This window comes from Abrus precatorius, unplaced genomic scaffold (assembly GCF_003935025.1).
Source record: "Abrus precatorius isolate BTA unplaced genomic scaffold, Abrus_2018 Scaffold10, whole genome shotgun sequence".
In the NCBI taxonomy this organism is placed as follows: Eukaryota; Viridiplantae; Streptophyta; class Magnoliopsida; order Fabales; family Fabaceae; genus Abrus; species Abrus precatorius.
This window is the reverse complement of record NW_020874292.1, coordinates 26,601,602-26,673,690: the sequence shown is the minus strand read 5'-3', so window position 1 is coordinate 26,673,690 and position 72,089 is coordinate 26,601,602. Positions and strand designations below refer to the sequence as shown.

Sequence of the window (72,089 nt, the reverse complement as noted above, 5' to 3'; positions counted from 1 at the left end):
AGGTGAGAAATTTAGGGACCCTCATTAGTAAAAGAGAAAGGGGTCCATTCCTCAACACTAATTTTATCATGGATTAAGTGAGCTAGTTTCTCTATACAAAGAACAAAAATATAAGGGGAAATTTGGTCCTCTTGCCTGATACCCCTATTAGGGCTAAAGTTAGTAGTATTATCATTATTCAAACTAATTGACATGGAGGGGGATGAAATGTAATGATAAATTAGCTTTTGCAACTCAATTTTCAAACCACTCTGCTGAATAGTATCCTAATAAAATTTCATCTAAGCTTATCATATGTCTTCTCTAAATCAAGTTTAATCATCATAAAACCACTTTTCCTCCCTAACTTATTAAAAGAGTGGGCCAATTCTTGAAGTATAAGGGTATTATCTATACCCTTCCAACCTTTAATGAAGCTTGTTTAGGGTTTAGGGCAGATATTAGGCTAGGTAAGGAATTCTTAATTCTATTGGCTAGAATTTTAGTAATAATCTTATAGCTCACATTGCAAAGAGAGATAGGTCTAAAATTCTTAAGATGGACAGGGTTGTCAATTTTAGGGATAAGAACAATAGAGGTAGTATTAATCTAAGATATTTTAGAAGAGTTATGAAACATGTTGTTAACCAAGTCATAGACAAAGGGAGCTAAGAGATCCCATTGACTTTTAAAGGTGATTTCAAATTTCCTATACTAAAAACAACATATTTAATTTCTTCCTTATTCAGACCAGCATTTAAAACAACTAACTCAGAGTTCATAAGGGAAGGAAAAGAGGAGACAATTTTAAAGGGGGACTATTGAGATAGGGGTCAAAAAAGATGTTCTTAAAATAGTTCACAGCCATAAATTGAAGATTCTGAGGATTAAAAACCTAGTTATTCAGGTCATCTTTAAGGGCTTCAATAAAGTTGTTTTGTCTACGAATAAGGACTGTTTTATAGAAAAAAATTATTATTCCTATCACCTAGATTAAGCTAGTTGTACTTGTATTGGTGGGCCCAAAAAATTCGTCTTAATCTAAGGTAATTTGATACTCATTCCACAAAGATTTCATCAAATTACTAAAAAAAAGATTAACAGTTAAAGCTAACTTACAGAAATTTTGTATTAATATTCCATTTAGAAATATTTTTTTGAAGGCAAGATAAATTTTCAGTCCAAGTTCTTGAAGTTAACCAGGAATTTTTAACTTGAATGGGAAAATTGCTATGATAAATCTAAGGGGTTAAAAATTTAAAAGACCTATTAGGAGAATTATAACCATTTTTATCCTTAATTTTTAACTAGAGACCAGAATAATAGAGATTTTAAAAGAGGAAGGTGAATTAAGGAACTATTTAGAAACAACATTCTCCAAGCATCATTAACAACAACTCTATGGATCCTTTCCCTAATATTTCCTTTGTGCCATGTGAAATGGTTTCCTTTAAAACCCAAATCTTGCAAATTACAACAATCCAAACAGTTTAAAAATTACGAAATCAGGCACATACTAGCAGGTCTATCTTTGAACTTCTTATGCTGAAAAAGAACAGAATTGAAATTTTCTGCTAAACACCAAAGCTTACTACCAGTAGCGCTAAATTTAAAAAGAAGACTCTAGCACTCAGCTCTTTTATTCTGCTGGGGACTAGCATGTATGGATGAAAAAATTCAATCCCATCGCCCGTTATTTCATCATATTAATATATGTTATTTCATCGTATACAATGATTAACCGTTCATACTCGAGGATAATGATCAGGTAAACGTTTCAATATGATAAGATTTCAATCTTTAATATTATTGGAATCACACTTCACTTTTAAATTAATTGTGACTGAATCCTATTGGGTTCATCATTTTTTATATTTCTAAACGAATAGATTCTTCTTAGTTTAATATTGTTTATTTTATTTTTTAAAAACTCATTATCGTTTATGTAAATGGCAGAAATATTATTTTTTAATGAAAAAGTTAGTATGATTTAAAATATATATGTAATAATCATTTATGATTTTTTAAAAGATTAATTATTTTTTAAGAAAATAATGAAAATGAGATTAATATGAGAGGTAGTTATTAATTTAAGAAAGTAAAAGGAAAAAGATCTACTTGTGTTCTGAATTATATACTATATTATTATTTTTTGCATCACAGTTTTAGGAGAAGGATCCGATTCTATTTTAAAGCAAGAAACGTCTCAAGACTTAAAAAATGTTAGACATTATTATTTGAATATATAAATTGTCAAAAGGTAATTATAGTCTTTTTCTGTGTAAGAATAACTTGTGGAAATTATTATTGGTTAGTATTGAATTTATTGCATTGGATTTTTTCCAAATATTCAGCAAGAACTTAAAAGATATAAATTAAAAAAATAAATATATTTAAAATTGAAAAAGGATATATAAAGAGTTAGAACAAAAAATAATTTAAATTTAAAATTAAAGAGAGAGAATAAAATATTTAAAAATAACATGTGTCATTAGGTGTGAGATTAATTTATTATTATATAAAAAAATATTTTAACATAATTTAAATTTCTAATATTACATTAATAGAGACTAGTTTAAGTAACGAATGGTTTAATATTGTTTAAATAAAGTCTCGACTTCGAATTTATTAAAATAAATAAATAAAAAATCTTGAGTTTGAGTCCATTAAACAGGAAGAGAAAAAAAAAAAACTCTAATATTACTGCTAGTAAAGCTGAAGCTCCTCCTATTATTCACCGGGAATTTAGTTAAATTGGTGACACCTTAGTTGTAATAAAACTTATTTTTTATACAATTTATAAAATGATGATTTTGGTGTGCTTTTCAGCTCTTCAGATTTTGTCTGTCTGTCTCTCACTTTCTCTACCTACGTTATTGACTTTTTGTTTAGTGAAAAGGACTCTAAAAAATCCCCGTTTTCCCAACAATGCTTGGTAGGGTTAGAATAACTAAATTCAAATGATAACAGCACTCTGCATATGCAAATTTATTCAGAGATCTCTAATGTTTATATAATAATAGCTCCCAGTCCCAGACCAAGCTATGAGAGGAATGCATGATTAATTTTTCATTTTGGACGTAAATAACAATAATTGGAACTACATTTTAGCTTTCTATAATATTAATACATCCGAGGAAGCTAGATTTCAACGCTCATATTATATATAAAAAATGTAAATCTGCATCAGCCTACGTTATGCACTGTTTTCCAGTCAAAAATGACTGCAAATCACGGGATGCGTAATCGAGACTTTCATTGGGCATTTGGCTGACCTTAATTAAAAACCATTAGTTAATTTATGTAATTTTTTATTATCTTATATTAATCAGCGTCCTTAAAATATTCATTAATAAATAATTCTTTTTATTAAAAATTACATTAAAGATACGTTAATAATATTTTAATTAATAAAAAAATTATATTTCAATTCTTTAATAATGTGCTTAAGACTTTAATTAACATATATTATTTTTATAATTACGTTGTCATTATTTTGTTTATCTATGTCACAAATATCTTATAAGTATTTAATTTATTAGACAATCCTGTTGAAATAGAATAAGATTATTACGTGACACAACTTTTCACGGAAGATAAAAATAAAAACTCTACGTACATTGTTATTTATTAGTTAATATAAAAAGGGGTTTAGTTATCTGCTCTTGTTGGTAGCAGTTGGCCTAGCTTGTTTTCTTGTGTTGGAAAAGAAGCTCAACAACATGGCACCATTGTCAACTCTTATGACTCTATCTATTTTCTTCCGTGGAGTAGTTATGACCTAACTTTGTCACTACTTTCTCCATATATTGACTCGTTTCACTTCTAAGATGTGCCACAAACTATGGTGTTAGAAGAAAGCATGATCATTTCATGAAATCAGAAGCATTGTGTCTTTATTTTTCTTCCCAGTAAGCAATTATTTTCTCTTCAAGATGCTTAGTGTCATTAGAAGGAAACTACGGCGCCTATATTCAAGGATATTGTGGTTATTGTGGAAGCGCCCCAGGTCCAAAGTTGTTGTCAAAAGGTTTAGGAAATTGAAATGCAAGAGTAACTCTAGAACACAACTGTGTCACAACAAATCTATAAGTCACTCTAATGGCCTCTTAGTTGAGTCTGAATCTGTAAGGCCTATTAGAATTGCCACATTCAATGTTGCAATGTTTTCCCTTGCACCTGCTGTTTCAGAATTTGATGAATGGGTTGTCTCCAATCATGAACAGGGATCTAACAAGAAGAATTCAACAAAAGGTGATTTTCCCAAGAGTATATTAAAGCAATCTCCATTGCATGCATCTATGCATAAGGCACAGAATCTTATGCCACGATCAAATTTGAAGGTTTCTATTAATCTTCCTGATAATGAGATTTCATTGGCAAATAGTAGATTGCTTGCTTCAATGGAAAACAAAGAGGGTACATCAGATACAATTTTTGGCAATGTTTCTGGAAGACACCAAGTTCCAGCAAGGTCTCCTGTATGCTTTCCTTTCATTATGAATTACTGTGATAGCACTGAGAAATTCACAAGCAGTAGAAGCATCCTTGAAGTTCTCAGGGAGATTGATGCTGATGTGTTGGCATTGCAAGATGTGAAGGCAGAAGAAGAGAAGAACATGAAGCCTCTTTCTGATTTGGCAGGTGCCTTAGGGATGAAATATGTGTTTGCTGAGAGTTGGGCTCCAGAATATGGAAATGCCATCTTATCCAAATGGCCAATTAAGAAGTGGAAAGTTCAAAAGATTGCTGATGATGATGATTTCAGGTGCTTTATTACTCTCATGATTCCATTGAAATAATTGCCACTTTTCAGTTTCAAATTAGTTTGTTAATTTTTTATGTGTGAAAAATGCAATGGCAATTGTTTGTGTGCTGTAGGAATGTTTTGAAGGCCACAATTGATGTGCCCTGGGCAGGTGAAATAAACTTCCACTCTACTCAACTCGACCACTTAGATGAGAATTGGAGAATGAAGCAAGTAAATGCAATAATCCATTCCAATGAGCCTCCTCACATATTGGCAGGAGGTCTCAATTCTCTATATGGAGCAGATTACTCATCAGAGAGATGGACAGATATTTTTAAGGTAAAATTCTAAGTTCTCACAACTAATTACATTAAATTTTGTTTCTTTTCCATTCCTACAAGGCAAACTACACATCTTAGAGAATTTTCATTTGTTGTAGTATTATGAGAAACTTGGAAAGCCTAGGCCGAGGTCAGAAGTGATGAACTTCATGAAATCAAAGGGTTATGTTGATGCAAAGGATTATGCAGGAGAATGTGAGCCCATTGTCATCATTGCCAAAGGCCAAAGTATTTTGCTTCTTCCTTTGTTTATCTACTAATTGAATTTGTTTTAATATGAAGTATAATTTCGTTCTTATAAAGTTATTAAAATTTAATTCAATGACGCAATTAAATTTTATTTATTTTTAGTCCTTATAAATATAAAAATTATGCACTTTTAGTCTTTAACCAGGGACTAAAAATACATTACTTTTATTAAATATATATAAGGATTAAAAATAAATAAAATTTAATGAGTACTCAGAAAGACCAAAAACATATATAACTCTATTTTATTATTATGATTGGTCAATGTTCAAACAACAAAGTTTAATTTGAATGGTCGAACAGATGTGCAGGGGACATGCAAGTATGGCACAAGAGTTGATTACATTTTGACTTCTTCAAGCTCACCTTACAAATTTGTTCCTGGGTCATACTCAGTGATTTCTTCCAAAGGCACTTCTGATCACCATATAGTGAAGGCAGACATTGTGAAAGTAAACCTATCTGCTCAGAAAAATGTCATTAGACAGTGCAGGAAAATAAAGCACAAGGTTGTCAAAATAACACCACCATGTTCTGTAACAGGTATATGGGAATCAACCCTACCACCTCCCAAAATACTTGTGCCATAGAAAATCTTGATTCATAGAAGTAATATAGTATATTTTGATAACAATGTGTTAGCTGTAAAGTTATGGACAATTCTCAGTGCCCTTGATTGAAACTAAGCCACAAATTGATGAGGTCTCCAAATTCCATATATGAATATTGTCCTTTCCTCTAATTTTCGTACCTTCATATAAATAGTTCAATTAAGGTTGTGATAATTTTGTATGCAACATCCGATTAACCTTAACATTATGATGTTGCATCATATTGCAAGTAATTTAAATATGGCATGAGTTTACAACTACTGTTTTATTTTTTTTGCCCGGGGTGGTGGAGTACAATAAGTGTTTATAATTTTAATACTTGTACGTATATATCAGGAAATTTGGTATTTAAGGTTATAAATTAATTTAATAATAAAGCGTGGCAAAAGAACCTAATCGAATTATATATCTAAGTGAACTAGGCGTCACAAACACAAGGGTTTTTTTGCCTGTATAGGGTTTAATCAAAAATATTTTATCTGTATGGGGTTCTTTGACAAAAAATTTTCTGTCTAGGGTGATTTGTGAGTGTCGTCGAAACTGCTGGCGACACATGATCAAGTATCGGCTGAAAGAATGCCGACACATGTGTCAGACCCGAATACTGAGAGCGGTTCAAAAGGAACTGCTCTCATAAATCAATTTTAGAGAGCGGTTCCGTAACAACCGCTCTCTAAAATTCACTTCTTAGAGCGGTTCAATTCAAACCGCTCTCTAAAATGGACTTTTGAGAGCGGTTCGAATTGAATCGCTCTCAAAAGTCATGTTTTTAATTTAATTATTTTCCTATTTTCTCAAATTAATAAATAGGAATATAGAAAAATAGAAAAATAAAAAAATAGTTAAATTAAAATATATAATTTTCTTGTTACTTATGTAAAAAATAATTAAATAAGAAATATAAAAGAATTAAATTGAATAAATATATGAGGAAAAATTATGTGTGATTATTATTATAAGGTTAATAAAATATAAAATTATGAATAACAAAATAAAATTGAAATAATAAGAATGAAAAACATTAATTAATAAATTTATATTATAAGAATCTGCAGTTGTTAAATTTGTAATAATATTTCAACAAATATTATGTCACATAAATAAGAAATAGTAAATAAATTAAAATTGTGAAAGATTAAAATATAGTTATGCATCAAATAATTATAAATTAGATTAATTTAAAAAAAATTAGAGTAAAATATAAGGAATTAAGTGAAATAAAGATGAATATATAAGCAATGTAAGTTAAATAAAATTGAAAATATTATTTTAAAATAAAAATGACTGAAAATAAAAATATTAGATCAATATTAATTTAGACATTTGAATATTTTAAAAATTTTGTAGTTATTTAAATGGTTTTAATCAATAATAATAAATTACAATTTTATGCATGTAAAAAAACAAAAAAAGGGAAAGAGAAAAATAGGAAAATAATTAAATTAAAAACATGACTTTTGAGAGCGGTTCGAATTGAACCGCTCTCAAAAGTCCATTTTAGAGAGCGGTTCCGTAACAACCGCTCTCTAAAATTGATTTCTGATGACTGTGTCGGCATTTTTTCAGCCGATACTTGATCATGTGTTGCCATCAGTTTTGACGACACTCACAAATCATCCTAAACAGAAAATTTTTGGTCAAAGAACCCCATACGCATAAAATGTTTTTGATTAAACCCTATTCAGGAAAAAAAAAACCCCAAACGCAACACTACCTGCATTCATGTTCCAGTGGGTACCCACTTTCATCCAAAACTTACACGCAAGCTCTAATGTCCCCTCAGCGTTTCTGGAAATATGAGCCCAAATTTAAGAAGAGCCTACATTGTCAATTCCCTTCACAAGACGCCATGCAATTTGGTCAACTAGATTATAATTACTTTTTTGCTATTTTTAATTTAGAATAGATTGATTTAATATAGTATATATGTTGAGATTCAAATTTTAAATTTACTTTAATCATACTACTTAAGAAAACTACAAATATAAAAAAAAATATTTAAGATACTTAATGCATGATAAATTACCTGATTCATGAAAAATATAATAAGAAAATTATGTTAAAAAATAAATATAATATTCAGGAGTGGATAAGATACCTTTATTACTAATACTATTTTGGCGTCCATCAAAATGAAACATTGAAGTATACTCTATTTTGAAGTGTACTCTTGAAATAAATAAAATAGGGATGACGTGCCGATATGGGCTTGGCAAAAGGTGCAATTCACATTAAAAGAAATTTAGTCAACCAATCCAATATTAATGTCTCTATATGTCATGTCAATGAGTCCTTCAAGTTGGGTTGAAGTCATGAGCTTGCAGCCCAGTCCATAAAGAATAATTAATTCTTTTATCTAAAATACACTTATTTTTAAAAAAAATATTTTTCTGTATGAGTTTATTTTATACACAAAATTTGAATTAGGATATTATTTTTTAAAAAATAAACATGTGTTACTTAAATTAATAACTTATTGATAAATTCTTTAATTATTTTATGTGGACTTTTCGTAAAAATTTTATTAAAAATGTATTTTTAACACTTGCGCCATGTGTAAAAACTGAACCTATTTTTAAAAGCTACCCATTTTTCAGGAAAGGCATTGAGATAAATAGCTATTACTTAAGAATTTATCTACGTTAGATGAGAATCAACAGTGAAGAATGCGTCCATGTATTGATCTCCTATTGTAATTCTGTTTCCAATCAGTTTAAATTTTACTAGTTTAAGGTATTTTTCCCACTCTACGTTTTTTAGCCATTTCTTGGCCAAGTAACTAAATACAAGACAAGGAAGCAGATAATGTCTTAGCATTTATATGATGATTATATATTGTGTAAGAAAAATAGTTTTTTTTTAAATAATAATAAAAATACAGGAAAGATTCATATAGGGTAATTATATAAAAAGCTTGTGTTAACCTTCACATGTTAAAAGTAATCGATATCTAGTCCCACATGGAAGAGCAAGAGAAGTAAAATTATTCTTATGCCTTTTATCAAAAAATAAAGTGTGCTCACAGTTCTTAGCGGCAAACATCAATTTCTGTAAAAGCTTCTGTAAGTGAATAACTCTGTCTCTAAGTTTTTCAAAGTTCTTTCACTGTCCAAAACCATACATACCAAATTTAAGGAACGCGTTACTGTTACAGTCCACTTGGATGAGGAAAGAATGCGAAAAAGGAAAGAAAAGAGGACAACCAGATAGAAGGTTATTCGTTCTGATTCACAAATATAGGAGGATAAACAAAAAGCTTTGTGAGACCAATATTATGAGAAAACAGGGAGAGAGAACATGATTTTTTTTGGTTTTATTTATTTTTATTTTAGATATAACAAATTTAAAACATCAAATATCAATTTTTTTTATTAAATTACGTCAATTATAGAGAAAAAACAATAATTTACTAAAATATAAGAATTAAAACTAAAACAATTACTAAAATATAAAAACTATATTTAAACCATGAAAATTTATTTAAGTTATAGTATTTTTAAATTAGTAGAATATTATTTTTCTTCTTCTTGTTTTTACCTATTTAAACAACACTTTATTTTATTTTATTTTAATCCTTTCTCATCTCCTATGTTTTTCCCCCCTCTATTTCATGTCCCTTGTCCAGACAAAGCCTTAAAAGTCACATAAAATTGATCTTATATATCATGCTTAACAAGATACAAACACTGAGAGAATTGGTACAAACAAATGTAGAACCAAAATAGAGCAAGTTGGTGTATGCAACAATATACATGAAACACGAGATTATGTTTGGGACTTTTGGGTAGGATCATTAGAATCAGCGCTAGTAGGGTACCCAATTCCATGGCGGTTATTAGGGAATATCACAAAAGCAGCACTTGCAACCGCCCCAATAACCGGTGGCAACACCTGCAACAGAATTTTCTCACCAGACTCAAATCCCGGGTAGTAACAATGCACAGTGTTGGTGTCAAGTAACCCCAACACAGCAAACACAACCAACGAAAGAGAAGCATGCACGAAGTCCCCAAACCGGAGCTTATACGCCGACAAGTCAGCGGACTCCGACGCCGGAGAGGGCCACAGTCCCTTGGCCGTGACAACGCCGTAATGCCTCTCGCCGTCGGTGCCGGTGTAACTGTCGGTGAAGGAAGCGAAGGCACAGTTAAAGGCACAAATGACGAGGAGAGCGCCGGTTAAGTATTTGTTCAAGGTTGTGCAGTGTCCACTGTTTGTGACGACAGGGATTAGGAACTGAAAGAGAAAAACAGTGCCTGTTGGAAGAAGCTTTATGAGGTTTCCAACACCGGATAATGTTTTCCCTGTCATGGTTGCAGGACCTTTCTGGGTGCTTGTTGTTGGTATCAAGCTGCTTTTTGCATTCATTTTGTTTCTTGCAGTTCAAGGTTTAGTGCACTCTCACGTTCTATGTGTTTGGGTTCTTTGGATTGGGGTAGTGTTGTGCTGTGTGGGTTTTATAGAAGCGGAAGAAGAGAATTAGTTGCTTCTACGCAATGTGGAATGGGCTCATACCAGAGTTTAAGTCGCTTTTACTTTGGGAAAGAGCCACCCAGCTTCAATTCTAATTCAAGCTTTCACGAGCTTTGCAATTTCTTCACAACCTTTTTAAAAGGATTAACACCAACGTTTAATTTTTTTATAAAAATTATGCTCATAATTTTATTATTAATATGAAGTGTGCTATCACTAGCCTTTTAGAGAGTAAGTATTGTTGATATTTCTCAAAATTTTAAAAGTCATTTTGTTATGCTAAGAGTAGAAACTATCAAATTGCTGGAATTTTGTTATTTTCTTTTATTTGGCGTGTTATATTATGCTATCTATATCTTGTCATTGAAAATTGAGTTGAGTTTAACAGAAAATGAACCAGATACTCATCGGCTAGGTATATACAGCAACCATTGTTATTTATTTAGTAATAATAAAATTCATAAATTCTGAAAATTTATAGTTCTCAGTCTTAGTTATGTCTTATTTGTAAAAAGGAAAAAATTTCTTTAATTATATAATTATATATTATCCATTCACTGGTGGGACGTATGATTCATGTAAAACGTGTAGGATAACACAACTCTACCATATATGCATTATAATTGTTGGGGAAAACGATGTCCGATACAATTTTTGGGTTTATTTAAAGAATTACATATACTATAATTCAATTTGGTTATTTAAATATCAACGTTTGACAATTATTAATTATATTTACTATTTTCAAGTAATAAAACAAAGTTTGGTTATATATATTATATTTGACTTATGACTTTAGTGTATATTTTCTTATGAATTATCCTCTTATTACCAAATACATATGTCCACCAGTGAACGGGCCAGAACGGCTGAGCGCGCATAATACAGATAAATTCTACTATAAATGTAATTTATGTAACAAAAAGTTTAATTTAGTGGTTATGAAATTAATTAACAATTTACTATATAACTTTTTTAATATATAATATATATTTAATAAATATCAATAAAAGTCTATCTTATCTAAATTTAATATATATAAATATATAAATAAATTATATTTAAAATGAAATAAACATGTTAGTGTAAAATATTAGTAGTTTCAGAAAATATTTTTATTTTTATTTTTTAATTACAAAATTATCATCTTATTTTTATTTTTAAATATTTGTACACTAAACATTATATATATATTGATCAATTAAACTCACAAACATTATATATATATATAACTAATTATAACTAAAATATAATAAAATAAAAGCAATATATAAACCAAACATCTTGCATGTTCATTATTATTGTTGACTATCTCTGTACCTCTTGCTTTTGTTTGGAAAAACAACGTTTTTACCTTTGTATTATTACCAGCATACTATTGATGTGATGTACGGTAAAATTCAATTTTAAATATAAATTTATTAATACATATTACTAAATTAAATAAAAAATATTATTATAAAAGATCTAAAAAGATATGAAATAAAAGTATATACAATGAGAAAGTAGTTTATTTTAAAGTAATTAATTTCAATAATTATTTACGTATAAATATAAATTATTAAAATATAATATAAGTTCCTTTTAACTAAAACATAATTAATAAAAAAATATAATTTTTTATTAGTTTGAAATGGATATTTTATATCTTGTTTTAACATAAACAATTTATAACACACTTTTAAATTCGTATTATAAATAAAATTTAAGCAACTTTCATTTTTATCATTAAATGTATAAGTTAAGCAATTAAGCGTGTTTAAAATTGTGTATTTAATTTCCTCTAAGTTATACATCAAATATATATAAAGACTTCTGATCATATTCAACCTACTTTATACATGAAAAATTGTTCTTACATATTCGGTTGACGATTGTAATGTGACTATTTAAACTGCCATTCACCATCGACCCAAATTTGTTTTTATTAAATATCAAAATCAGCTCTCTCAAACCCCTCATGTCCTTTTTTTTACTATGTAATAATGTCATGGAAAAGAAATGTGGCATTACTGATTAAAATTCTTACATTGTTTTCTTTATTAAAAGTTATACAAATTTCCCAATATATGAAGACAAAAGAGTGTTAGGTTATTAGAATAATGAAGTTCTTATATACTCTATATTTACTTGCCGATATTTTCTTTTTCAAATATTCATTTATTTGACATCTTAATTAAAAAAAAAAAACAATTTTAACTCCTAAATTACTCTAATTAATTCCATCTTCTTCTTGATTTCCTTTCAAAACGATCTTATAATGATAATCTTAAAACTTCACAGCCAATCAGCAAATTACAGTTTTAGTTTCCATAAGATTAAATTTATTTTACGTCCACGTAAGTAAGACTGGGCTTCAACTATCAGTCATATATGAAGCTTCACACATAAATATAAGTCAAACTATATGAAATATAATCAATGCACTGATTGAAAATGAAGACATAAAACTAACTTAGTTAATTCCTTGAATGAGGAGTTTTCGTTGTTTTGGGAAAAGTTGTGTTCAGCTGAAACTTGAACTTGAGCAAGAGCTTAGATCATTCACAAATTCCTTGATGCTACATGTAACTTGTAGACAAACCAGGAAGTCACATATGAATACAAGGAACGATACATCATTTGATTTATGTTATATCAGAAAAGTATCACCGTTTTCTTTCTTTTTCATGAATGAATGATTGGTGTCACAGTTTGCTTCCATTTGCTGTCTTTGCAACATTAATTGCAGTTCGAAAAGGAGCTGATTGCTAGACTCAGCCATTGCTCCTTAACTTTTCTTTTTATTTAAACTATTAAAAAATAATATTATATGTAATATAATCTATATTTTTCGATATATATGTTTGGAGATTGACGTCCTTCACCGTTTATATATATAATTTTGAAATGATATTAATTATTATTTTTTATTTCACCAAAAGATTATCATTTATTAACACTTCAATATTGAATTAGCTTCCATTAGTATGGATATTTTCTAACACAAATAGGATTGTTGATATAAATACTTTAAATTTGTACTAGCAATATGTTCGATTATAGTAACAAGTAATTTTGCTAGCAATTAACGTTAATATACACTACCAATACAAAAACATTGTTATAGTACATTATTTTTTAGTAGGCCTTTGAATGCTTTACTAACAAACTTATTTTTTTAGATAAAGTCTATACTAAGACGGGTCATTTTGATAATTTTTTATGTGTTAGTAAATATTTTTTTCGTAGTGTTTGTATAAAACTTATAGTGCAATAAATAATATATTTGTAGTAGTTAATTAAGTAGTTCAAAAAAATCATTAAAAAAAAGGATATATTAGAAAGTTTATCAAATAGTTTAAATGAAATAATTAAATTCTTTTACCTGTGCAGTTTCTTTTCACTTTACACAGATAAAATAGAAGAAAAATATTATTGATATAAACATCATTTTCTAGTAAAGGATGCAAAAGAAAGAAAGAAAGAAAGAAGTAATGTGATAAAAAAAGAAAAAAGTAAAAAAGTAAAAATTTTATAAATATAAATATACCAATATCATTGTTATTTTAGAGGTTAACCCCAAAGATTTAAACCAATAAGATTAATTAAGTGAGAACTACGTAACATATTAAGTAGGTATTAGAAAGTGCAACATTATCGAACTCTCCTATTAATTATTTTAATATCTAATTATATTTTGATCTCTTATCAATATGTATGCACGTTGTAAAAAATTTGACTATTTTGACCGACAGAATGTTAACCTCCTTTAATTTTAAAGTATATTTTTACACTCACATTATGCTAGTACAAAATATAAATAAATCTGAACTGATTTCGCATGATGTAATGAAATTATTTCCAAATTATTATTATTTAATTCAAACTTATTTTTAAAATATGTTAATAATTTCATACAACTTTCAAAATGAAAAGATAGTTTTTAAAACTAGTTACAAAAAGTTAATTCTCTTCTATTAAAATGCTATAAATGACTTCTATATGCTATAGGAACTTAAACCATCAAAGAATAACATATAATATTAATAAAAATAATAAATCATCCTCAAATAATCTTGAAAGAAATATTAGATAATATAGTTTATTTTTTTAATAAAATTAAGATCCTTAAATAAGATTAAAACAAAATTTAATTAGCGTAATTTAAATGTTTGAGACCTAAAGTAATATATTGTTACCTATAATATATTTTTTTATATTTAAATTCTAGAACTAATTTTGATAATTATAACTGACTAACATGTTTTAGAGTTTAAACTGTCAATGTCCGAATGGTAATATATATTAAAGAGATTGATAGAATAACTTTTAAATTCTTTAAAAATAGCTTAACTTCATAATCTACTTTGAAAAACTTATAAAACTATAAGCTTATATGAACCTAATAAAGTGTTTGAGTATAGATGTCCGTCATTGTTTGGGACTTTGACACTTTTTTTTTTCTTCTGATCATCTCCCATTAAAACCCAATTTCCAGTCTCTTCTTTCTTGTAGAACAAAAAAAATCCAATACACCATCTTCAAATCTCACCATCATCATCTCATGATATAATTAATCAGCACCGCACCCTCCCCCTCCCCCCACTTTTTGGCCCTTTTGTTTCCGTCAAATTTGAGGTTAATTTTGTTATACAACTTTAGTTTTCAGAGATGTTACTCTTTTGTCTGCAAATGCTTGAAAATGCCTGCATAAAGATAGTGGTATATTATCAAGTAGAACAAAATAGCATCATTTTTCTTTATTGTTCATCTTTTAATCATACATGTGCTTGTATTTTATCATAATTTTAATTCCTTTTAGTAAATAATTATAATTTAATTTATATTTAACATGCACTCTACCTTAGAGAAATCATAACCTTCTTTAAAATGTTAGTGGAAAATATATTATAAGTATTTTTAGATATTTAATAATTCAAAATTTAATTTAGAAATACAAATAATAAACATAAAAAATATTTATCATTTTAATAAAATATTTAGTAATTTTTTGAGCACTATATGAATATTTTAATTCTATGACTAAATTAAAGATATAAAATTTATAAAATAAAATAAAATAATTATAGAAAATTTAAATTAATATTAAATTAAAAATATTTAATATAAGAAAAGTCACATTACATAACGAAGAAGATAATTAATTCATAAAATTCCATTATCTAAAACTGATTTGTATTTTAGATATAGAAATAGATTTTAAGTAAAATATAAAAGAGGTACGCTATCATATTTTAAAAATTAATAAAATTTATAATAATAAAGAAAACTTATGAAAAAAAGAAAATTAACTCCTGAAAATATTTGTATTGCGTAAAATAGCTCTAAAAATATTTTTGTTTAAAAATTATTACTCAAATTATAAATAAATTTTAATCATTTTTAAACTCATACTTCTCGTTGATATGTTTGTTATACAAATGTATTATAATAAAAAGTTATAAATTTTAAAAATTAAACGCTAAAAAGAAGTTACATAAAAAAATGAAAAATGTAAAATATAAAATTAAAAATGCATTTACCCTTTTTAATTTATTCTATTGACCTTTTCAACTCAAAAGTGTAATAAGAATACATCTGTTTCTACTTTTGTACTACTTTAGTCCAAAGTGTAACATCTAACATCACGAAAAGTAATCTATAGATGTTGCTTTGCTTTGACAGTAAAGTTCACAACAATGTTTATTTGATATCTTATTAGCTTTTGATTATATTTTAGTATAAATCGATGCGTGTAATTCTATTATAAAAGATAGAAGAGTGCCTCTGATACATAATTAAAATATTACATTAATAATTAATACATTCATATTTTCCATTTTATAAAATAATATATGAATGAATAATGCTATATACAACTTCATACTATAAAACCCTCTAAACTCAAGGCTTCAAATGGACTAGTCACTTAAAAAAACTCCTCAACCACATGCTAAAATTGTTATTTCTATCGTTCATTTTTCTAATTTGTGCTTAATGTATGAAACTATATTGTGATTGAAGGTAACAAGGCAAGTTGAATAATTAAAAAAAGTAAACATGAATGAGTTGATGTAGATGAAAGCCTGAGACTTTAAATTCTTTTTTTTATACTTAACTAATCTCATAATTTATTGTCATACAATTGTGTTAAAGCAATTTTTAATAATTTAATCAATTATTATTATTATTCAATAATCATATCAATAACAATATTCTTATCTATATGTTATATAATAATAATAATGGATAGCAATAGATAACTAAGAATATTAAATTTTAATTAACTGACTATAAATTTAAATGATAATTAATTTTTATAATTTTTAAAAATAAATAATCTTTTAATTTTACTGATCTGTTAATGACATGATAACATATTAATTAATTAAGATTTCTTCTTGAGTGGCCAATTAAAGAATAACAATAAAAAAATAAAATTTTTAATTGATAAATATCAATCAATACAAATTTTTTTATTTTTTTTGAACTTATATTCTCATCTATATGTTTAATAAACATATAATAAAAAGTGTTAATTTTTAAAAAAGTAAAATTAGACCTTATTTTAAAGAAATTAAAATTATAAATTTAGAAAAATTAAAAATATATTTAACCTTTTAATAATTTATTCTATGGATGTTTTCCACTCAAAAGTGTAAAAACAATACATGTCTTTCAACTTTTATGCTGTCGTTGGGGGGACATCTAACATCACGAAAAGTAAACTATAAATGTTGCTTTGCTTTGACCGTAAAGTTCACAGCCATTGATGTTTACTCTGACGTTGAATAGTCTAATGTCCTACACGTGAACATTCATTAGCTGTTCATTAATTTTTAATATAAATCGATCCGTGTAATTCTATTATATCAGAATTTTTGGCTAAATTGCCATTACTAAATAGATTATTCAGTTGTTTATTAGAACAAAAAAGTTATCTTTGTATGAGAAAAAATGATAGAAGAGGCACCATTGGCTCTGATACATAATTAAAATATTGCATTAATAATTAATTTCCATTTTTTAAAATAATATAAATAAGTAATGCTATGCGTAGCTTCATACTATAATAAAAAAATTATTTTCACACTTATTATTAATATTAATTAATAAATTCATACATAAATGTCTTATTTATTTATTTTAAATTTAACATGAATAATATTAACATTAAAAAGTTCTTATAAAAAAATGATTTAACATTAATATATGTTCTATCAAGTATATATCAAATAATTAAGGATTTATTTGGGTGTTAAGATGAGATAAAGATAGAAAGATCCTCACGACGGAAAAGACCAACATTTTTAGATGCGTTTTGGAACCTTTTGTTGTTGATCCCATTAAATGTCTTTTAAGCTGTGGAAATAAATGAGTAGTTGTTACTTTATTGGATGTGAGAAAGCACTTAATATTATCACGGAGACTTTTGCACCATTGTCCACTGCTAAGCAATTAAACGAACACAGTAAGTGAAAATGTAAGGAAGAATTAGTCATGAAGAATAGTCAGCAATGACAACAACCTTGTATCAACCCTATATTCTTTCTCATATAATGTCAATCCCAATTTTTAATTTTTGATAACAATACTGACGATCATTTCTGACACTTATGGCGTCATTACTCATTTAAACAAACTTATGTGCTAGATGTTTAAAAATCAAAAGATCAATATATATACACACATAAGTGGGGATAATGCACGAGAATAATGAGTTATTTTTTTCTCTATCTTAAAATATGTGTGAATACTATTTTTTATCTTTCATAGGAGATTCCTCCCAAATCTTTAAAATAAAATAAAAAAAAATTATTATTTTAACAGAAAAATGAAAAACTTTAAAAATAAACTTTAAGCATAGTAAAAAAAATACTCACAAACTTGTTTTCATATAAAACTCTAAACGTGAAGAAGTCAAACAATATAAATGGATAAACAAGAGATTAAAAAAAGAAGGGAGTAAAATTATTTTGAAGAAACAACTAATTTTTAAAGAAGAGGGTATTTTTTGTTTTAAAAAAATTCAAAAAAGAGAACAGAACAATTTTAAAAGTAGCAAAATTTGTAATAGAAATTTTTTTTTGAAGAGATCTAAAGAAGGGAAAACAATGAAGAAAAAAAAGATAGAAAAGAAGAAAAAACTAAAAGAGAGAGGTCTAATTTATAAAAATTGATTATCTTCTACCTAACTAATGCTGGCTTCTTGTGTTAAAAATGTTCTTCCACTAAGTATAATAAATTTTCGCTTATGTCCTTAGTTTTTAGAGAAACTATATCTCATTTTTAGCAATATATTTCCTCTAATATTATGTAACTTTATCTGATATCTTGTAGAAATGGTGAATATAATTTATTTAATAACATGTAAATAGTAATATTCTATTTTACTTTTGGCTTGATTCAACAACTCTATCATGACATGACCTTCCCATTTTGTTTCCTATTCTTTTTGTTCACGGCGTCATTTATCAAACCTTTTCCACATTATGTTAATGACTTCTCGTTGGTTTCTTACATTTTTTTTCTTTTAATATATATATAGTTAATTTTATATTATTGTTAAAAAATATTTAAAAATTAAATTACATATTTTAATTATTAATAATATTTATATTTATAAGTAAGTAGAATGTCATTTATATGTAAATATATATTTTATTATCAAATTGATTATTTTTAAATAAAAAATATTCTTTATAAAAAAATTCATTTTTAATTTTTTTTTTATGCTTTCATTTGCTAATCATATATATTTTGTTTAGTTTTTAGTTTCAATATTTTTGTATATATAAAAATAAATAAACAAGTTTATTTATTATTATGTCCATCATAATACATTTTTTTATTTGGTATTAAGGTCTTTATTTTTATTTTATTATTGTATAAAGTTAGCATAATTTGATTTAGGTATTTTATGTTATTTCATTTTTATGATTGACAAATTACATTTATTTTATAATTACATAATAAATAAATACATGAAATTATTAAAATGATTTTCAATGCTAATTTTAGCATTTATATCATTACTTACTAGGAATTATCAAGACTTATGTACCCTTATATTATCTTAGGTCTCATGTAATATAAATATTAATTATATTATTAAATAATGACTTTATTAATCAAAATATATTTTTTAGATTTTTCCTATTTAATTATTAAATAAATAATTTACTAATTCATTAATTAAAATAAAAATTAAATTACTCTGTTAAATGCAATAATTTGTAATGATACTGTTTAACGTCTTTACTTTTATGTGTTTTAAATTGTTAGACTTTTATACGTATTAACATTACTTTATGTCATGACCTCTTTCTATAAGGAACCGATAATATTATTTTTATACCACTTACTTATTTAAGATAGATAAATAATGGAGAATATAAGTATAAAATTCACTTCTCGTTCAAAATAAACAAAGTTCCTTATAACAAATATCCAACAGAATAACATAATATTACATTTAATTCATCATACTCAAAATATACAAAATTATATTACATAACTCCTTCTATATGAGATCTTAAAATAATAAAAAAAAAGACTTTAATGTAAAATTACTTGACTCCGGCCTTCTAACACTTTTCCACTGGCTCCTTAGCTTGTAAAGTAGATACAACATTGCTACATCTGTTCACGTACCACTGTACGATCATCGCAGTACACACGCATGCAACAGCAGAGATAAAAATGCAAGGGTGAGCTTACAAAAATAAAATAAAATCATATATATAAAGTAAAATATTACTCATAATAACAGCCCCATGCATTTCTAACTCATCTAATGCATAACATGAAAACGATTCTAACTAGTTTCATAGCCTAAGTAGTCTAAAAGGAACTGAGCCGGTTTGGGAGCGACCCATTCCTATATCTGGATCCAGACAGCACAGCTTAACATGCTCTATTGTTACACATCTACCCACTTAAACGTGTAATTCGGCTCTATAATGATGCAAGATGTATCTTAACATGATGTATGATGACAGCTACAAATCGTGTCATCGAATTAAACGATCTTGAATTGGATTTTACACAATAAAAATGAAATTATTAAGGCACAAATAGGAATTGAAATAAGAAGAAAATTAATAAAAAGTGAAAATAGAATAGAGATGGAAAATGACGCCACAATTGCAAGATTGATACGCCAAGGAACGATCACCACAAAAGTCTTGGTCTCTTGATAAAATCAAAGAAAATTGGCTCACTCAAGAACCTAGGGTCACACGCTCTCACAAAAGTGTTCAATCTCAAATTGTATTCAAAACTAATTAAAAGTATGTCTACATGAGCTTATATATGTCTAATGCTTGTAAACTAATACTAATGCAAACCCTAATGGGCTTCTTGTACCAATAAGCCTAAATTCAAATAAATAAATAAAATAACAAGATTTTATCCTAAATAAAAACTCAAAATATGTAATGACTAATATTAAAATAAATAAACTAAACATAATAATTAAATCTTAATAAAACTCGTTAGAGTTCAAATCTTCTAAATATATGTAATTGACCATCTTGGGTTTTTCTAACTCTAAATTAAGCTCTTTTTCAAATAAAACAGCAACAATCTTTTCTAAGTCTCTATTTAGTCTTTTTGCCCTTACCTTTGTCATTGGCCCTTGAAGTCCTTCTAATGTCTTCAAGTCTTAGTCTTCAATGGGCCCTCCTTGATTCTCATCAATCCCTCCTTCTTAAGAGAATTTGTCCTCAAATTTGACTCTATTACTTACATCAAAAAGAGATAAATCAAATACCTGAAAAGTAATATTAACACCATACTTACCTATTATGTCCACTTTGTATGCATTATCTTCAATCCTCTCTAAGACTTGGAATAATTTATCCCCTCTTGTTTGAAGCTTTGAATTTCCTTGCATGGGAAACTTTTTTTTGTGCATATGTATCCAAACCTAATCTCCAGGTTCAAATTCTACTTTCTTCCTTCCCTTATTGATATACTTTGCTTGTTGCTCCACTTTCTTTTCAATTTGATATTTTATCTTTCTAATTGGAGGTCGGCAGTAAGATACTTCTTTAGGGAATACATCTTCAAAATCTTGTAGAAGAGAGGAAACACCACTAGGCAAATTATTGTTAGCAAAGGAATCTATAAATTTATTATGAGGACTTTCTTTATACAAAGGTAGGCACATAGGCTGAGAGACCAACAACTTTTTTTTTTACTTCCTTTCCTCTCACAAACAAATTTTCTCTCCTTTCCTGTTGATTTTTCTCTTCACCTTTCTTTTCGTTCTCATATTTCTTACTTATAAGTGTTTCACCTTTCTTTTCACTCTCTTATTTCTCACTTGTAAGTGTCTTTACTTTTCCCCCTTTCTTTTTAAGTTTTCCCTCAAACTCACTCTTTTTTTTTTCATTTCTTCTCTCATCTTTTTTTTTTCTTACTCTCTTCTTAACTTCATGACTTTTGATATTCATGTACTTGACTAGGAGTCATGGACACTAAAGTGATTGTGCACCTTTTATGTACAAAAATAAACTTGTTGGAATGACCATCATGAATAGCTTTCTTATCAAATTGCTAAGGTCTTCCCAAGAGGATATGACTTGTTTCTATAGGCACTACATCACATAAGACTTCATCCTCATACTTGTCAATAGAAAAAGTAATTAAAACATATCTATTAACAACCAACTCTCCTTCATCACTCAACCATTGTAACTTATAGGGCTTAGGGTGAAGAGTAGTAGTAAGATTCAATTTTTCAACAAGTCTAACACTAGCCACATTGGTACAACTACCACCATCAACAATAACAGAACAAATCTTTCCACATACCAAGTATCTTGAATGAAAAATATTTTCTCTTTGTGTAGTGTCATCCTCTTTAGCTATACTACTCAAGAGACAGCTTATCATAAGCAAATCTCCTTCATGGCATAAAGCTTCAAACTCACTATCTTCTTCACTTGAAGCATGTGATGATTGAGATGAACTTGCACTTGAGATTTTACCATTCTCCTTTAAAATCATAGTTTTCTTGTTTGAACATTGGGATGTAATATGACATTTTTCAAGACATTTGAAGCATTTGATTGCTCTATGCTGAGAAGTAAGAGAAGCAGAAATATTAGTAGAATTAAAAGAAGTTTTAGAGGAAGGTTTACCACTTTGCACAACTGTATCCTTAATTGATATTTCCTCCTTTACTTCTTTCTTCCATTCTTTTGAGTTGTAGGAAGAGACACTCTTCCCCAAAGTACCCTTTCTTTTTAATTGTGCTTCTACTTTAATAGTTTGGTGAACCAAATCTTCCAGTTTTATATAGGAATGAAGTTTCACTATGTCACGGATGTCATGGTTCAACCCATTTAAGAAACGGGCCATTGTTGCTTCTCTTTCTTCAAATACATTAGCTCTTATTATGACAACTTCTATTTCTTTATAATAGTCATCAACATTTTTTCCACCTTGCCTCAAACCTTGAAGCTTTGTATGAAGCTCTTTATTGTAGTATGTAGGAACAAATCTCCTGCGCATTAGGTTCTTCATTTCTATCCATGTATCTACAGGCTCCTCATCATATCTTCTTCGGTCCCTTTGAATTTGATCCCACCACACCAAAGCATAGTCATGAAACTCTAAGGAGACTACCTTTACTTTCTTTTCTTCAATATAATCATGGCATGAGAATACTTGCTCTATCTTCAATTCCCACTCTAAGTATGCTTCAACATCATTCCTTCCATGAAAACTAGGAATCTTTATTTTAACTCCACCAATTCTCCCATTTTCTCTTATTATTAAATCTTCTTTTCTCCTTCTTTGATTCCTTCTCTCTCTATAATCTCTCCACCTATCATACCTCCTTTCTTCATTATCTCTCCTATTTCTTCTTTTTTCCCTTGAAGAATTACTAGAATCTCAATGGGCATGTGGAGAACGATCATGTGACCACCTTCTTGCATTATTTGCCAACGCCTCTTGACCATTCCTTATTGCTTCATTTTGTCTCTCAAACATTCTTTCAAATCTTTAAGCAAGTCTTTCAATTTGTAAGGCAAGAGTGCTCTCTCTACTTGATCCTCCTTTTTGAGACATGCTACAAAATAATAAAAGTTAATGCAAAAAAAAAGGTTCTCTCCACTCGCTAAGTGTTTTCACTCAGTAGATATTCACTCGTATTTCACTCTAAATTAGCTCTTGTGTAATGATTTCTCTCTTGTCTTTCTCCTCTTAAGTGCTCTCAAGAGTTCTTAAGGAAGTCAACCTCCAATCCACACAATCAACCAAAACCAAGAGACGATCAATCAACGAGAAACAAGTGAAGCCAATAAAAGAAAACTCTAAGACAAAACTAAAGAAGCCAATAAAACAATAGAAAAAAAAAAGGACTAAATAAGAAATAAGCACACTAAAAAATAGATTGCAAATAAGACAAAATTGAAGAATTTAAATAAGATTATGTAACGTTAAATAACAACTAATTTTTTTTTTTGGTATGGAATCAAGTAAAATAAATGGAAGATTGGAAGAAATATATCAAAAACACATTTTTGTATGTTGCAATTTTTTTTGTAGTATATATTTTCTCTTTTTTTTTTTTCAATGAGCACTACGTGAACAGTGTGCGATGAACAATACCTTTCAATCTAATTCTAACTACATGCTTATATTTTGCCCTTGCCCTTATCCTTGTCATTGGCCCTTGAAGTCCTTCCAATACGTTCAAGTCTTTGTCTTCAATGAGCCCTCCTTGATTCTCATCAATGCAACATAGACAAAATTATATTCTTAACAGTTCAGCTAAAACAATTCATAATATTTTAGCCAAATCTCAAGTTTTAAATCAATTAGAAGTAGTTACAACATAGAAAATAGTTTTTATCCAAGAGATCTGATATATCTTAAAACAATGATTCACATCAGATCTACAAAATATTACTTGTTTTAAAGCAAGATCCATCGAAGATTTAGCTTTACAACGAAGTTTCTCCTAAAATATTATCAACTATCTATAAGAAAGAGAAGAATAAGAAAAATGAACGGTAAATCTAACTTCAAATTTATAGAAATTTACTTCAAATTATTCAGAATAGATGTAGAATCTCAGATCTGGTGAGAAATATAAGTTTAGGAAGGTTTAATATGAGAGAAAAGATGATATATGACCTTGGGTCTTCCTAGAACCTTTGAGAATTGTGAAGAAGTGAAGATTTCGTGCAAGTACACCTATTTATAGGCAAAATTTTAGAAAAAAAAATTTGGCACTATTCACGCATAAGTTACTATTCACACCAACTCATTATTCATGCTGGAATTACTGTTTACTTTTTTTTTTAACTCCATATAAATCTATTCGAATATAAAATAATTATTCAATTAACATTTAACAAGTACAAAAAATTATTGATTACTCAATAATAAATTACAAACATGACACTTTAGATTTTATGCATTACAAGCTTATTCAATAATATTTTAATTTCTCAATTAAATAATTATCTTACCAATTAATTTAACTATATCTTATCATTTGTTTTCTTCAAATATGTTTTCTTTCATTAAATACAACTAATTTCATATTTAAAAGATTTTTAGCTAGGTATCTAACTTTGATGAATTAAATAACTAAATATTTGAATACTTAAATTTATTATTTTATTTTATTTGTAATATCTATATGTAATTTAAATTATTTTTAGTTGTCCAATAAATTATAAAGAATTTATGTATATCTTATACTATTTTAATTCTCTTTTAATATGAATCTTTAAATTCAAATATAAATTTAAATATCTTATTTACAAATAAAATATTTTTTAACGATTTGTGTATCATCTATCTTCACTATCTATTTTTATCGTTGTATAACTAACTATGTTATCTTGTACCATAAATGTTAAAATTTTATAAAAATATTTTTAATTTTAAAATAATTTTTTTGTTAATTTTAATTTAATCAACAAATCATGTAATCAGTTGAGAAAATTACCTACTTTTGAGTTCCTTGTTACATCTAGAGATACGTAAAAGCAGAAAGCAAACCTGTTAAATTAAAATAAATTTTAAAATAAATTTTTTTAAGATATTAATTAATATTTTAATAAATAATTTTTTTAAAATAATAATAACAATTATCATTATTTAAGAGTTAAATAAATATTTTTAAAAATTAAAATAAATATATATATATAATTAATTAATTTAAAATAATTATTATTTGAACAGAAAATATAAATGACTTTTGAACTTATTTTTAGTTTTAAATATTATATATTTTAAAAGTTTTTTTAAAATTTATTAAATAAATTTTGATGACAATTCTTTTAATTTTTGTTAAGAAAGTATTTTATTTTCAACAGATGTTTTTTTTTTTAAAGTTTTTGCGTTCCGTTGGTTGCGAAACCAGGCATATCAAAGTCAAGGAAAGAAAAAACTGGACAAAAAGAAGAAGAAAATTAAAAAAAAACAAACAAAAAAGTTATCCGTTTGAATATTATAAAATAAGGAAAAGGAAGAAAAAGATATATGAAACCCGCACTAAAAAAAACTTTTCCAAATTGGGGAAAGTGAGGGTAGGAGATAGGATTTTATTTATTTATGTTGATTTTTACTTTTATATATAATATAAAAATTAAAAAAAAATAAAAGTGTAACTTTTAAGTCATAATAAACTTCTTATAACTATTATGAATATTTTAATTTACTATAATTTTGTTCTTTTATTTTATTCATTCACAAAATATATAATTTTAATTTCATTTTATCTTATTTTTCATCCTCCTATCTTCTTTCCTCTCAGCTTACATAAAATAGATCTTATGGTGCTTAAGAAAATATAGAAATTGAAAGAGAGCTAATTAGTTAGTACAAACAAATGAAGCAGAGACTTAATTCTGGGTGATATGGTTAGAATCAGAGCTTGTTTTGTAGGGTACCGAATTCAATGGTGGCGATAATTAGGGAACACGAGTAACACAACACTAGCAATTGCCCCAAAGACAGGGGGCAGCACCTGCAATAGAATCTTGTCGTCAGAATCAAATCCGGGGAAGAAACAACGCACGGTGTTGGTGCCAAGTAACCCCACAGCAAAAACCATCAACCCAAGAGAAGCATGAATCAAGTCTCCAAACCGGAGCCTATACACCGACGAGTCAACGGACTCCGACGCCGGAGAAGGCCACAGTCCCTTGGCCGTGACGACGGCATAATGCCTCTCACCGTCAGGGCTGATGTAACTGTCGGTGAAGAAAGCGAAGACACAGCCGAAGACGCAAATGACAAGGAGAGCAGCGGTTAAGTATTTGTTCAAGTTTGTGCAGTGTCCATTGTTGGTTACGACAGGGATTAGCAATTGGAAGAGAAAAAGAGTGATAGGGGGAAGAAGCTTTATAGTAAGGCTTCTAACTGCGGAGAATGTTTCCCCTGTCATGCTACCTTGTTTTCCACTGATTTTCTTCTTAATCTGTGGTTGGTTTTATGGAAGCAAGCTTTCACACGAGCTTTGCAATTACTTCCCCACCTTTTCTATGGTAGGAGTAGAAACGGTCAAAATGCCTGACAATTTTTTATTTTTCTTTAATTTAAGTTGTTTTTGAACATCAAAAATAAAATAAAAAGACTTATGACCCTCTTCAACTTACTTTATAATTGAAAATTTGTTCCTACATATACATGGTTGACGATTTTAGTGTGACTAATTCTTTTGATTGTATCAAAACCACCTCTCTCGAACACGCTCGTATCCTTTTGCTGACTATGTGACATTACTGATTAAAATTCCAGCATTGTTTTCTTTATAAAAAGTTGTACAAAATTCCCAATTATATGAAGACAAAAGAGTGTTAGGTAATTAAACTAATGAAATTTTTATAGATTTAACTCCTGAATTAGTCTAATTAATTCTTGATTCCTTTCAAAACGACCATGTAATGATAATCTTAAAACTTCACAGCCAATCAGCAAATCAGAGTTTTGGTTTTGGAAAGAACGTAAGTAAGACTGGGCTTCAACTATCAGTTACATATGCGCTTCACATATATGAAATATAATTAAAGACCTAACTTCATTAATTCCTTATATGAGGAGTTTTCGTTGTTTCAGGAAAAGTTATGTTCAGCTGAAACTTGAACAAGAGCTTAGATCATTCAGACATTACATTTGATTTTTATTACATCAAAAAAGTATATCGGTTTTCTTTTTTTTCCATGAATGAATGGTTGGAATCAGAGTCTGTTTCCATTGCTGTCTTTGCAACATTAATTGGAGTTCGAAAAGGTAAATTTTGTTTTAAATTGTTAAGGGCATACGTGTAAATAACTAAAACTTATTATACTGTGTCACCTTCTGAATTTGCACCAGTGCAGTGGCCGCATAAAATATTTTCACCACCATAAATGTTATAATTAAAAGAGGTTAAATACATTTTTAATTTTTGTAAAATTTTTAAAATTTACTTTTAATTTTTATAATTTTTTGTTTGTTTTAGTTCTTAATTAATGTAAAATCTTTATAATTAATTTATGTTATTATTTAATTTTATTAGTCACTAATATGACTAACAAAGTTTTACATTATCTTTCTACTATTATAATCTTTATTTATGACGTGAAAAGCTATCAAATAATATCAAGAGAAGTGATGAAACATATGTTTCATCTAATTGGAATGTTCTTATTTAATTTCTCACGTGCATAATTTATTTTTTTATTCTATTTATTTATTTATTTTGTATTTAGCTGCATATAATATTAACACAAATTAAGTAAATGTAAGAATTAATTCTAAATATTTTACATTAATTAGATATTAAAATAAAAAATATAGATACCAAAAGAGAATTTAAGTAATTTTAGAAAGACAAAAAAATATATATCTAACTCAACTAAAATTTATAATTTAAAATTCTCAAAATTTTAAAAAGTTAAACAATATAATTTTTTAAAAATTAAATTAATTTTTACTTATATAAAAATTTTCATTTTTTATTATTTAAATGTTTAATTTAAATTGTATCAATATCTTCTTTTTTCGTGGGCATAACCCTCTGAAATTAATGATGGGCTGCTCAGGACTGGGCCGAAATAATCCTCCAGATAGGAATACGGAGAAGGGACAATGTTTGAATTTTTGCACCCTTATATTTTTAAAATACATTATTTTTTAATTTTATAAAAAAAATCGAAAATTATTAATCAGTTTCAAAATTTTAATTTTAAAAAGATTAACGCAAAATGAATAAGCCCAAGGTGAAAAAGAAATATGTGTGACCTTATTTATAAGGGTGAGTGTGATATTAAATTACCCAACATCATTTGTTAGAGGTCCAGCAAAATAAAATGCTTTTAACTTAAAAAGAAAAGCACGGCTTCAATTGAACCCACGCTCAATTTTCAAAAGCTATACAATCTGGAAATAGTTCCTTCAGGGTAAGCCTTTGTAATTTCCCCTTTTCCAAAATAAGTAGATATCTATCTTTCTGTGTAAAAATATTATTGTTTTTAATTTATATGATATAGCCTTAAATGAGACTCTAAATAAAAAATATTATTTATCTTTTTTTTAACTCTCTCTCTCTCTTTGTATTTATAGGCTAAAACATAGTAGTTAATTTTGGATAACGGTGTGGAACGGTTGACCCTAAAAATGCTATAACGGGATAGCGGATAGCAAAATGACTATTTTAATAATTATAAATATATCTATATAAATTAAATTACACATATATGTATGCTGAAGAATATAAATTTAAGATCTAACTTAAAAGCATATGCAATATTAATGATTAAAAATAAAAGTTTAAGAATATAACACATGTCAAATGTCAATAACAAATAAAAATAAAATATAAGAATTAAATAAATTTAAATCTCGAATGCTTAGATGTTTAAAAATACTAAATATTCAATTTAAATACAAATATTTTAATAGTTATTATCATCATCTTCATCTCCAAGATTTGTCATGTCTTCTTCATTTTTTCTTTTGTCACTATTTTTTGTAAAGAACTTCTTCCTCCTCCTCTTCTTCAGAGTCTTTCTTCTTCTTCTTCTTATACAATTTTTCTCCCTTTTACCTTATATTTAGAAGAAGTAATTGTAGTTGTCTTGGATTTTGATCTAACTTGTCGCCTTAGGGTAGGTTATAGGCTCACTAACCCCAATTGCATTAGCAACCAATTATTACTATCATCAATGTCTGATAAGATAATATGATCCACCATGTCAAAACATTCAAAACGTTCATTAAGAGTTTGGTTATATTTAATGAAAATCAAGTCTTAGAACTTTTGATGCTCAAGTCTCCTTCTTTTTTTAGAATGAATCTATTTTATCATAAATAAAATATATTAGTTTTGCACTCTCAACATAAGAACTTTAAATTGAAGTTTCTTGACATTTACTTATGTGCTCAAGAGTACTCCAATTTCGTTCACATCTAGATGAATTACAAATCAAACTCAACACTCTAATGGCAATATTTTGTAAATGTGGTGTACGTACTCCATAATTCTTCTACCATTCAGCTGTAAGTTATGCATCAACTTATTAGCCTTTTGTGTTATATCTATATAATTACATTACAATGAAAAATTAAACAAATCTCTTACCATGAGCCATTGTAGCCCTTTGTCTTTTTGCTCCACTTAAACCAAAGAGACTTTTAGCTCTTCTATGTGTTGACAATTGAATTGTAGCATTATCTACATCATCTTCACTTGTACATAGTCTCTCAATACATTTAAACAAGCCCTCCATAACTTGAGGATTAATTTGTTTATTGCTATAAAAAATTTAAGGATTTAGATAATGACCTGCAGCATGTAATAGATGATGAAGTTGGCACTCCCGTCTTCTATTAATTATAGCAAAAATCTCCTTATATTTGTCTACATTTCCTTTGAATGCATTTTAAATGTTTTCTTTAGCTCTATCAATTGCTTCATATATATAACTCATTGCAGACTTTCTTTCATTATCAACAAACCTCAAAACTTGCACAAGTGACCCTATAACCTTAAAACTGAAAACCACATCATTCTAAAAAGAAGGCATAAGCACAATGTCTATTACCCTTTTTCCTCAGTTTTGGACTTTAACCACTCATCAGAAGTTAACATTTTTTAAGGTTGTTTTTTTTAATTATGTAACATTTGTAATGTGAGGAATGTTATGGCAAACCTTGTCACTCCATATCTAACCAATTCAACTTTATTTGTAAACCTCCTCATAATGTTCAAAGTCAATGAATGATTATAAATAAAACCTACAAGAGTAGCTTCTCTTTGGATTGTTCTCTTGACTCTAGGTGTTTTTTTTTATGTCTTTTAATATCAAGTAAATACGGCAATGCATAGAGTCCAAAATAAATGTGGTCTTTTAGCTTGCAGCAACTTACGTAAGATTAAATTGCATAGTCTAAAATTAGAAACTAATAAAATATGAATACAAATTGTTTAAATGATATTACTAGAGAGAGTTAAGAATAATTCTTACCAACTAACACATAATTACTTTCATTATTAGTAACTATTTGCACAATATTTTTCTCTCCAATCTCCTTAACAAAATTATCCAAGAGCTCAAACAACTTTTCTCCAGTTTTCATATAAGCAGATGCATTAATGCTCTTTACAAACATAGAACTAATTTGACAATTTACTAAAAAATTGATCAATGTTCTATTTTTTTTATCTGTCCATGCGTCTAACATAATTGAACATCCACATTTTTCTCTTTCTTCTTCACGACTTTTCAACATTTCCTTTGTATACTTTAACTCTTTTTTAAGAAGAGGAACTCTACACTTATGATAACTATGAGGCTTTAAATGTGGACCATAGTTTCCAATAGCTTCAACCATTAATTTGAAGCTTTTTGAGCGCACAATGTTGAAAGTAATTCTATTCTTACAAAGGAATCGCTCCATGTATTAAATTATTCTTGCTCTCGCTGTCTTGACACAAGCATCATTTATACTTGTTTGTCTTTTTGTTTTTGCTAATTTGATACTTGTTTCTAGACTCTTTAACCATAATAAATCCAATAGGCCCTTAACATTTTTTTTTGGGTGGCAGTACAACCACTAACATAAGTTGATGCAACACTTGAGGTTGCATGTCTTTTTTCACTATGAATATTTTGAATTTCTTGCACCTCTTCTTCTTCATCATCATCTTCATCAGGTTGAAGTAAATATGTCTCTTTTTCAATTTTCTTCTTTTCATGAGCTACTATTAGTGTTTCTTTTATTTCTTTGGGAACCATTGGGCACCTATCAACATCTCCCTTCACTCCCATTTGATGTCTCTTTGCTCACGTAATACTGTCAGTAGTCATTTTTCTACAAAAGTCATAAGTAATAGACTTTTTATTATTTATGTCTTTCAAATTGTTCCATTGCCAACATATATCTGAATTATTTCCCGAAGGCTTCACTAATGCATAGGATGAAATCGAAATAGAGGCGGTTCCTTATGACTAATTGGCAGGAGGAACCATTACTTCTACTTTAAGCTTTGAAATTTGAAACTGAATAGAGTAGAAGAATTAAAACAAAGAAGGGAAAAAAATAGAAAAAAATTGTTTAGTCACTAGAAAGTTTGTTGTTTGCCAGAGCTGAAGAAGATGACTAGAAAGTGTTTGAATGATGTCAGAAGTTTTGCTGACCTTGAAGAAGATGACAAGAGATGAAGAAAATGACTCAAAATAATTTAGGTCACCTTAGAAGTTTTGTCAGAAATGAAAAAAATGACAAAAAATTGTCTCTTCCTTATTAGAAGCCTCGCTATAGATGAAAGCCTTGCACTAGCAATGGAAATAGGGAGAACATAGGAGAGCTACATAGAGAATTAAAAGAAGAGCTAGGGTTCGTGAGAGGAGGAAGAAACTTCAAAAAATAAAGAGGGACAAAATCTGAAGATTGTCCCCTTTAAGAGTCTCAACGTTAAGAAATAGAGGACAAAATTGTAACTTTCAAAGAGAACAACATAACAGCCGTTACAGCCACAATACAGCCGCAACAATAAACCACGCAATGAATGCTATAGGGTTGCCATAATAGGATTAGGCCGCTCTATTCTACCATGATAGCGTGGCCACTATTGATAACTATGGACTGAAATAAAAAAAAAAAATTGTATTACTCCTTCTTATGTCAGCCTTAAAACTGTATCCCAAGTAATTTGTGTGTGCATCAAAATGTAATACTCTCTATTTTGTTAATAAAGAATAAAAATTATATTCATTACCTTTTTGCAGTTTTTTACACTTTAGTAGTTTATTTTATTTTATTACTATTATTTTATAAAATTAGTAAATAATCGTTTTTGATAAAATTTTAAATAATTATGCTCTATTTTTTAATATTTTGATAATTCTATTATTTAACAGTGTATTTGTAAATGGACTTTTATTTTTACAACTTTAAAATATGTCCTGAAGAACATATATTAAAAAAATTAAAAATAAATATTTATTATATAAAAAATCATAAAATTAAAACATATTTTTCTGATATTATAATATTTAATAAAATATATTTAATATTTTTTAGCATGTACCCTTGGACATATTAAAAAATCGTTCTTATAATTAAAATAAAAAAGAATAATTTTTTCTAGTAAAAAGAAGCGAAAGGAAAACTTTTAATGAGGAAGCAGCATTCTAAAAGCTGACATAATATGAAATTTGTTTATTGTTTCTTTTTTTTACTCTTATATAAATATTTAAATTTAAAGTTTTTTTTTAACCATATTATTAATAAAATTATTTGATATAACATTTAAAATAAAAGCATAAAAGTGTCAATAGTCACTCAACATTAAAAAAGAAAAAGTTAAAGCTGGCACAAAAGTTGGGTTCCTGAGAAAAAGTGGATCATATTCTGAGATTCTCCATACCATAGTTTATAAATAATTTTTAAAACAAAATAATCAGTCTATGATTTTTATAAATTATTGAGTTTGTGGAGAGAGAAAGAGTGGCCTTGGGCATCGGCAAGTTTGGTTTCTACCACAAGCTGATGATCTGAAGGATGGGTAGGGTATGATAGCTGCCGACACACCGAGATAACTGCGATTGCAAGGCCACCACACATCCACCCTTTCTTCGTCTTCTTCTGCACATACCACACACTAAATTATGCAGATTTTTTTGTCTCTCTTCAAATCTTCTCATTTCCAATCCCCACCTCTTTGTCCGGTCCCAAAACCAGAATACCATTTCAGGATATACAGAGAAACAATAGACCATAATTTATAACTTGATCATTTTCATCTTATCAAAATTATTTTAAAAATCATAGGCCATAAAAGCTCACATTGCTTTTTTCTATATCAATATTATCATATTATTTTTTATACTTTTGGATTTGGGAATGTGCAGTAAACATGTTTACTTTAAGAGCTCCACCCAAACCTTAGTGGGGTTTGCCAATCAAGGATTCAAGATGTTCTGCTCTCCCGTTTCAAATTCAATTATTATTTCAAATTCTAATTAGTTTCAAGTTAAAAAATAAAAACATATTCAATTATAAAAAAAGTGTATTTATTGTTCTTTCCAGTTAGGATTTTACGTTATTTTATACTAGCACTTGTGTTATTATGTTAGGTTGATTCTTCTTGTCAGGGGTTTCTCTTTGCAGAGTATTTCACGACCAAACAAAATGAAAACTAGAAAAAAATTCTGAAACAACGACTAAGAAAATATGAATCTGCTCAAATTTCCCTATTTAATTTTTTTACTTTACAGTACAAAAGGGTACAAACCTACAAGACGCTGGTGAATTCACAACAGAGCAGAATCCATAAACTCAACCCATACACTTCCGGATTTTACAAATGAACCCCCCATCTTCCTCCAATATATATTTCCTCTTTTAGAAATTTATTTATTTTCCATTCTAACCTGATATTACAACCTAGTCTTACCCTTAACAACCTCCACCACGACCACAAGATCATACAATCTTACATGCGCTACTCCAAACTTCTTTTATTAACATTTTCGCCCCAAACATTTTCCTCAATTTCAGGCCCACCCTTCCGTTTAAAAAAATCACGGTCGGGTCAGATCTAGAAAATAGGAGAGGCGCAACGGAGAAAAAGAAAAAGAAGATTCTAGATTAAAGAGGAGGGAGAGACGAGGGGAAAAACATCCACAGCCGTCGGGTCTAACCCGACCCGAAACCCGGAAATTAAACCCGTCGCGGCTCATTCGAGCCGAAGCAAGCGCCTCAGATCCCGCGTGGCTGAGTCATCAACCGCCGCCGCCGACTGCTTCTTCCAAAAAGACGGTAACGGAAGCGCGCTCGGCGACGGTGACATCGCGAACGCCGATCCGGCGTAAACGTCGCAACCGTGCTTCAGATTCACGATCCGAATCTGCTTGGGTACCATTTCCGGGTCGGGTCCGAGCCTATGGGTTCCAATGACCACCAAATCATCACCCTCCCTCTTCAACGCCTCGCTCTTTATCTTCGAGTCGAGCGATTCCCCTCTCCGAAGAATCGTAACCTTCTCCATCACCAACCCGCTATCCCTCGCCACCCTCGAATCATCGGAGCTCGGTTTTCTGTCCGGAACCCGTTTCCTCTGTTCGGGTCGGGTCGCGGCTTTCCGGTAAGTCCTGCCGGCGTAGAAATTACAACCGTTGTTAGCATAATTCCCATACGCCCTCCGGCGAGAAATCGCCGCCGGCGGAACCCTGATCCGTTCGATTAAGCAGTTCTGTGGCCGCAGAACTTCGGTGCCCATGGCGATAAAAAAATAATTAGAGGGAAAGAGGAGATTAAGAAGGTAAGAGGGTGTGGATCTTTGAATGAGTTTTTTTTTTTTTTTTTTCTGGTTGGGGTGTTGTGTTCTTGTTGTTTTGTTGTCCCTCCTCAGAAGAGAAGGGGTAAAAATGGAAAAGGGAAACGTTAGAGAAGGGGTGAGTTTGGACATGGGAAGAGTGGGAGAAGGGTGATATATAGAGGGTTGAGAAGGAGACAAAGAGTTTCCAATTGACGCGTTAAGAGAGAGGGTTTGACAGGTGGCTTGGCTGACAAGAACCGGTCTTTCTTTTGAGGCGTTCGTCTCTCTCCCTTAACGTTGCACGTTTCTTCTGTCTTCACCACACGTCACTTTTTCGCTCCTTTCCTCCTCCTTTTGTCACACATAACTAACGCCGTTCTTCACTCTCCGTTAGTTGTCCTTCTCAATCACCTCGTTTCCTGGAAATTATTATTTTTCGATGGGGTCCAGCTGAGACACAATAATTATACAATTTCCAATGACTTTTCTTTTTCCTTAAAAAAAACTACTACCTTTAATAAAATAAATAACTGATTTATTAATATAAATATAGAAAATACTCATGATAAAATTAATTAATGAATTTTTAATTAATATAAATTTTATGATAATAAAATATAAAATATTAACAATAAATATATTTAAAGATGTTTTTTATTCTTATAATTCAATTTATTTTAATGTATATTTATAATCATAAAATTAATAATAATTTTTTGAAAAAATTATATGTTTAATATTATTAATATATTAAATTTTATAATATTCTATTATTTTTAATTAAATTTTATTTTTTAGTGTGCTTTTTTAATATATTTTTAAAAATATTTATAATTATTATTTAAAATGAAGAGAGAGTGCGTATATCATATTTTTTATTTAAATATTATAAATTTAAAAATACATTTTTAATTTATTAATTTTAAAAAAAATATTTAGAATGAGTAAGTAAATGTGGTAATAATTTTGTTAAAATAGCTGATAAAAATATTAAATTTTTTAAACTAAATTTTATCATCCGAAACATAAAATAACTAGATTGTAACATGTGTCAATATTAGTATAATTTCGTAATATAATTGGTGAAATTAAAAACCAGTTTTGTCATAGATAGCACATAACTCTCAAATAGTGACACGTGTCACTGTCTGAGTAAGTTTCACTGTAAAAATTGTATAACTTGCAGAAATCTGATACATGACACATTTTAGCTCATTGTGTAATAATATGGTAAAACTTTTACACTATATATTTCTTACCATTTTTATAGCGAAACTTATTTAAATTGTGACACATGTTATCATTTAAGAGTTTCAAGTTGTTCATGACTAATTTCACTAATCATATTACAAAATTATACTGATGTTGACATATGTTACGATCTGGTTATTTTATGCTTTTGATGGTAAAATTTATTTTAAAAAAATAAAAATTCAACATTTTCGTCAACCATTTTGATAAAATTATTGACATGTGGACTAACTCCAAACAGAAAAATAATTTCAAAAAGTTTAATAAATTAAATTTTTTTTTAAATTTATAATATTTAATAAAAAAGCGTTGTATATTAGTACATAATTTCTTGACCTCAACAATATGCTAGAAATGAATACTAGAAAGAAAATGCCACCTAACCAAACCAATAAGTGTATGTACTCCCATAGTCAATGGCCCCATTCCTAGTCAACATAGGGAAGAAAGGTGAATTGTAATAAGTGTGGTATTTTTAAGTTATTTTTAATTAATTTTTAACAATTCGAATAACAATTATTAGTTATTAAGTTAAAATTCAATTATAATTATGAAATTTAATATAGAGATTTTTTTATCTATTAAAAATTAAAAAATGTGAAAGATCATAAAAATATATTTTGTATTAGTTAATCACAAATATATTTATATTTAAAACATTGAGTAATAATTAAATATATTTTATAAAATTTCTAAGACTTTTTATTTCTAATACTCATTTACAGAAAATTGATTTAGTTTAAAATAAATTAAAAAACTATATAAAAATTCATGTAAAAAAATTAAAGTATTAATCTTAAATTTTTTCTTTATTAGTTACCTAATGATATAAAGAAAAAGAATAATATGCATTACTCTACATGAAATTAAGGATCACTTTAGCTAAGTAAATTTTTTATATTAATTACTGTTTTAAATGAAAAATATGGATTAATTTATTTCAATTATACCACAAATATATAATAAATCGAATACATTTTAATATTACCTGAGTTGATTATTTAGTAAATAAACAAAATTTAGTTGAATTATATCAAAATTCGACAAATTATTTAATATTGCAGTACGCTAAGATTTGTATTAAACATAAATTTTTATATTTCATAAAAATATTATATATATATATATTAAATATTTACAGATGTTTATATTGTATAATTTTTTATAGTATCACATAAATTAACAATTAAATTGATAAAAATTAATTAATAAAAAATATTAAAAATATATTTTACCAAATTTAATACTTAATAATATTTAATCATACATTTTATTTATATACATATACATTTTCAAGTGTCATTTGGTCTGTCTAAGGGAGAAAGAGATACAAAATCCCAGGTGTTAAAAGATAAATACCAGTAAGCATTTTTAATATATTGGTTAAAATTAAAAGAAAATTAAGAGTATGTTAATAAACTTTATTATAATTTTTAATATAATTTTTGTGATATTTTATTGGTTGATTTATTAATGAACATTTTAAGAATATTGATTAAAAAGATGCTAATTAAAAACATTATCTACTGAATTATACATAGTGCAACACAATGATACATATTACAGATAAAATGATTTTGCACTTCACATGGCATTGTTCTTAATCATGGATGCTGTTGAATAGTTCCTTCTTATCCAGTTTCTAAAGAGATTTAGATCTTCTATTAATTATCGTATAGTAATAATCCATTAAATCAAAACCAATCTTTATGAAGAATAAACAAAGAAGATGGGCATGCAACATAATAATAACGCTATAAATACATTTTTTTAACACACTTTATCCAATATATTATTTATTATTAATTAAAGTTTATTAAAAATTTAAAAATACAAAAAATTAATTTATACAAATTTTTAATAAATTTTAATCAACATTAAAAAATATATTACAAAAAATATGCCAGTAGCATTCCTCGTAATATACTTAAAAGTACGGCGTGAAATCGACATTTTCTCCTTCTTCGTGGGTGTCACTGTTTGAACGAAGCAGGCGTGTGTGTCTGATTCTGCTTTTAGCAAGCATTCCATTGCTTACTCAAACAAAAAGCTAATATTTTCAATTTAAATTAAATAAACAAATAAATTTTCTCTTTATATATAAATAAATTTTTCACCCTTATAATTATTTTCATATTTTATTCATAAATTTTTATCCCTTCACATCATGATTATTATAGCGTAGACAAAAAAACTTCAAAAGCTATATGAAAATAAAAATCATTTAAGTATATTTTTATAATTGTAAAATTTTAACAGTATAAAAATGAGTTAAAATTACACTAATATTTTTCATCTCTCCTCTCACTCTCTTTGTATATATATAAAAGTTTTATAAGAAAAGAACTCCATGTGTTTTGATTGTTGAAGGTTTCAACACTTAGCATATCACTTGGATTTCTTAGGGTTAAAATATGAATGCAACTTTACACCTACATGTAGCTGACATCGCAAAGCGTAAGACCTGAGTAAACCTTCTAAATTCAAGTAATGCCTGTTTTAGTAATTAAAATGATTCCATGATGTATAAATAATCTGTGCAACTCTTAATTTAATGTATAATAATATTTGGTGTGTTGTGTTGCGTACAGCAAAAACATAACATTGACGAAGAATAAGTTTGTCGTCTTCTTCACTGGAATAAAATTTGAGGTACACAGATCGGAGCACCACTTGAGATAAAGGTAAGATTCACCGTAAACTAAAAGTCTTCGTCAGTTCGATTAGCTTATAAATAAGGGGTCAAATCAATACTACTATGGGATCAAATCAATCATTGTTACCACTTTTTCAAAAGGTTATTGTTTACATATTAAAAAAGTTGTTACTCTTCACGAAGTTTAATGAATAATACTTTTTAGTTGAATATATTTCCAGTGGGAACAACTAAAATATGCTTTTCTTCAGGTGTGGGGTGGAATAAGGCTTTTGATAATGCCATGGGAAGGAGCAGTGGAAACATCCTCCTACAAACAACAAAGGTGATTTTAATATTCTCCCCATCTTTGTTAAAAGTTGATATAACTTTTCTATCGTTAATTTTTTATCCAATGATTAGGATTACGAAGGAGTAATGGATCCGGATCCTCTCATGTTCACATTCGCTTAAGCGAATGTGAAATGACTTAAGCGAATTTTGAGTGATTTCTTACTTAAGCGGGACTTTTGGCTTAAGCGAAACATTTCTGGGATCCCCGCTTAAGCGACAAAAAATGGCTTAAGCGAATCTTTAATCGCTTAAGCCCGTCCAAGCAAATATCTGTAATTTTAAGCGAATTTGGGACAGAGAAGCATGGATTTTGTGCTGATTACTCGCTTAAGCGCTGTTTAAATCGCTTAAGCGTAAGTGTTTTTTGCTTAAAGCGGATGTAAGCGAATTTTATTAAAATGAAGCGAATCTGGGATAGGGAGCACTGATTCACAGGACTATAATTCGCTTAAGCTAATAAGGATCCGCTTAAGCGAATGGCTCATTGGCTTAAGCCAACTCTGTGATGTTGAAGCGAATTGAAAATGACTTAAGTTAAAATAAGGGCTTAAGCGAATTATGCAGAAAAAGCGAAAATTATGCAGAAAATGATAGCATGTTCTCAAAATGTAAAAGTTTGCAAATTTTGTTGTTAAAGTCAATTTCACTCATCCAGAAACACTTAAATGTGGGAGCAAAACATGGATAAAGATTCCATTCCATTAATGGTGCACAAATGTTCACAATAAAGTTTACCCAAAAAAGAATTCAGTACCACATAGACAAGTCAAAAATAAAAGATACTGAGGATTCCATTCCATTCCATATCATCTAGAAATATAATTATTCATAAGACTTGAAAATGTTAAATGATTCTGCCAGCATAACATGGATAAATACTTCAGTCCATTGTATTAATGAAAGGATAGGAGTTGAAAGCGAAAATATACAGAAAATGAAATCCATGACAACATATCTCAAAATAAATACATCCATAAATGATTTTATAATTGTGGATTGATCATGTCTGCCACGTAGTCGTGCTCATTGAAGTCTTCATTATGTTGTTCATCATTGTTTGTAGCGTTATTCAAAGAATTTTACGCAAATGCGTGGCCGTTGATACCAGACAAGGGAGAGAGGAAGTCTTGGGTTCGGAGGCAAACAATTGCTTATGATAGGGAGGCTATTTTTGCACTTTTGGGTAATCCTATGATCTTACCCGAAGGAGAGATGTGCCAATATCAACAACGTAAAAAGAGATTTTTAGGTTTTGTAGACCAGGAAGTAGCTAATGTCTTATGCATCCCTGGGAAATCCTATGAGACAAATGCTGCTGGAAAGGCAATGAGGTTCAAGAGGCAAAGTTTAAACACTTTGGCACAAATATGGACATCGTTTCTCTTTGCCAACATAGCCCCTACCACACACACCTCAGATGTTCGCATGCCTCGAGCATATTTGATTTATAGCTTCATGGAGAAGTTAACTGTGGACATAGCAGCAATAATTTCAGATGAAATACACCAGTTTGTCATGTCCAACACCTCCTCTACTGCAGCAGCTACCAAACCTTTAGGATTCCCTGCTCTGATCACTGCTTTGTGTGCTTCACAAGGCCTTAGTATTCCCGACTGCTCCAACCAAACAGTTAAATTGAAGAAACCTATAAATTCCCACTTCATAAGAAATTATTGCACTAATCCATTAGAGCATCCTATTCCACCTTCATTTCAGCCGAGCTCATCTGCAGCACCTACAACAGCACCACCACCAACTGCACCATCCATGTCTCACATGCCACATACAGATTCTGCTGTCATACGCCATTTGACTCACATAGAGCAACAAAATGCAGCAAACAACCGAGCTTACATGCAATTGAATGAGACCTTCTACAGGTAAACTTTATTTAAATAATTTTTTTACATATTAATTGAAAATGTTCAACTTTTTTAACATAACCCTCATTTTGTCAATTCTCAAGTTTACATTACACCAACATCATGGAGAGACTTCTGCTTTCCCTTGGCCTACACCTGAATCTTTTGCAAGTATTGTATCTTGGCCTGGAGACAGTCCAACTTTTCCAACCAACCCCCAATTTGCAAAGGATGATATGGCCCAACCAGAGGAAGGAGCTGAGAAAGATATTCAGCTCAATGAACCAGTCGTTGAAGACCAAACACATGCACAAATGGAAGAGGATGACAATAACGCTACAAACAATGATAAACAACATAATGAAGACTTCAATGAGCACGACTACGTGGCAGACATGATCAATCCACAATTATAAAATCATTTATGGATGTATTTATTTTGAGATATGTTGTCATGGATTTCATTTTCTGTATATTTTCGCTTTCAACTCCTATCCTTTCATTAATACAATGGACTGAAGTATTTATCCATGTTATGCTGGCAGAATCATTTAACATTTTCAAGTCTTATGAATAATTATATTTCTAGATGATATGGAATGGAATGGAATCCTCAGTATCTTTTATTTTTGACTTGTCTATGTGGTACTGAATTCTTTTTTGGGTAAACTTTATTGTGAACATTTGTGCACCATTAATGGAATGGAATCTTTATCCATGTTTTGCTACCACATTTAAGTGTTTCTGGATGAGTGGAATTGACTTTAACAACAAAATTTGCAAACTTTTACATTTTGAGAACATGCTGTCATTTTCTGCATAATTTTTGCTTTTTCTGCATAATTCGCTTAAGCCCTTATTTTCGCTTAAGCCATTTTCAATTCGCTTCAACATCACAGAGTTGGCTTAAGCCAATGAGCCATTCGCTTAAGCGGATCCTTATTAGCTTAAGCGAATTATAGCCCTGTGAATCAGTGCTTCCTGTCCCAGATTCGCTTCATTTTAATAAAATTCGCTTGCATCTGCTTTAAGCGAAAAACACTTACGCTTAAGCGATTCAAACAGCGCTTAAGCGAGTAATCTGCACAAAATCCATGCTTCTCTGTCCCAAATTTGCTTAAAATTACAGATATTCGCTTGGACGGGCTTAAGCGATTCAAGATTCGCTTAAGCCGTTTTTTGTCGCTTAAGCGGGGATCCCAGAAATGCTTCGCTTAAGCCGTTTTTTGTCGCTTAAGCGGGGATCCCAGAAATGCTTCGCTTAAGCCAAAAGTCCCGCTTAAGCGAGAAATCACTCAAAATTCGCTTAAGCCATTTCACATTCGCTTAAGCGAATGTGAACATGAGGCTCATGTTCCCGCCAGAACATGAGAGGATCCGGATCCAAGAGTAATCTAAAAAATTCTTTACATAACACAAACAACACAACCGTGATAATACTGGATAATACTTTTCTTCTTGATTAATGAAATCAACAACGTGTTTAAACAAGGTCTTGGCTATGTTAGTAGTTGAAGATATGAAAAATTCAAGAATTTCGTAAAATTAAATCTTTCTTTTTAGTTTCACCCCACAATTATAGTTCCTCCTAATTCCACTAAGTGATCATGAGTAGGACTTTGGTCATAACATAATCATCGACTGATCTAAGATGTATTCCAATATATAAAGGGATTTAAATAGATATTAACTATGTTTGAAAAGTTTTGAATCGATTGATAAGTCTAATTATAATATCTTGATTGCTAACAGTAATGCATTATGAACTTATGTGTGTCGTCCGCTAATATACGACTAATTAATATTTGTATCAAAATTATTTATGAGATCATTCCATTCTTGATACCCATATGTCAACCATTGATTAAAGGATCGTCACATCCTCCATCGATAAACAAAATTCTATCACAATTTGTTTAGGGTAAGAAAAATTTTTCAAGTTATAAAATTATGTTAGAAGATTTACTTTTTTAGGAGTCTTGAGAGTAAAGAAAGAGTCTTTGCATGCTGAAAAAACTATATTTCGAAAAGTTTTAGAAAGTCAAAGAAAGAGTCTCATTTTTTATTAAAAAGTAGGTTCGAACCCAAAAAGTATTGGAAGGTTCTTTGAGAAAAACCTTAATTTTTGTCAAAAATGTCATATTTCGAGTTGTTTTAGAAGTTTTTGTCACACCCTAGATTTCTCTCAAAACTGCTCAAAAGACAAGAGAGTAGCAGAAAATTATTCTAAGTTCACAAGACTGAAGGCCTTTTCGAAGAGTTTTTGAGAAATCTTTTAGTCCCTGGACTGAGAATAGCTAAAATTGGTTAAAAATTAAGATTGACCAGAAGATTATTCTAAGTCCACAAAATTGAAGGTCTTTCGAGGAGTTTTTGAGGGTTTTAAGTCCTTAACATACCATTTTGCTCAAAAATCAAAAAGTGATTAGAAAATATTCTAAAGTCCACAAACTTGGATTAAACTCTAGATTTCTCCTAAAATTGCTTGAAAAACAGGAATGAACAGAGAAAATATTCTAAGTTTACGAGAATAAAAGAGCTCTCAGATTCTCCAGAATTAGTAAAAAAATAGAAATCAAGAGAGAAATGATTCTAAGACCATAATGCTAAATGAGCCTCTTAGATTCTTCTCAGAATTGCTCGAAAAATAGAAAAAAAAAAAGATTCTAAGTCTATAAAAGTAATGATAAACCCAAAAAGTTATTACAAGACTCAGAAGCGATTACTAACAGTTACTACCAGATAAAGGTTCAATAACACAAAGAAAGATTATGGGCAATAGCAGTTATGAAAAAATCACAACCGACAGCATGATCAGAGCCAGTCGTGGATAATGGGCAGCACTTGAAGACCGATTAGTGTCCGCAAACAAAGGAGAACGATAGTAGTTTCCCTTACCTATAAATACATCAGAGCTTTACTTTCCAGAGGATGACTTTTTACATCTAGATACCGCACCTAAAAATCTTTGCATGCTGAAACCTTACATCACGCCAAACACCAGCTCCCTAGAGACACACAGTTGTCGTTGTTCATTGTTGCTTAGGAATTGTACGTTTATTTTCCTGCACATTTACATTTTTGTATTTAGTTCTAGTTCATTTTACTTATTTCTTTTACTACAATTTGGTTCTCGTTTAACACATTTCTGTAAAAACCTTTATGCTTAAGTCAGTTCTGCGTAATTATTATTTGTTATTTCGGTTTAATCCTCTATTATTTGAGTATCACATTAATAACACACTTAAAAAACTCAAAAAAATTTAAATCTAGTCTCCAGATTGTTCTTGAATTATTTGTTTACAAACTGTTATTTTTTACCATAAATCCAGTTACACCATTTTCTTACTCTCTGCATCACTTTTACTTATCTCCACCTTCATTCTTTAGAACCTTGAAATTAAGACCAGAGTTAAGAGCATGTAACTTTTAATGTATGTAGTGTCCAATGTTAAGCTGTCACCAAACAAGATCACCTTGCCAAGAATAATCGGGTCACCAAACAAAAATACTTGCCAAGAATCATATACTCTGAGTATGTTCTATTGCTAAGCTCTAATGACAGAGACAACAAGTTAACCTTAGCAATAAGATTGTTCGGGAAGTTATGGTAACCTATGGAGCCGGATTTCATCATCTATTATTAACTATCAGATTAAAACAAATTAAATCAACGGTCAAAAAATATAGAGAAGTCATCATTCAGCTTTTCAAAAAGCCATATTTCAAATACTTCTAAACAAGATAAGAAGGATATTAGAATCACCCACAACATACACTTCATATCTATCTCAAAATAATAATCATATTTGAATAATGGAGAGGAAAGAAGTAAGGAATTTTTGTCAGAGATCAATTACAATGTTAATTTATGAATAATGTTTTTGATATATTTTTTTTAAATTTATTAAAAACTATAAAAAATACGCGTTCTTAAATTAATACATTTTTTATATTTTTAAATTTTTAATAAAATATAACTACTAATAAAAAAAAAGTGTGTTAACCTTATATTTTATTATATAATCTATTAGTTTCGTGGTAATAAATGATTATGTGCTTTTGAGAATTTTACTTTTTAAATTATATCATGGTTCGTAATTATGCTGCTAGCAAGCAATAAAGGTGCTATAATATATCTTAATTGTATGTGCATTTTTTCCCATGATGGGCAATCAATCTTTCACATTTGACATAGTTGGAAATCATTTAAATGATACGAAATATTCAATCATGCGAAAACTTTAGATTCCAAAAGCATAATTTCGAAGGCAAGTGAATATACGACATTTGAGTAAACATAGAGTTATAGATAGAGGGATTCGGATCCTCTCATGTTGTGGCAGGAACATGATTCTCATGTTCAAATTTGCTTAAGCGAATTTTGAATGACTTAAGCGAATTCAAAATAGTTTAAGCGGATTTAAAATAGCTTAAGCGAATTATGCAAAAAAAAAATTATGTAGAAACTAACAGCATATTATCGAAGGATAAAATTTTACAAAATTTATTATCAAAATTAATTTTACTCATCTAGAAACATTTAATTGTAACCGCAAAACATGAATAAAAACTTCATTTTATTCCATTCCATTAATGGTACACAATTATTTACAATGAAATTTACCCAAAAAAATTCATCAATACATAGACAAGTAAAAAATAAAAGAAGTTGAGACATTCTATTCTATTCCATTGATATCAAATATCATCCGAGAATAAATGGAAGAAGAATTTTCATTCTCTCTCATTTATTCCCAAATGATATTTGATATGAATGAAATGAAATAAAATGTCTCAGCTTCTTTTATTTTTGACTTGTCTATGTATTAATGAGTTTTTTTTTTGTAAATTTTATTGTGAATAATTTTGTATCATTAATGAAATGGAATAAAATGGAACTTTTATTCATGTTTTGCTGTTACAGTTAAATATTTCTGGATGAGTAGAATTAACTTTGATAATAAATTTTGTATAAATTTTATCCTTTGATAACATGCTGTTAGTTTCTACATAATTTATCTTTTTTTTACATAATTCGCTTAAACCATTTTAAATTCGCTTAAGCTATTTTGAATTCGCTTAAGCCATTCAAAATTCGCTTAAGCGAATTTGAACATGAGAGTCATGTTCCCGCCACAACATGAGAGGATCCGAATCCATAGATACAGGGTACGTTAGTCTGATTTTTAAAAAGAGTTTTTTTTTTAATTTAAAATATATGTAAATCATTTAAATATAAAAAGTAGATATTCAATACTGTACTGCTCCCAAACGCTCATTTGCTCTGAAATTTGAAGCACAGAATGAAAATATCTGGTGAATAATTATAGTATATCAGATTCTGACCAAAGATAACGAGAATGCTTATAGAAAATCTACTTACATATCATTTAATTTTCTGGCTCCAAACGCTCGTCCAAAAGTTATGGCCACGGACAGAAGCTGACTAGCTGAGCAATCACAGGCATTCATCAACGGGCCAGAAATTATATACCTTCATGAAATGCCTCGCTCACTGCATAAAAAATCTCAACTCTAATTTCCCTTTTAACTTTTTTAATGGCTTGTAAATTTTTTTGAGAATTTATTTAACTTAATTGTAAATAAATTTATTTATAAATAGGTCATATTTTTAATTAAATACAAAATATTATTAATATGCTAGTGTGACACCTGTCTCGTGATTAACGTATAATTAAATATTAAAAATATAATATATTTACAATGTTTAATTAATATGTAATATATTATTTAAAGTATTACTATAATGTGTATTAAAATTAATTTTAATTGATCGAGCATATTATTTTATAATAAGATTGAATTTAATTATATAAAAGTGGATACTAAAAAAATATAAATAACAATACATAATCAATGTAAAGACAAAGAAATTGAATAAAAAATTATAAATATTTTATTAATTTAAACTTTAAAATACTTCTTTATATATAATTTTTTAATAATATTTGACAATTTATCATCTTTATTACATATCGATGCTTACAAATCTTCCTTATTTCTTATCATTGAATAATAACATCTAAAGTAGGAGATAACATAGCTCTATCTTGAAAATATTTTAAGATTGACACTTCTATAAAAAAAAATATAAGAAAGGAAATTCTTTAGTGCGTGTGCGTGTATGAGATTATCTTTAATACCTCTTTTTTTATTAAATGCACAACTTTTTTTTCCTTTATTTGATATTCATAATCTATCTTCAGTATTTCGCATAAATTATCTCTATCTTTTTGAGAAGTATGTACCACTCTCTTTCTCACTTCTAGTGCACCCAATATAAAGTCCTCACATGTCATTCTCCATTCTTATTCCAAGCTAATATTATTGCAGTGAATTAAAAGATAGTCATGATCAAAATCCTTTAAAACTGATACTCTAGCGCCTTGGAACTCACCATAGTTAAAAGGGCATTTTGAGTCATGTGTACCCAAGCAGTCTCAAGTGTTGTAATACTTGCACATCACACAACTTGCATGACATTAAACTTACGGCTAAGTAGCCCTTTTCAATGATTCATGTTAAGGCAATGATGAAATCCCAATAGAGAGAGTAAATGAATACCTATATAACATAAGGGAATCTCTAAGCCTCAGGTAAATTACTCATTTTTCCTTACCTTATATATAAAACTTATTCTAAATCCTTTCTCACTTGAACATTGTAGTATTTCCTTGTCGGAGGCACGAGTCCTATTAGTTAAAGCGTTAGGAGCGATATTAAGCCAATTCTTTCAAAAAACCACTTGAAACCGCAATAAGAAATAGACAATGAAAAAAACACAGTAAAAAAATCATAAAAACCCTATTAATTATATCTATAATAGATGTGAATTGCTCGGTCGAGACATCTAACAAAATTTTACTAGAGAAATATTTCTCTGTAGATTCTACTAAACTCTATAGATGACTTAGAAACTCTTGTCCAAAGCTCTAACCTAACTGCTTGAAACATAGAAATCTTTGATTGTTATGTTAAAATTATTAGAATTGAGTGTGAATTGACTTTACATGAAATGAAATATGAGCAAGTTAAAAATTTATAAAGAGATGTACCCATTGCCTTTAAAATTTTAAAATTACATTACATTGTCCTACCCATTACCCATTACAAGACTCTCTACCTAAATACTCTCAAACCCGACAAAAATGACTACTTGTCCAATAAATATATAGATGAGGTTGCACATTGAAGGGATCTTGTCAAAATGGGACTCTCACCCAAGACCATAATTGCCTTAAAATATTATTTCGAAATGACACTCCCACTTCTCTTCACCGATTCAATGTACATGTAACAAATCCTCAAATTGGGGGGCCGCCCTTAACGTCACGCGACCTTTACGACCACTTAAGATGGTTTCTTTTGCATCACATAAAACGAATGTAATAATAAGAAAATGGAGAGAATTTCCTTGACTTTGGTGAACAACAACTCAACACTTCATAAAAAATCTCATCCGTTTGGGTGCACCTTTGAGGGGGCGAGGTGAAGATGCAACACCATCTTGACTTGGAAGTTGGTGAGAGGGACTTGGAAAACAAATAACTGTACATGTAAATAAAATCATTTGACATGTCCCTCATATCACAGATACACGACCTATTGGTCTTGGAACCTCAATCATATAGTCACCTTTATAGCAATTCTCTCTACACATTTCTAGATGCTCCTTCAACACAACTTCATCCTTGGTCGTATAGAAAGTGAGAGTCCCTATAACTTCCTCTTCCACGCTAGATCTAATAAGGGCGTCTACCTCAACCATGGTATAATGATATCGACCCTATCCTTCTTCACCATCTATCATGCAATGCACGACAAAATAAAAGTTTACATAAGTAAACCATCTGTTGTCACCTGCTGTAATAAGCCCACATGATGCGTGCCCCTATCACGGTATGTACGTGGTACCAAAGAAATCCTCATTGCGGCACACATTTTGTGAGTAGTAGTCATAAACTACCTTTTGAGGTGGTGAGAAAGCATAAATTTTCATAGAATCATAACCAAAAACAATTGTCGTCATTACACGTTGAGCAAACAAAAGGAATCACTCCAATGAACAACCCATATACTAATGAGCAAAACGAAAATTCTCAATGACATGTGGCCCTTTATAAAAGCCTCAAACGTAAAGACATTATTAACTTTTTTCATATGACCAAATTAAACCATTATGAATGACATATGAAGGGTCATAATCATGCATGATTACACATTTAATGCACACAGTTCAAAGGCGGCTAAACCAATAGACACACAACACATGGTGTGGCTTTAACAATCATTAGAAATTTGAAACCTCTCGCCAACTATACATCTCCATAGACATTGAAACGAGCCTGGCAAAAAACAAAGACCATCAACGTTCACCCAACATCACTTCTAACTCAACACCACATCTCAATTTGAAGCTATAAAGTAAAAGCCCAAGTCAAAATAGACTCGAACCTCACTTCAAGCCACAATGCTTCTAAAAAACATGTCTCCATCACTTTGCAATAATGGTAAGCCAAGGGGTAACTATTTTGTAGTGATATTATTGACATTGGATTGAAAAACAACCATAGTTAAAATCCCTCAAAGTGTCTTAGAACCCATTGCAGTCAAAAGAGCATCACATGTATCCAAGAAACCTCGTTGTAAAACATTTCAAATCACACAACTTGCATGCTTAAAACTTGGTATTAATGTCAAATTCATTGCTATGCAGTCACTTCTCAATTATTCATGACAAGACAATGATGAAAACCTCGTACAAAGAGTAAAATAAATGTTTATATAAATGAAGGTAAACTCCATACCTTAAATACGTTAGTCATTTTTCTTTGTTATATAATCTATTTTAAACTCTTTTTCACTTGGTCATTTGAATGTTTTTTTTTTATAAGAATTTCACCAATTCACTTGACTTCCCTAACCACCTAAGCACACCACTACATCAAAACAATGCTTGCTGTTAAACATTTTTTATATTGGAGGTGTGCACCATTGCCCCTTAAATTGTCAAGGACCTCAAAACACAAATTTATGGTGTAAGAATTGCCACAAATGCACGACTTGCTTTCGTGAAAATCACGACACCAACGTCTTGTGACATTTTCGACAAAAGTTCTTGAACAAAATTACACCAGGTGGTACTCATCTTGGCTTGAAAAGTTGAACGTCTTGTCCTCCTCCATGGAATGATAGATTTGTTTTTACTTTTTTTCAAGAAAAAGTTGAGAGCGTGCAAGAGCATGACTAACAACCAAGAACTCGTAGAAGAGGATTTAGAGGTGATGTGATATAATAATAAAGGACAAATATATAGACCTTGTTGAAGGAAAAAAAAAGAATATTAATTTGTTTTGACATTAATTTTTTTAAGATAGAGGCGGAGAAACGAAAAACTTCAAGGATAATTTTGATTTAAAAAAAAATAGCATAAAAATTGCTATTACCAAAAACAAGGGTGTAAGAAGTAATTCTAAACTGACCTATTAGGCCTAAAGAGTATTCTTTTAAAACTCAAACTGGATCTAGTTTGCGAACAAAAGTAAATATGAACCATTTAATTAATTAAACTTTTTAAGAAATTTGAATTTGACATTTTATTGAATATACTGAGCCAAGTTAGGCCTCAAACAGATTGGGCCAAACTTTTAGATATATTTTCCGGTAAAAAAATTTAGAAATAAATAAAATAAGTGTCCTCAAGATTTTATCATATGCATATTAGAGTAATAATAATGTTGATACCATACTTTCATGATTCTTATACACGCGACTACTTTTCACGAAAATTAATATATGCAATTGGAGGGGTGATTCTACGGTTCTTCCGTTTTTTTTTTTTTAGTAAATTTTAAAAGAATTAAGAAATTAGATTGTATATTAAATTGATAGTTAGGATTGAAATAGAAAAATAAAACACCTAATGAATAGCCTGCTTTTATTGTTAGTCATATCAATGTTATTCATCCAGTCTTATTTATTTTGCACCGTTAGAGAAGATGAAAAGTCATTAAAAAAAGACAAACATTGGAGAAGAAGTGTTACTTTGTATTATACTTTAACTTACTATATCATTCTTGTTCTATCTATGTTCATCAACCATTAGTTTGCAATTTAACTAGCTCTTTGTATATCTATTTTCATTCATAATCATTAGAGAAGAGAAGATGAAAATGAAGAATAGAAAAGATATAAAATGAAAAATGGAAAAGACGTAAAGAAAAAAAATAAAAAACTTTCTACATCAATTTTCTCATAAAAAAGACTTAAAAAGTATATGTATGTTAAAAAAAAATGTAACTTTCTACATTGTTCTCTTAAAGAATTATAGAAAGCTTTTTATTTTTTAAATGTTATTTTCTACATTGATTACATGAGAGAATGATGTAGAAAATATGACTTTTTTCTTTATTAAATATACTTTTTACATATGCTATCTTAAAGAATCGATTAACAGATGTAAAACGTAGCAACTTAAGAAATGTTACTTTCTACATCGGTTGTCTCAAAGAATTGATGTAAATTATATTTTTTTAAAAGAACTACTTTCTACGTCGGTTTCATCACAGGACCAATGTAAAAAATAGTAAAAAATTTTGAATAGTATTATTTTTAACGTTGTAAACTTTAAAAGTGTATAACTTTTGATATAAAACTTGAATATATGCAAATTATATGTTTATTTCATATAACTTTTTGAGATTTGTCCAAATTTTTTTAATTATTTTTAGTGTTTTTTTCATAGTTTTTTGGGTAAAGAGTTCTATTATTAATATTGAAGAAAGAAAGGAAAAAGATAAAAAGAAGACAATGAAGAATATAAACATAACAAGAAAGAGAAATTACCAATATATTCCTTCTTAAATGTAACTTGTATTACCAGTTTTTAGTCTTTCATTTTTAACCATCCAATTTTGATCAACGATCCATAATATTTAAAAGCTTTTAAAAAATACATTTTTATCTTCCTTTTTACAAAAGAAGAAAGGACATTAGAATCATCCCAACTGGAATGCTACTCTACTCTAATTAAATATGGCCTTAAACATTGAAATATCAAGTTACCATAATGAAATTTTACTAGTTAAAATATATGGACAAGATGTCAAGATGTAAATAAATTTATCGACCAAAGATATTTTATCAATCTCTAAAGAAAAATTGAGGTACATTGATTAAGTTAATTTATTTTGTGATTTTGAATTTAAATTATAATAAATTTAGTAACATTAAATACTTAAAAATAAAAATTCATCTCAAACAAAATAAATTTTAGTTAAAAATATTTGTGGTTTTAAACAAAAAAGAAAAAATTGAAGTACTTATTTATATATTGTTTAAGAAATTAATAAATAAATTTTTAAAATTATATTAAAATTATGTAAACAAGTAAAATTTTTAATTTTTTAAATATTTTTTATTTCTAGTTCTTTAACTAATAAACTAGTGTACTGGTTAAAATTAAACAAAAAAGCCACTGTTAAGAAATTAAGAAGAGAACGAAGGAGAAAAACTATTGGGATCATGTTCCTTTTAAGTTAAGAAAATGCTATTTTCTTTAATACAAGTTAACATTTGGCCATTTGGGTGGGTAACAAACAAATGAAATAAAGAATGCAGAAAACAGTGACGTAAATATAAGCAAAAGCATTACAAGTTTTGAGGAACAGAAGTAGCAGAGCCAATATCCACTACTGTCATCTTGTCTCTCCTCCAAGTCCTATCCTTTCTTAAACCTTAACGAGCCACAAATTTTGGTAACAAACAAAACAGAGAAATTCATAAAAATATGTTAAAGATAAAACCTCTTCCGAGACACTTACCTGTCCCATCTCACAGTTCAATCCTTCTTCCTTCCTCTCTGAATCATGAACAAGACAACAATTCTATCTCAGCACAGAAATCCAAAATAAAATTAACCAAAAATAAATTCAACAAAATAATAATAATATACCAAAACCAAAAGAAAGACCAAGGGAAGCAAAAAGAAACATGTTGGTGATTGAATCGAGTGGTTCGAACGTGGATCTTCCCGAGGAGTTGGTGCAAGTTCTACCATCTGATCCTTACGAGCAACTCGATGTGGCCCGCAAGATAACCTCCATTGCTCTTTCGACACGTGTTAACGCGCTCCAATCAGAGTCGTCTGCTCTACGCGCCGAGCTCGCCGACAAAAACAGGCTCATCGCGGAGCTCCAGTCTCAGGTGGAGTCCATCGACGCGGCTCTATCCGAAGCCGCCGATAAGCTCGCCCGAGCTGACCAAGACAAGGTTTGAACCGCGCCCTGAACCCGGTTTAGTTTTTTTTTTTTTTTTAATTTAAACTTTTGTTTTGGTTGAGTTACAGGAGAGCTTACTGAAGGAGAAGGCTTCGCTTTCGAACACAGTGAGAAAGCTGAGCAGAGATGTGTCCAAGGTGCTAATTACGTTCTAACAAATTCTGAATTTTGATTTTAATTTGTTCAGCAATTTCTTTGTTGGATTGATGGGTTCTCAATGCAAATTGCATGCAGTTGGAGGTTTTCAGAAGGACGCTTATGCAATCACTTCAAGAGGATGAAGATAATTCTGTATCTTATTATTGTTTTGATCTTCTCTTGGCTTGATTTATTACTTTCGTGTTCTGCTAATGTTCTGAAATATGGGATGAAAGAGTATTAAAATATATAATCCTTGACAAATTTCAGAATAAATTGAACTTTACAAAGCCAGGGATTAAAATAATTAAAGCTTCTAATCTATGCTTATATTTTGCTTCCTAACAGATTGATTATCAAATATTAAAGTTCATGATAACTTGTCTTTCGAAATACTCTGTTCTCTCTAAATACTCTGTCGTGAGTAGTAGCACGAGGGGTGTACAAATTTTAACGTTAAATTTTATTAAAAATTATAAAAATATGAATAAAACTCATTAAATTAAAAGTTAGACTTATATTGTTTATAATTTTAATATTAATAAATTTCAATTAATAATAAAAAATATGTTACTAATATTTTCCTTCATAGCATTGAAATGCTATTTAAATAGACACTATTGCGGTAACATTTGTTGTGCACTGTGCAGCCGAACATTACTGCAAAGTTGCAAAGGGAAGCAAGTATCACTTCCACATCGACGCTTGGAGGTACTTTCAAGTTTCAACTCTTCTGCTATTCACCTTTCCATATCTATGTTTATATCATTTACTGTTTTACACTATTTACTTAATTTATTTTATGCAATAAGGTATCAATCTTTATTGCAGATGAAGAAGCTTCACTGCCCCCTTCTAGATCTTCTTCAATGCGGATCAATATTTCTGATACGGGAAATTATTTTGCTGAGGATCGTGAGTATGATGGTGTGTGTTATCATCTAATGAGGGAATAGTATATATAAATGTATCATTGTGTATAATAAAATACGCAGGATGGTGCCTCTATTATTGAAAAGTTAACAATTGCATGTGTGTGTGTATTCTTGATCACATTGCTTTTCTTTTTTCAATTTGCAAATTGCAGCTGCAAGATTTCGAGCATCACATAATTTGCTCTTAGCATCTCAAAGTAGCACCCCTCGCATTACTCCCCCTGGTTCCCCTCCTAGTTTTTCTGCATCAGGATCACCAACAAGAACATCTAAGCCTGTGTCTCCGAGGCGCCATTCCATTTCCTTTTCAAACTTCAGAGGAATGCATGATGATAGGCATGGCTCAATGTCAAGCTCAGACACAGGGTCACAAACTGGTGAGACCTTCCAAATCCTTGCTTTAATTGTATTTGTTCTAGCAATTCTTTTCATTTTTAAATTAAATTTTTATAATAACACATGCCTTTGGAACACTGATTATAAAATCATTTAAAAGAAAATTTTTATTAAAATTTATGTTAAGAATGCAGTAAAAATGACCAGGGAGTGCCTTGTTATACTTCTTAACATAATTTTACTTTTGATTCCTTAATTAGTGTCTTTAGGGATATGTTTAGTATTTGCCTTAAAAAAATGGTTCAGTTGGTCACTTAATACTGGATTACTTTCCTGAATTTTTCATGCATATGAAGTTTTCTTTTTTATTGTTTCAGGACGAACACGGGTTGATGGAAAAGAGTTCTTTCGCCAAGTCAGGTGAGGGTGCTTGTATTTGAACTTGATTTTGAAAAGCATGAAGTTCTACTGAACTATGCCAACATCAGTAACAGGACTTCAATCTGGTAGCACGAATGTTACATTGTGTTTGAAGCCTAACTTAGTATTCTTTATTGATTGTCCCCTGTTTGTTATTATTAGGAGTCGTTTGTCTTATGAGCAGTTTGGTGCATTTTTAGCAAATGTTAAAGAACTCAATTCTCATAAACAAACCAAAGAGGTAAACTTTCCTATTTCCTTCCCCTCCTGTGTGTCTAAATTTCAGTTAATTGTCACCTTTTGAGTGTTTGTAAAATTGCAGGAGACACTACAGAAAGCTAATGAGATCTTTGGGCCTGAAAACAAGGACCTCTATGCAATATTCGAGGGATTGATTACTCGCAATGTCCATTAACATTGCCTTGCGGAAATTTTTATTACTGAGGTTTTGTTCCATAGTTTGTAACAACTCATATGTACTTTAGTATTACTGCGTGATTAAGTATTCTTTGAATCTTTAAGCCTGTAAATTTGAATTGAGGAATGACTTTTCTTGACAAGATGACACGGTGATCTTTATATATACTATATCTCGATTTAGACAAATATTTAGAAAAATTATTAAAAAATACTATAAAAAATAAATAAAATTTTTGTTATAAAATAAAAAACAACTCATCTCCTCAAAAACTTTAGAAAAATTAAACGAGAGATTTTAAAAAATTTAAAGAGATAAATTATTTTTAATTTATAAAATAATTTTTATTTATTTTTTATATTGATTTTTTATAAAGACTCTTCTAAAAATTTATCCAGACTAAACTCATGTAGTAGATATATACTATATTTTTGCTTAACATGGGTATAATTATTGCTTATTTTTAACACTTATTTTAACTTTTATTAGAATTTTTTATTTGATATTTTATAAGAAGAATAAAAATGTTAACAAAATATTTTTCAATGAAAAATCACATGAGGCTTCAAATCCGATTGAGAAAGTGTGAAACTTGGTATTCATCGTGGATTTTTCATCTGCAAGAAATCGATATGCTTTAAAAGTGAACCACTTTCAAGATTCTTAAAATCTATCACGTGCAAGAACCCATTAAGAGAAACTTCAATAAAGGTATCTTAAAGATTTTTCATAAATAAGCAATGGTTGCAGCGATACAGGAGCGAACGTGCCAACTAAATATAAGCAATCGTTCCTTATTTAGGCTACACTTATTTATATCATTTTTTTGGTCCAAGCAATTGTGATATAAAGATTAACGTTATTGGTGAGCTATAAAGACGTACAACTCATTTTGTAAATTTTTTAAAATTATACTACTAGAGATGAACAAATTTGAAGTTTAATACTTTTATTTTTCTTTAATTAAAGTTAAAATTTTATTTTAATATATAACTCACGTAATAAAATTTAATGAGATCTATAATGATACTTTAATTTTTTAATAAAATAATGATATTTTAATTTTGATGGAAGAACATCACTAAAATATTCATAATACTTATATTTTATCCAGAATAAAAAATAATAATGCATTATACTTAGTTACATGTAAAAATTATAAATTAAACACTTGACTCTCTTCTTTTCTTTTTTGGGTCTGAAAACACTTGACTTTAAGCATCGTTGGAGATGCTTATTTGATTTCCAAAAGAAGGAAGGCCAAGCTGGGATTGTACATTGCAAGGATCTAAACCCTAAAAAAAGACAAATTGAACAAAGACATTTTTTCCTCCTGAAGGTTGGCTCACTTTCTTCATCTGAAAGCAAGGCTTTTGGTTAAGTGTTTCCACAACCCCATAAACCTTCATCTCATTTGTTACAAATGAATTACTATCGACAAAGGATTAGGAATATCCTGTGTTTTTTGAGTAAAAATATACACAAACAGATTCTTTCCACATTTTCCTACATACATATATGTGCAATTTTTAAATATTTGGTAATTATTCTTTGCAACAACTCCATCGTAAGTGTTCTTATACATGTTTCTCAAGTTTTATATTTATTGTCGAAAGCATGAAACAATTATTCTCTTTTACTTGGGAACGGGCACGGTGGAGTTTCATAATTATTCTTTAACTTATTAAATTTTGCATAATATAGTTATACGTTGGATAGCTATAATTTTCATTCCAACCTATTATAATATTAAAATTTGATTTAAATACATGTTATCTAATTACAAATTGTCATATAATATATATATATATATATATATATATATATATATCGTTATTTTTTATAATAATTAATATAAAAATTATATGTAAACAATAAATCAAAATTGAACTCTTAATATTGTCTAAAGCCAGTTGTTACGTGACAAATAAAATGCCATTAGTTGGCTTCATTTCCTCGTGGCAAAGACGTGGGAGGGGATAGAGAGGATGCTCATCCGTACGTCCAAGTTCATAAGCACTTAATTAATTAAATTTGACTATTTTTTTTAACAAATTTTGTACACTAACATCTTTTTCCATTTAATATTTGTTTTATGTGAAGGGAAAAGAAAAATCAAAATTGCATTTAGAAGAAACAATGAATGACCAACTAACTAAAGCCGTTTTTGGGGCATAAAAAATCGGTACGAAGTAATAACAACGTTGTAGTATCATCGTAGGAAAGAGGACGGCACAGAAAAATCATGCCAACCGCTACTTTCATGTCTCTCTTCCTCTTTCTCTTCTCTTCCTCTCTGACTCTATATGCGTGAGCGTCATTCCCGTGGCTACCCTTTTGGTTCTCGGAATTGAAACTTGTCTACCCTTCGCACCATGAACGATGAACAACAATCACAAGCTTCCCAGAGGTAACTTAGTTTCCCTATTTATTTATCCATGCAACGTTTTCATCTTTTGCATGGTCTGTTTATTTGTGTTTCAATTTGTATTTTTAATGTTTCCTTCTTCATCATCATCATCATCGTCGTCGTCATAATAATAATAATAATAATAATAATAATAATAATCTATCAATGCAACATTGTAAATGCACTCATTTTTTTACATTATTACTTCTTGGTTGCAACTTCTGAAAAATGTCATTTTCTTCCAAGTTTTCAACCATGTTGTCTTGATGTTGAATTGATATTTCTTTGGGATACTTTAGTCTTTTGGTTTTAGCCCATGTTTTTTTCACTACATTTTGGGTAGTCGGTGGCTTTTGATCATACATGGGTTAATGGAATTTGTTTTTAGCATGTGTGGTCATGTCCATTGTGTCATATTCCTTGTTGTTTGCTGACAAAGAAGATTATTTTGGCAGCAATGGCGTCCACAAGATAGAAAAGAAACAAATAGCTGAAATGGAGAGAAATTCTTTTAGAGGCAGAAGACCACGACCCGGGTTTTCTGATTCATTTTCAAACATTGGTAACTAAAATTGCCTCTCTCTTATTTTCTGTTTTATAACAGGTTGAGTTGAAACTTACTCTTTCAAGATAATATGGTTTATTGTTTATTATATTAAAACTGAAATGCACACCATAATAGACATGACAGCTCTAGAAATTGAAGAGGGAGGTTCTCATGAGTACTCTCCTAGAGGGCACGAATCTGATACCCCAAGTTCAAGGGCCAGCACTTCTGATTCGGAGAGTCAAGGATCCTTAAGAAGCAATTCACCTAATAACAATAATCAGTGGCGTGGCTTCTTTAAATTATTGAAGAAAGGATCCCAAATGCCCTTCCAAACTTTTCATCCACTTAAAAATGTTCCAAAACTTACTAGAAGAAAGAGCAAAAGAATCAGGGAGGAGCTGATTCCATCTCTGAATTCACCGGCCCTTCAGTCATCTTTTGACAGTGAGTTTGCCTGCTTCAAATCTTCTTGGAAAAATTTCACTCTCTCTGAGATCCAGACTGCAACCAACCACTTTAGCCACGGTATGCAATTCTTTTGTTAGGAAATCCATTAAGCGCGGGTTTGGAATATTGCTTAAGTAAGTGCTTATTTAGTAATTTATTTTTAGATAATATTTTATATCAGAAATTCAATGATGAAATTTATTGGAATAAGATGAAAATTGCTTATTTTGACTTGTTATGCCAGACAAGTTATTGATAGAAGCTAAAAACACTTATGTGAGTTATAAGTTATTTTTTATATATTATTCGTAACTTTTTTTCAAGTAGTCCTTAAATTAAACTATTGGATAAAAAGGGTATTGGAATTATAGCTATGATATTTTAGCACATCAAAGCAGCTTTGAAAGAAAACTTTTTTATAATGGCATCATGCTTTCTAAGCTGATAAGTTATTTTATGTGTTTTTTTAAGATAATTTGATTGGGGAGGGAGGCTATGCTGAGGTTTACTTGGGCAAATGTGAAGATGGAAATTTTGTTGCCATTAAACGGTTGACAAGAGGGACCCAAGAAGAAATGACTGCAGATTTCTTGTCTGAGCTTGGAATTATAGTGCATGTGGACCACCCCAATATTGCTAGATTGATTGGATATGGTGTTGAAGGGGGAATGTTTCTAGTTCTTCAATTGTCTCCACATGGTAGCTTGTCATCCATACTTTATGGTATGCTAACTATCCATTTTATAAGTTTCTGGAATGCTTTACAAATTTTGGAAAAAAAATGAGGTTATAACTGTTTTCTTCCCTTGCATGATTTCAGGACCTAGAGAAAAACTGAATTGGAGCGTTAGATTTAAGATTGCTTTGGGAACTGCTGAAGGCCTTCGCTATCTGCACGAGGGATGTCAAAGAAGAATCATTCACAAAGATATCAAGGCTTCTAATATACTGCTCTCGGAGGATTTTGAGCCTCAGGTGCCTCTTGAGCCTGACAAATCTGACTATGGAATGTGGAATTTTAAGTTATTATGAACTTCTTATGCTCTAATTCTATATCAGATTACAATCTTAATTATTTCATCGAAGTTTGTGGGTACAATTTTAACATCGATCTTACACCAGATATCTGATTTTGGGCTTGCAAAGTGGTTACCTGATCAATGGACTCACCATACTGTGTCAAAAGTGGAAGGCACATTTGGGTTTGTATATTTAACATCTTCACAAGTTTTCTCTGTGTACAGTAATTATATATATTTTTTCACCTATTAATTTATCCTTTTATTTTTTGTTTTCTTTTTGCAATAACCTTGGATGATGCTACAACAGCTACCTTCCTCCTGAATTCTTCATGCATGGTATAGTAGATGAAAAGACAGATGTCTATGCTTATGGTGTGCTATTATTGGAACTCATTACTGGTAGACAAGCTTTGGATAGCTCACAGAAAAGTCTGGTGATGTGGGTATGTCTGCCATTGGACAAACAAATACTAATGTTTATTGATCATCTTGATATGGAAAATGTTCAATTCTAATCTACCCTTTTAAAAATAATTCTTGCAGGCAAAACCTTTGCTGTCTGCAGATAAAATCAAAGATCTTGTGGATCCGGTTTTGGCTGATGCTTATGATGAAGAACAGATGAAGCTTGTAATCTTAACAGCTTCTCAGTGTATAGACCAGTCTTCCATTCAACGACCGAATATGAGCCAGGCATGTCCTTTATATATGAGATATTTGGAAAACTTTTTTTCAGTAGATTGCTAATTGCTAATTGCTAAAGTATGTTAGCTTGTACAAGCATCTTTGCACCATAGGAGTCCTCTCATTTACACCAAACCACTTATCTGAATCATCTCTCTCCAAATAAGTATAACAATGTGTAGGAATAAAAGCTGCAAAGATAAGCCTAGATCTTGTGTTTGGCTTTGACCAAGAAAATACACTGTAGATGATGATTATAACCTGATATACATAGCATGTACTTTTCTCTTGATTGGATGCAGGTGGTACATATACTAAGAGGTGAAGAAGAGAGCTTGAGAAGCATGAAAGAACGGCAAAAGTCAAAACTTCAGAGGACATATTCTGAAGAACTCTTAGATGCAGAAGAGTACAACTCAACAAAGTTTTTGAATGAGAGGGATAAACATTTAGAGACTATTCTAGGCTCCTGCAACTCTCTTACAGAAGAAAGAAATAAAGACTAGATTATGAGTTGTGATTCAGATAATGTGTGTGTACATGGAACTGCAAGAGCAGTGATTCATTTGCAGAATGTGAACTAATTTCACTTGAGGATCCAGAGCTGGCCAGAACATGGGTTGAAGAGGTTAACAAAGACACAAAAGAAGACAGAGGAAGAACCTCATGTGGATGTAGCTTGTTAATTAGTCAATAGTTTTTTCAATTAAAATGATGATGATGAAGTTAGGATGTAATCTGTGAGGCCCACTTATCCCTTCAGGATGGTTGCCTTTGATGGGTATTACATTTTTCAGCAAGTTGTTTAATCTTTCAATTGTAAACATAAGCAGATCTATCCAAGAAAATTTCCTGAATTTGTTCATTTTGTGTTAAGTGATTTTGTTGTATTTAATATGCTGAATCTTCCAGAAACTAATTTCTCACCTGTAGCTTTTCAAACGTTTATATTTTTGTTAGCACTTTCAGTGTGTAACGTGACACAATTTTACATTGTGGAGTTAAATTTTTTTCAAGTTGTATTAAATTTGTCAATCCATTGCTTAGGCCAAACACCCCATAGCAAACAAAACCTCTATTTTGTTCATCTACACATACGAGAATCAATCAAGAATCTAACCATAAATAGTCTTTGCAAAGTCCTTGTAAACAGCCACTTCAAACCTATAACCATAATATGATATATAAATATTCTATCACCATCTATTTATTATCTTCCATCTTTTTTTTTTTTTTTTCTGTCATGTCATATTACCTATCAAATTTATTATTTATCTTTTCTCTATTTTTATTTCTCTCAAGATGTGATTTTTTATGAACATTTTGTTATGTATTTACATTTTATTGGTGCTTTGATTTGAAAATGAGAGTTTAGAAAAAAAAAATCTGATTTTTTAAAATAATCTTAAAGGCGAAAACAATAAAAACTTGGGAGTTGGAATTATGATTTACTCTACTATTTAATATTGGTGTTATAGTAATAAGTAATTAAATAAAATTATTAATAAATACTTTAAGACACAATAAAAATAAAAAAATTGTCAACGTATCTTATCATGATTTTTAATATAATTTTATTATTTTTTTAATCTACATTTAACAAAAAAAATGACAAAGGCCTTAAAAAAGTCAAAGTGTCATTAACAATTTTGTTAAACCTTAAATTAAGAATTAATTTGTGTAAACTTTAGAAGGAAAAGTGTATAGTTACTTGGAATTGGAAAGAAAGGAAAGAAAAATGAATATGAGTAGGGATTGGGGTGTGCTTGTAGCGTTGGCGTTGATCTTGCAATGGCATGGAGCGTGGAGTTCCTACGCTGGTTCAGCAACTGCCATAATCGATCCTTCCAAGGTGAAGCAAATTTCATGGAAGCCAAGGTCCGTGTTTCTATATATGTTTGCTTACGAAACTCAATTCGGATGTGAGTGAATGATAGTGATTTGGATTGGTTCAGAGCTTTCGTTTATCAAGGTTTCCTCACGGATTTGGAATGCGACCACTTGATTTCCATTGCTAAATCGGAGCTCAAGAGATCTGCGGTGGCCGATAATTTGTCTGGAGAGAGCAAGTTGAGTGAAGTCAGAACAAGCTCTGGCATGTTCATTCCCAAAAACAAGGTTACCTTCACCTCTCGCTATATATATATATATATATATATATGCTGTGAAATCTGTGTAGTTATGCTTCTTGGACTAGTTTTTGTTTCAATTATTTTCTTATTTGCTTTTATGTTAAGCAATTTTATAAATTTTGTGTTCTGGGAATTCTATTTGATTTTGAAGGTAGAAATTTGTCTTTTATGGGTTGTGGTGTTACATGTCAGATGACAAAATCTCGAATTTGTGGGTTAAAAGGTATATAGAAGTAAGAGGATTTTTTTGTGGGGTTAAAAGAGGGTCATGGGTTTAAATTATTTAGGTTTTTAAGACAAACAGATCACTCAAACTAAATTTTACTCTTTCTTACACTTCTGAATTGGGTCTGCATTCAAAATTCTAATATTAAATATAGCTCTCGTCTTTTCCTTGTTATGAAAGAGCAAATCTGTAAATAAGTGGTATAGGAGAATAGCTTGGTGAGTCAGGGAGAATGTTTTGATTGGAGTTTGTAAGTTGTCTTAGTTTTGAGAGCTTGTGTAGATACTATGGGGGTCTTTTGATTTTTCTGTTGTTTGAACTTTGATGGCTTTGGCTTCAATTTTTAATTCATAAAGAATAAAAATTAAAAATTAAAAAACTGTGCTAAGTACTTTCTAAGTTTCTATGAACTTTTTTGAACTCTCTGAAGTTATTTTACAGGATGCCATTGTTGCTGGTATTGAGGACAGGATTTCTTCATGGACTTTTCTCCCAAAAGGTTTGGCAAATATAAAATCCTATTGAAAATTTGCATGGTATCATTGTAACTGATGTGGAACTTATATCTTTGTCCTGCTGATACTTTTGTTGGTTTTTCTCCTTCAATGTGTCTGAATTATACAAAAACAACTTATTGTTTGGCCTGAAACACTAACATTACAAGTAAATAAGAGCTCTGCATTATGTGCTTTAAAATGAAGTACTTTAAAGTTTAAACAAAGGCATTGAAAGACATAAGAAGAAATCAGCTCTATACTAATCATGAATGGGTTTACTTGTTGAATAGAACATGGGCAGAATATTTGAGGACTGAACTATGATGCTGATTTTGGGGTTTGGATCTATCATGATTTGCAAAGCTTTTTAAATTTTGGGATTCATTCCCTTCCATCTGCCTGCCTACAACATCCCTACGAAGTTCCTCTTTCCTGTTTTCTTATTCTGCACATTGGGAAAGCCCTATTGTGAATGTGATGCTTGGAATTGTTTATTGCAATTCTCCATTCCTCTAAGCTTCTACTAAAATACCACCATGAACTTCTTCAAACTTAGCCCAATTAAATAAAGGAATCTATTATCATTAAATACTTTAAATAAGGAAATTCTTGTTGGTGATTGCATTTAGTGACTGTTTAGTACATTTTTACTTAAATATCAGTTTAGAAGGTTTTAAACTAGCTCCATTAAATTATTTTCTGTGCTAATTTTCTATTTTTAGCATTGAATTTAGTTTTCGAACAAGCCCTACATTATTTGTCTTGTCTATATAAAATACAATTTTATTAACATCAATTCTTAGAGTTAATGTTAAGGACACAAAAGTAATATATATATATATATATATATATATATATATATATATATATATATATATATATATATTGTTGAGAATATATATATTGTTGAGAATCTCTGTATTTCCATTATTAATATAGTTACCATCCTTTCCTTTTATACAAAAATCTTATTGATTATGTAAATAAGGTAATTAGAGGTCAGTTGTAATTACTCGGTCAATCTCTATAATCAAAGGATTCAGTTTATACAGAATGTAATTATAAGCACTGTTGAATGACAATGAGTAGACTTAGATTTTACCCTAATTAGTTTTTATGCTTCTGTCTCAAGTATATAAGGAAACAAATGACTTTTGTATTTCCAATATAATAAATTCCTTTTTTTCTCATAAAAGCTTTCCACATTTGTATCCTTAACAAACTGTAAAAATAAGTTGTTTTTCAATTGAATACTTAAATGCTTTAATTTTTTTTAAAATTTAGCCTTTCCATACGTCTCAATATTGACTTCAAAAGAAGTTGAGTATATGGAAAGACTGTAAGGCATCACCTCCCCCCCGCACCTCATATTTTTTACCTGGGCATGATACCCACTAAGCATTCAATTGGCTACTGGTTGTATTTAATAGAAATTTAAACATTTGTTATAAAACCAACACTCAATAAATGCATGACAACTCACTGTAAGTGCCATATCCAGCTGGTACCATAGCAACTTCCAAGAGTGAAAGAATAGCTTATTCATTGTAAATTGCTAGTATCTTGTACTAATAATCTCCGTAGAGTCACAAACCAACAAAACTATCTTCATAAATTATAACTATTTTGTATGATCAGTCTAGGGTTTTGAACACATAATGGAAATGCATTTCATGCTTTCCTCCCTTCCCCCTTAAAGAAAAAGAAAAAATACAAGGAGGCAATAATCAATTCTTTACAATATTTGATTATTGAATTTCAGAAAATGGAGAAGACATACAAGTATTAAGATATGAGCATGGGCAGAAATATGACCCTCATTATGATTACTTTGCTGATAAAGTTAATATAGCTCGTGGTGGACATCGAGTTGCCACAGTGCTTATGTATCTTACTGATGTGACCAGAGGCGGTGAAACAGTGTTCCCTAATGCAGAGGTTTGTGTAGTTTTTAATGCACATCCTTCCATAGAAATAAAAACCATTGCTGTTATAATTTGTCCATTTATTTTTCTTGGCATCTCCTTAAATGGCCTTGGAAGTCTAGCTTGGATCCTTCATTAGTTCTACACTTTTCTTGTGTCAACTGAACCTATCTGTATAAATTATTCATTACTTAAGTTAGCCAAAATGTCTTGTTTGAGATTATATATACGTTGGAGTTTCTCTGATCTTTTCCCTAGATGCTCATAACTTTTGTGACGATATTTTAAGCCTAGAGACTGAGCCAAAAATTGTAGGAGTTCAAAAGTTCGTACATCATTGAGACCTCTTTACGGTATACTCAAACAGGTAGTTGCTTATATTTTGACGGTACTCGTAGAAGATGCCTAAAACAATTAATTTGGGAAAGGAGAGGTTGAGGAGATGCAATATTTTCTTCAATATGATATTCTGATTTCCTGTTCCCTCTTTCTATCTCTTTGGTTTTTTCCCCTTATCTAGTTTCTTAGCTGAAGGGTCTCAACATTCTTTATTTTGCTAAGGAAATTGTTTCTACCTTTTATTTCCAGCAGCTAACTTCGGTTACTTTATTCTGGTTACAGGAATCTCCACGTCACAGAGGTTCTCAAACATATGATGATCTCTCTGAGTGTGCCAAAAAAGGAATAGCAGGTGGGCAACTGGACAAATATTTACACTTGTGGTTTTTCTTCTGTATTATTGTCTGTCACATTTGATGTCTGTCATGTTAAATAATAATTTTTCTTTCCTTCCTCATCCGGGCAATTCAATTTGATAGTGAAACCGCAAAGAGGGGATGCACTTCTTTTCTTTAGTCTCCACCCAAATGCTACCCCAGACCCTATTAGTCTACATGCAGGATGCCCTGTAATCGAAGGTGAGAAATGGTCAGCAACAAAATGGATTCATGTGGACTCATTTGATAAGATGGCGGGACCTGGAGGGGACTGCTCAGATCAGCATGAAAGCTGTGAGAAATGGGCTGCGCTTGGTGAATGCACTAAGAATCCTGAATATATGGTTGGAACTCCAGGCCTACCTGGCTACTGTATGAGAAGTTGCAAAGCATGTTAGAAGTTTTACTCAATTCCACGATACTTTTGGCACTGACTTGCAAATTTCTATCTGTTCTCGATTTGTATTACGTTGTTTTTTTTCATGGGTTGTAATGCATTCTGTCTCATCATAGTGGTTACCCTTCGGATAGTGTTCTAGTGCCATGACCACACTTAAAGAGGTACGTTTATGAGTTGTGAAGTTGTAATGGTAGGTAATGCGGGATTCACCATTTTTACCTTGTACGTAAAATGAAAACAAAGGAAGTAAACGTTATTTTCTACACTGTGTGGTTTCCCTCGTTCTTGTTTTGACAATTTGTACGGTTAATTGTTTTGGTGGAATGTTAATATATACTAAAGGGATTCGATTCGAGACTTCCTAAACTTAGTTGGGGTTTGAAATTGAACCAAGAGAAGCAGAATCTTCGCTTATTACTAAGTAGGGATTTTACAGTCTGCATCAAGAGTCATTGTAAATTTACAGTAAACTGTGTTTGTGAACCTTATTTTAAGGAGAAACATTTTTTTTCTTGCAACTGTGGGTTATGGCAGAAAGAAAAACAAAAAAGGAAAAGTGAAAGTACAAGGAATAGTAACATCATAATTTAACCAAGTGATTAAAAGTGATTTTTATTATAAAATATTATTAATATACTCGCACCGTAATTTATAATGTATTTTAGTATGATTTAAAAAATATACATTTATTATAGCAAAAATAAACATATTTACTAAATTTTTAATTACTGCCTTAAAAATATTGGTTAGCAATTTTTTTAATTAATTAGTGATTATTTATAAGTAGAAACTAAGAATAACTATTGAAAATATAAATAGATGAGATTTTTTTTGTTGTTTTAACCGCAAATAAGAGTATTTTGAGGATAGAAGAAAATGTTGCTGTGGGCCAACAACGTCGGATGACCATTTTTAATTTAATCTGTTCTTTTTATTATCAATTTGGCAGATTTAAATCAGTTTAATTTGGTTTTAAACAGTCCTCCTCAACTATACATCTTATAATTAATATTTTTAACTCGGTTAATTCAAGTTTAATGATTATATTTTGTAGGGTTAAAAAAAATAGTCTTTTACTGGCTTCGTAAACCTTTCAAATAACAAGGGGAGCAACCGTAGGCGAAAAATGAATGTAGGAACAAAGTTATCTATAAACATACAAATTAACAAATTGCTTTATTAGTGTAAACATTCCATGGTAACTTGATAGGGGGGGTTGAAGAAGGTTTCGTGATAACTTGTGGCATGTGCATGGAGATTTAAAGCAAATAATATAAAGGCATGCTTTTTAGCTGTTAAACATGAATGGGTTGTTTTTTATTTGTGAGTTCTTGTTGGGAATGTTTAGGTGTTAAGTTATGGATGCCATGACAAAACTGTTGTCCCAATAATGAGAGGGGAATGGAAAAGCAAATGTAGAAAGAATTGATGATAAAGACAGTTGTTGAGTGCATAGCCCTCCAATTCTGAATGAGTCGTTTTGTCATGGCAGAGACGAAGCAAAGGAAAGAAGAGAATCATGTCAAATCAGAGGAATGAGAAAGATGCCCCCATGTTTTGTGGTCCTCATACTCCCAAGCAAATGCTCCAAAAGATTCATCCTCCTCTCCCTGCATAATGCATGGCACTTTGCACCTCATCCCTACAACCCCCACAAATTTTAAATCAACTTCAATATTTAATTCATCATTAATATATATAAATTTACCATTTTTTTTTGTCTTTTTATTAAGTGGTCATAGTTAGCTCTCCACATTCTCTCTCTCTTTCTATAAGACAACTAATATTCAGATAAATATCTTATTAGTTTATATATTCTTAGAAGTTCTAGAAAGTTAATTTTTTAGATTTTGAAAAAGTAAATTATATGTAACTTATTAGAATATACTTATTTAATTTTTATAATAATTTTTTTTATGTAAAAATTTCTCTAAAAGTTTCCTTAAATAAGAAAAGGCCATTTGTTCTTATAAAAAATATTTATTAACTGCCTAATTGTTTTCAAAGTTCCCTCATAGTACCCTTGCCTGCAAGTTAGCATTGGGAGCACAAAAATTTCTTGATAACCACATTATATGGATTTGTATTTGTTAGAATGTGAAACAATCACACTATGAGCTAAAATACAATACTTAATTATGTTTTCGGTTTTCAAATATTTCATATATTTGTTTATTTTATCCTTTATTTTAATATTTTAAATGATTTTTTATATAAACTATTTTCTTGACCAAATGATCCTTTTATAGTTTCCATTTTTTATTTAGTTCTTTAAAATGTTACAGGTTTTCTTTTTATTAATGCCTCTAAATATTATGACTTTTATATTTGGTCATTCTCAATATTACTTATTTCTCATTTGATCAAGTCAGAACCTTTTGATATTTAGAGAAATTAAAATTAAATAAAAGGATTATTTAATAACAAAAAAATTCTATAAAAGGAACAGAAAACTTAATTAACCCAATATATAATTTAGTTCTTAAAACATGTTACTCATATAATTTATTATATGAGCTTTTGTTTTTGTCATTAAATAAAATAGAAGGATTTTTCTCAAAATAAATTTATATGCATAAACCTTATCAAAATTATAGAATTTTTATATCCGTTGAAACTATAATTCATTATACTTTGTTTTTGAAAATTAAACTTAAGATCTGGTAAAGCCATAGAGAATTAATTAATATAAAGAATAACAGGAACATGCATGTGAGTGATGCCAATGTGGTGAGAAACAAACTCAAACTTCTGAGATCTCAAATAAAGTCACGTTTTCCTCTTTCGTATTTTCTACGCTGTCCTTGTTTTCTTTTATTGTATTAATTCCTATTTTTTAATTAACTGTATTTAAAAATTAGCTTTTAGATTTATACTTATGTATAAATACTCATATTTAATTTGCTAGTTCGTGAGACAAAGTTATTACCAAACAACACTAATCATGTCAATATTTTAATTACTCTTCCCTCCCTTGAAAAATGTTTTATTTACGTTTTTCAGATTTTTTTTATTAACAACTAATTTTAAACATCATATTATTAATTTAGTATTTTGGAAGATATGATGAAGTTTTCAATATTTCAATTATCAGCTCTAAATTATTGTTCAATATTTGATTTTATCTTTTAAGGTTCAAAAAGTAATAATAGATATTAAAAAATAATTATTAATCATGTTGAAAATCGCTACAATAGAAAAAGTTTCACTAAAAAAAACTCATTTAAATTAAATTTCAAATACATGTTTATCTTTTCTTTTCTTTTTTTATTTAAGGAGAGTTTATGTTTTAAAACAAGAGTGGACAAGAGTATAATATAACTCTCTCATAAAGAATGCAATTTACCCTTTAATAAAATACAGTACAATACTTGAATTTTTCGGTCTAAATAAATTAATTTATAATAAAATATTTGCAAACAATACATGGAATTACAATTTTTGAATTAACTTATTCATTTTAACAAAACTCAATTAATATAAAGATTAGTTGGTTTGAATTCAAAAAGTCTTATTTATTAACAAGTAAAAATTTCAAGTGTTAGAATAGTTTTGTTGTTATAGTATTTGTCTAATAAAAAATATATTATTAGTATACATATTTTAAAATTATGCTTACATTATTAGTACAAATGATGTTACTTTTACGTATTTAGATAAATACTAACCAATATATTTATGATATCAATTGTGAAAGAATTTTTATTTTAATTTCATAACAAATATCTTAACAATACATATAATTATGAACGATTATTTTAATATGTTTAAAAATACATAATAAAAATAATTAAAAATTATAATGTTTAACATATTAATTTTTATAATTTTTAAAAATCATCATATATAAATTTTTAAAATGTAATCTTAAATAATTATTAATAATAATGAAATTTTATTAAAAATTTTACTATAATTTTATAAATTTAATATAAAAATATAATACTTTTAAACATTTAAATTTAATTTTAAAAATTAAAATTATTAAATTTTATTATATGTACTTAAATTAAACTTACATTAATACAAAGAATGAAATTATATTAAATATTTAGAATAAAAATTTTACTGTTTATAATAATTTTGATATGATTTTTCTCAGCTTTTTTATCATAATCAAATAAAATAAAATTACATAAATGTCCTGTTTAGCATTTAAAAGAAGACGATTTAAATTGATTTCTTTTGAAAATGAAAAATGATTTGAATCGATTTCAGTTTGTTGTGCACTGTGCCATATTTGCTTCTACAAAAGTCAATTTTAATCAAATGTGATTACTTTTTAAATATGAAAGTCGATTTAAATCAATTTGAGTGTAGAGAAGAAGTCAACTTGAATCAACCTCAATACAGAGAAAAAGTTGACTTTAATGTAGAAAGGAAATCGACTTTAGTACAAAAAGAAAGTCAACTTGAATCGACTTTAGTGCAAAATAGACGTTAATTTGGATCGACTTCAGTGTAAGATAAATTGACTTGAATTAACTTTAGTGAAAGAAAAAGTTTAACTTCAATCGACGTATAGGCAATGTAATTCGATGATTGAATGTAGTTAAGTCAAAACATCAGCATTTAACATGAAAAGTGGATTTAATTAACATTATCTAAATGTATAAAGTCTATTAAAATAAATAAACAAATTACTATAATACGAATCAACAATTAAAACTTTTAAAATATAATTAACACTCATTAAATTTAAATTTATTTTAATTCATTAAGTTATAATTTAAATGTTTACTTGCCTAAAACTATAATTGTTTAATTGATTGTAATAAATAGTAAAAATCATAATATAAAATATACTAATAGTCTTATAACCTACACTTAATTAAATATGTAAAAGACGTTTATACAATATATGTAACAGTCATTTTAATTAGATAACTAAATATTTAATGATAGATTAAATTAAAAAATTCAGATAAAATTATATAAATTTTTTAAACTTTTACACGACAGTTTACTTGTAATAAAATCAATAAAATTAAGTTAATTTTTTAAATTATTATTCATCTCTATTGTAGTTGCACTATATTTTTTTTTTCTCTTTCTTTCTTTCTGTTAATTCTTCTCAAAGATATTTCTTCTTTTCAAGGTAATCATGGCGGATAGGTAACACGTCTAAATTGATTGTAACTTCTCCCTCACCAAAGTAGATTCAATTTGACTTCCTCCCTATACTGAAGTCGATTCAAGTCAACTTTTTCTTTTATATTGAAGTTAATTTAAGTCAATTTTATCTGTGTACTAAAATCAATTT

At 29.2% G+C, this 72,089-nt stretch overlaps 7 protein-coding genes across 9 annotated transcripts; 4 read left to right on the top strand and 3 right to left on the bottom strand.

The window, feature by feature from the left end:
• Window positions 1–3,879: 3,879 nt before the first annotated feature.
• On the top strand, window positions 3,880–5,950 carry LOC113853059. The gene is made up of 4 exons (XM_027483504.1): window positions 3,880–4,747; window positions 4,861–5,068; window positions 5,169–5,298; window positions 5,623–5,950. Exons 1-4 carry the CDS (start codon window positions 3,915–3,917, stop codon window positions 5,907–5,909), a joined length of 1,458 nt encoding a protein of 485 aa, XP_027339305.1. The 5' UTR covers window positions 3,880–3,914; the 3' UTR covers window positions 5,910–5,950.
• Window positions 5,951–9,651: 3,701 nt separating this feature from the next.
• LOC113852969 (protein DMP2-like) lies at window positions 9,652–10,343 on the bottom strand. Its single transcript, XM_027483395.1, has one exon. The coding sequence runs from the start codon at window positions 10,296–10,298 to the stop codon at window positions 9,696–9,698; it is 603 nt and encodes a 200-aa protein (XP_027339196.1). The 5' UTR covers window positions 10,299–10,343; the 3' UTR covers window positions 9,652–9,695.
• A 15,970-nt stretch (window positions 10,344–26,313) lies between these two features.
• Window positions 26,314–26,805, bottom strand: LOC113853196 (protein DMP2-like). Its single transcript, XM_027483696.1, has one exon. The coding sequence runs from the start codon at window positions 26,803–26,805 to the stop codon at window positions 26,314–26,316; it is 492 nt and encodes a 163-aa protein (XP_027339497.1).
• A 7,225-nt stretch (window positions 26,806–34,030) lies between these two features.
• Window positions 34,031–35,308, bottom strand: LOC113845975. The gene has a single exon (XM_027473743.1). The coding sequence runs from the start codon at window positions 35,125–35,127 to the stop codon at window positions 34,585–34,587; it is 543 nt and encodes a 180-aa protein (XP_027329544.1). The 5' UTR covers window positions 35,128–35,308; the 3' UTR covers window positions 34,031–34,584.
• A 17,758-nt stretch (window positions 35,309–53,066) lies between these two features.
• On the top strand, window positions 53,067–55,975 carry LOC113864178 (uncharacterized protein At4g15545-like). Of its 2 annotated transcripts, none has more exons than XM_027497811.1 (9): window positions 53,067–53,562; window positions 53,639–53,707; window positions 53,805–53,861; window positions 54,359–54,419; window positions 54,540–54,623; window positions 54,796–55,020; window positions 55,357–55,399; window positions 55,562–55,640; window positions 55,722–55,975. In XM_027497811.1, exons 1-9 carry the CDS (start codon window positions 53,284–53,286, stop codon window positions 55,812–55,814), a joined length of 990 nt encoding a protein of 329 aa, XP_027353612.1. In that variant the 5' UTR covers window positions 53,067–53,283; the 3' UTR covers window positions 55,815–55,975. The 2 variants fall into 2 exon arrangements, with proteins under 2 accessions (XP_027353612.1, XP_027353611.1); XM_027497810.1 differs by having other exon boundaries at window positions 53,072–53,562; window positions 54,540–54,635; window positions 55,722–55,960.
• Window positions 55,976–58,030: 2,055 nt separating this feature from the next.
• On the top strand, window positions 58,031–61,781 carry LOC113864162 (receptor-like cytosolic serine/threonine-protein kinase RBK2). Its single transcript, XM_027497809.1, has 9 exons — window positions 58,031–58,227; window positions 58,683–58,789; window positions 58,910–59,302; window positions 59,696–59,947; window positions 60,045–60,199; window positions 60,347–60,426; window positions 60,554–60,689; window positions 60,790–60,939; window positions 61,233–61,781. The coding sequence occupies exons 1-9, from the start codon at window positions 58,193–58,195 to the stop codon at window positions 61,434–61,436; spliced, it is 1,512 nt and encodes a 503-aa protein (XP_027353610.1). The 5' UTR covers window positions 58,031–58,192; the 3' UTR covers window positions 61,437–61,781.
• An 837-nt stretch (window positions 61,782–62,618) lies between these two features.
• On the top strand, window positions 62,619–66,894 carry LOC113864204 (probable prolyl 4-hydroxylase 4). Of its 2 annotated transcripts, none has more exons than XM_027497813.1 (6): window positions 62,619–62,808; window positions 62,886–63,048; window positions 63,730–63,787; window positions 65,548–65,723; window positions 66,332–66,401; window positions 66,529–66,894. In XM_027497813.1, the coding sequence occupies exons 1-6, from the start codon at window positions 62,669–62,671 to the stop codon at window positions 66,822–66,824; spliced, it is 903 nt and encodes a 300-aa protein (XP_027353614.1). In that variant the 5' UTR covers window positions 62,619–62,668; the 3' UTR covers window positions 66,825–66,894. The 2 variants fall into 2 exon arrangements, with proteins under 2 accessions (XP_027353614.1, XP_027353613.1); XM_027497812.1 differs by having other exon boundaries at window positions 62,632–62,808; window positions 66,326–66,401.
• The last annotated feature ends 5,195 nt before the right edge of the window (window positions 66,895–72,089 follow it).

Bases quoted from the DNA above. Each gene is read 5' to 3' on its own strand.
- LOC113853059 (XM_027483504.1), top strand. From the start codon at position 3,915: ATGCTTAGTGTCATTAGAAGGAAACTACGGCGCCTATATTCAAGGATA. The intron at 5,069-5,168 runs GTAAAATTCTAA...CATTTGTTGTAG, and splicing joins GATGGACAGATATTTTTAAG to TATTATGAGAAACTTGGAAA. The intron at 5,299-5,622 runs GTATTTTGCTTC...ATGGTCGAACAG, and splicing joins CATCATTGCCAAAGGCCAAA to ATGTGCAGGGGACATGCAAG.
- LOC113864162 (XM_027497809.1), top strand. From the start codon at position 58,193: ATGAACGATGAACAACAATCACAAGCTTCCCAGAG. The intron at 58,790-58,909 runs GTAACTAAAATT...ACACCATAATAG, and splicing joins TGATTCATTTTCAAACATTG to ACATGACAGCTCTAGAAATT. The intron at 59,948-60,044 runs GTATGCTAACTA...GCATGATTTCAG, and splicing joins CTTGTCATCCATACTTTATG to GACCTAGAGAAAAACTGAAT.
- LOC113853196 (XM_027483696.1), bottom strand. From the start codon at position 26,805: ATGACAGGGGAAACATTCTCCGCAGTTAGAAGCCTTACTATAAAGCTT.
- LOC113852969 (XM_027483395.1), bottom strand. From the start codon at position 10,298: ATGAATGCAAAAAGCAGCTTGATACCAACAACAAGCACCCAGAAAGGT.
- LOC113864204 (XM_027497812.1), top strand. From the start codon at position 62,669: ATGAATATGAGTAGGGATTGGGGTGTGCTTGTAGCGTTGGCGTTGATC. The intron at 63,049-63,729 runs GTTACCTTCACC...GTTATTTTACAG, and splicing joins TGTTCATTCCCAAAAACAAG to GATGCCATTGTTGCTGGTAT. The intron at 65,724-66,325 runs GTTTGTGTAGTT...ACTTTATTCTGG, and splicing joins CAGTGTTCCCTAATGCAGAG to TTACAGGAATCTCCACGTCA.
- LOC113845975 (XM_027473743.1), bottom strand. From the start codon at position 35,127: ATGGGCACCGAAGTTCTGCGGCCACAGAACTGCTTAATCGAACGGATC.
- LOC113864178 (XM_027497810.1), top strand. From the start codon at position 53,284: ATGTTGGTGATTGAATCGAGTGGTTCGAACGTGGATCTTCCCGAGGAG. The intron at 53,708-53,804 runs GTGCTAATTACG...AATTGCATGCAG, and splicing joins TGAGCAGAGATGTGTCCAAG to TTGGAGGTTTTCAGAAGGAC. The intron at 53,862-54,358 runs GTATCTTATTAT...TGCACTGTGCAG, and splicing joins AAGAGGATGAAGATAATTCT to CCGAACATTACTGCAAAGTT.